Consider the following 72,089-nt stretch of genomic DNA (forward strand, 5'->3'; position numbering starts at 1 on the left):
TCCCAGGAAAATCCATTTTGGTTTCATTTTTGTATGTTTTATTGTGAGTCCGTAAAAGTGGCGTAATACTCTGACAATGTTGTTCTCAGCAGTGACCTGTGAGTCAGAAATGCTTCCAGGGGTCTTCCCCATGCTGTTCCCATGTCATTTGAGCACTGTTCTCATCGATTTGGGCAATTTTTAGGCCCTCTGCAGACCGCCGGGGGGAGCCGCATGAAAAATGCTCGAGTTTCCCATAGACTTACATTGGGCTCGTTGCTCTGGTCGAGCACCCGAGTATTCCAATTTGCTCGACCCGAGCATCGAGCATCCGAGCATTTTAGTGCTCGCTCATCACTACCCATTATACTACTTTAGGGAAATGTGAACACTCCTAATTGAGTCTCCACCTACTGGGTTGGCTGTAGTGGAAGAGGTGTCGTTCCTAATTCTACAGTTTCTACTGTATTGAAATTGATGCCACTTTGCTGGTGTCTGCCACTAATTTTTGGAAATGTGGAGAATCCTGATTGGGTCTCTATCTATTGGGTTGGCTGTAGTGGAAGAGGTTTTGGTCTCCATTAAACTACTTCAACTCTGGTGAAATTGATGCCACTTTGATGATGTTAGGCCTTAATTTAGGGAAATGTGAACACTCCTGATTGAGTTTCCATCTACTGGGTTGACTGCAGTGCAAGAGGTGTCATTCCTAATTCTACAATTTCTACTGTACTGAAATTGATGCCACTTCGCTGGTATCTGCCACTAATTTTTGAAAATGTAGAGAATCCTGATTGGGTCTCCATCTGCTGGGTTGGCTGCAGTGGAAGAGATTTTGGTCTCCATTATACGACTTTTACTTTAGTGAAATTGATGCCACTTTGCTGGTGTCTGCCACTAATTTTTGGAAATGTGGAGAATCCTGATTGAGTCTCTATCTATTGGGTTGGCTGTAGTGGAAGAGGTTTTGGTCTCCACTAAACTACTTCTACTCTGGTGAAATTGATGCCACTTTGGTGGTGTTAGACCCTAATTTAGGGAAATGAGAAGACTCCAGATTGAATCTCCATCTACTGGGTTGGCTGTAGTGCAAGAGGTGTTGGTCCTCATTATAATAGTTATACTCTATTGAAATTAATTCTTTGGTGTAGATATTGTTCTCACAGGGGTACACATGATAAAATATAAATTGGTTTTCTTTCTACCATGGAATTTAAAACAGGCTATATTTCATCTTTTAATTCTTTGGTGCAGATATTGTTCTCCACACAGGGGTACACAGACACGATAAACTCAAAATTGGTATAGAAAGCAGACTACATCTCAGCTTAAAATTCTTTGGGGCAAATATTGTTCTCCATACAGGGGAAAAATAAAAGTTGAGTCTGAGCAGCTTCCTGACCACTGTCACCAGACCTCCTTTGTTACCGTGCAAAGTATTGTCATGCAGGTGTCTGACCGCAGAACCTCTGGTTCTTTACTAGCTCCAGTCAGGCTGATTGAGAGCCCGTCAGCTGTAATTGAAGTGGACATGCTTGCTGTCTTTGCTGCATGAGCACACCACATGTTTCTCAATCCACCATAACATCTCCGCCTGCACCTCATTCACGGTCCAGCAGTTTGTCTGGTTCACCGTACTCTGCCCTCTCTCAGCAATGCAGCCAGCCCTCCGTAGTTGTGGTCACATAAAAGATTGTTTCCTCCTCGATTGTGTCGAAGCACCACCAAGAAGTGTGAGTTAATGTTGGATGGGCTGTCATTGCTTATGGATCAAGCTGCATTAGAGGACTTTCCTAGGAGAAATGACAGCCAAAGTAAATACGGTTTCCCTCTATGCCAGTCCTTTCACCGAGCTAAAGAATATGTCTGAGTTGAAATACAACTGTCACCGAGAAGCAATGTAAGACTGAAGAACATTGGGCCCACCAGAGGATTTGATTCTGAGGAACCACCTTTCTCATAGCAGCAAGGTTTGCGCTATGAACTCTCCTTAAGGAGAAGCCAGGGCCCACCGGAGGAGTCTCCAGTTCTCTGGTGGGTCCGTCCAACCCTGCCAAGAAGCAGCCTTGGCTAAGAAAAGTCTGTGTGAAGGTTCCTGGACACTCTATGGCTGTTTTTTTTTACTGTGGACTGGCTCCAGCAATCTATAAGATTGCAATCTATAAGATCCCTTCACTGGCTCCAAATTGCCCAGCGTATCCAGTTCAAACTACTTACAAAGTCATCCATAACCTTTCTTCTCCGTACATCTCTGAACTAATCTCCCGATATATTCCCTTACCTAATCTCTGGTTTAACATGCTGAAGAAACTTGCACCTACTGCCACTCAGTATCTTCAGCTCCTTTGTGAGAAACTAATGTTTGGGCAGCCACTCAGTCTACCAAATAAAATTCCTGAGAAGGAAATTGTGGATGGCTTCGTTTCTGGCATTGCTAATACCAATGGCATGCCATAATTCACTGGAAATATTCCAGGCTGGTTGGAGACAAGTTCATTCCCACAGAAAAGTACCCGAAAGCTAAGGAGATGGATAGCCTCTATCATCATCACGACCTGCAAGGCTTGCATTATGAACTCTCCTGAAAGAGAAGCCACGGCCCACCGGAGGAGTCTCCGATTCTCTGGTGGACCCGCCCAACCCTGCCGAGATAAGAGATAATTAGCGTGCACTCTGTGCTGATGAAACGGGCATATAGTGCCCAATCTATGCTCTAAATTAGTTCATCGCACACTCAAGGTGGGGTGATGCAAAATACATTTATTAACAAGCAGGATATGAACAGTCAAACCATATGATGATACCGGCGACAATAAGACTTTTCGGCCCTATCCTGGGCCTTACTCATTTAGGTTGATACTGTGGGAGAAAGAGAGAATATCAGGTTCAATGTCATAATATATGTTCAATATTGTTAGACGTGTAGAAAAAAATAGAGAATTCCAAAATAGTATGTGTTAGTTTGATAGGGTGAGGTAGGGAAAAAGAAGAGGGAGGGGGGAGGAAGAAGGAGAGAGAGGAGGAGCAGGGCGAGGTGGAGGGAAGAGGGTTAAAATAGCATAGAATCATGCAATCCTCCCAGTGCTTTAAACATATATACATCTATATACAAACATATACAAAGATATACCATAGACTGCATTGGCGGCCAGGTAAGGCCCATCACTTGTATAACATAATAGAAAAAAGTGGATTCCTTACTTGTTATCAGGTTTGAATGTGCATTAGTATTAAAGTGGAGGCATAAAGGAGGAATTCCAAAGAAAGCTGCAACATCAAAGGGATATGGTCAGACTAGCTATAGAGTACCCATATAAGGAGTGGTTCTGTAGCCAAGATACCTTATGAGGGTTACATTTATATGAAAGCTTGTCCCATTCTAGAAGAAAGGTTGAGGATGGATAGGGAGGCAATTAGTAAGGGTACATGGTGCGCCAGGTCCAGTTTACAATGGGGTGGCATTACCTTGTCAATGATAAGAGAGGCACTCCCGCGCCTTGTTGCACCTGCTTGTGGTGAGTGTATGGAGTGTTTCTGATTCTTATGTAGGCTCTGACCGCCGGACCGGAAGGGGGGCATGGTGCCGGAAGTGATGTTCCGCTCGGTGTATCGCAAAGCGGTGGAGAATTGGCCTGGAGGATGCCGTGAGAACGGGGGTAAACAAAGTGCAAGAAGCATTGCGCATGCCTCAAACAATTAATCATAAAGATTTCCCACAGTGATGGCAGCTCCCTGTAATGTTCCCAGCGGGCAGAACTATTGGGTCAGGTGTGAACGGCTAGTGGTACAGAAACTTGAGACAGGCATGGAAAAAGCATTGGGCATGTTGCTCATGGTTCTGAGGGACAGGACTGTGTGGGTGGCTCATATATCATGTAATTGGAAGGGGACAGACACATCAACTATGGGAGTACACAGCCCAGAGTGCCTGGATTAAATGCAGGACAGCTATATGTTATATGTGTGGACAAATGGGACCCTTTCGACATTGGTGGTAGGAGGATGTGGTAGTCTGGATTCCAGAGCTTTATTTTCTTCCTTTTTGAGCAATTGGATGGGATCATTTCTTTCATGAAATTTGTGTGACATTTCTTGTATACGTTTGGGATGGAGATTTTGGTTAGAGACGATGTGGGTTACCCTATGGAATTGAGAGTGAGGGAGGCTGTTACTAGTGGCCCTAGAGTGGCAGCTGGAGTAGTGTAACAGCTGTTACAGTAAGTTGATTTAGAGAACAAGTCTGTTGTGAGGTTGCCTGTATGTTTTTTAATGACTACTGTAAGTAGGAATGAAATCTGGTTCAGGTCATAGTTAAGTGTGAAATGAAGTTCAGGTCTTATTGAGTTGAGATCAGTGAGGAAGGAAATGAGCGATTCTACTGTCCAATGCCAAATGCAGAAGATGTCGTCTATATAACAATGGTAGGTGGTACAGTGTTGTTCAAAGAGCTCATTGGTATAGGCAAATTGTTCCTCGAATCTATGCACATAGGCATTTGCATAGGCTGGCTCTACGTTAGAGCCCATCGCAGTTCCCCACTCCGGTACATAGTATTCATCCCTTTAAACACTTACTGCCCGCCGCCGTCACTGCAACACATGTGACACGCTGCTGCTCTGCTCCGGACTGAAGATGAGTGCGCAGCGTGCCACATGACCAGGACCATGATGTACCCCGCCATGGATTAAAGGTACGGCGCTCATTTCTGTCCGCTGGGTGCATCAGGAGCCGAGCTGCTGTCCCTAAGGGCCCGGTAATCAGAAGCGAAGAGAGGGGGGGCCCTGGCCATGGGCTTGGAACATGGGCTGGCGGGGCCCCCTCTTTTTGCTTCTGACCACCAGGCCCTGACTGTGGTCCAGCTCTATGTGTCTTTAAATTGTTATTGGGGTTTTTCCAAAATTTTGCCAGCCGTTGGATTCACTTCATACCCTATAACTGTATAGCAGACCCGCTCCTGTCTAATAGGAACATGCCATTACTGAGGCCCACCTCTATGTGTCTTTAAACTGGTATTAGGGTTTTTCCCAAATTTAGGCAGCCCTTACAGTCACTGCTTGGGCATTACCACTAAAGGAGACCCACTCCTTTATAATGGGAAAAAATTTTTTACTGAAGCACTCCTCTATGTCTCTTCAAAGGGGTATTGGGGTGTGTCCAAATTTTTGGCAGTCCTTGCAGTCACTGCATGCGCAAAAAAAGTATAGGAGACCCACTCGTTAATAATGGGAAAAACAAAGCATAGCCGCTTGATGGCCCTCTAACAATAGTGAGGGCTGACTGCTGACCCTTTAAGAATAGTTATGGCCGCCTGATGGCCCTATAAAAATAGTCTTTGTGACTTTCAGAGTCCCTCCTTCATAAATTAAACAGGATGTGTCTGATTATGTCTCACACAGCACATGGCCAGATAAGGAAGTAAAATGTTTAAATGACATTTACAGGTGAATGTATTTTTCACCGTTGAAAGCAATGTAAAAGTGCAAAAACGCATCAAAAACGCTATGTGTGAACATAGCCCAAGGTGTGGAGGAGCATTTTTTTTTTTTTTATTTTGCCTTATATACAAGTCATTACCCTGGAAAGGATGTTCCTTAACATTTTTCACAGGAAAATCCATTTTAGTTTTGTTTTTGTATGTTTTATTGTGAGTCCGTAAAAATGGAGTAATACTCTGACAACATTGTTGATAGCAGTGACCTGGGAGTCAGAGATGCTTCCAGGGGTCTTCCCCATGCTGTTCCCATGTCATGTGAGCACTATTCCCATCGATTTGGGCAATTTTTAGGCAGAACCGGAAAAATGCTCAAGTTTCCCATAGACTTACATTGGGCTCGTTGCACGACTCGAGCAACGAGTACCTGAGCATTTTACTGCTCGTTCATCACTACTTTCTATCTATTATTTATCTATTACCTATCTATCCATATACAGTATCTATCTATCCACATATCTATCTATTTATCTATCTATCTGTACAACTATCTATCCATCTGTATATATCTATATATCTGTTATCTATTTATTAGTGATGAGCGAGCATGCTCGCCACTGCTCGGTACTCGCCCGAGCATCTCAGTACTCAAGATGCTCGGAGCTCGCCGAGTACTTTCGAGATGCTCGGGCGGGAGCTCGGGTCCCCGACTTGCATGTTTGGCGCTATTTAGAGCACCAATCATGCAGGGATTGTCTACCACTCACTGTAATGTCACAGCCATGGTGGTTGTGGCATTACAGTGATTGCCCAAATCGATGGGAACAGTGCTCACAGTGAAACATGAAAAGCCGGCAATTCATCAGCGGCATACACCGGTACCCGACAATTTAGAACAGAAAGAATAGAGCATCACACTTAGATTAGATAGATAGAAACATGTCAGTCACATATATAATAAGTAGAGTGACAGTGTTGGTTACTGTACTTGTCATTTAGTGTTAAAATAAAGGATTTATTAAAAAAAAAATTGGCGTGGGGTTCCCCGTAATTTTAGTCTCTAGCGGAGGTTAAGCAGACGGCTGGGGCAGATGTTTGAAGCCTGGGAAGGGGGTAATACCCACAGAGCTTCCCAGGCTACTAATATCAGCCCCCAGCTGAATACCTAGTCTTTACTAGCTATTAAAATGGGGGACCCAAAAAAAAATGACGTGGGGTCCCCCCTATTTTAATAGCTAGCAAAGCCTAGGCAGACAGCTGGGGGCTGATATTAATAGCCCAGGAAGGGTGCCATGAATATTGGCCCCCTCCCAGGCTAGAAACACCAGCCGTCAGCCGCTCCAGAAATGGCGCATCCATAGGATGCGCCAATTCTGGCACTTAGCCTCGCTCTTCCCACTGCCCTGTAGCGGTGGCAGTGAGGTAATAGGGCTGGGGTTGATGTCAGCTTATAATATTAGCTGACATCAAGCCCAGGTTAGTAATGGAGAGGCATCTATAAGACACCCCCATTACTAACCCCATAGTCAAAGTTAAAAAAAAACACAAACACCCAGAATAAAGTCCTTTAATTGAAATAAAAACACAATTCTTTAATGTTCTAAATTAAACCATACTTACCGTCACGCCCATTCCAGCTGAAGCCAACGATCTCCTGCAATAAAAATAAAATAATAAAGCAACCTCATCCTTACCTTTCCATGGTTCCCAGGACAGCTTCAGCTCTGCTACATTCACATGACAGGCTGGATCGCAGCCGAAAGCTTCCATCCAGCTTGCCATGCCGCAGACACTGAGAAGCGCAGGCATGCTTGCGCTCCTCAGTGTCTGGCTGTGACGGCATCCACATGAGCCGAGTTCATGTCCAATGAACTCAGCTCACCTCATGCACGCCACTGACAGCGTGGGAAAATTCTCCCGCGCTTGCGGTGAGCGTGAGAGAATTCTCCTGCGCTCGCGGCAAGCGCAGGAGAATTTTCCCTCGCTGTCAGTGACGTGCATGAGGTGAGCTGAGTTCAATGGACATGAACTCGGCTCATCTGGATGCCGTCACAGCCAGACACTGAGGAGCGCAAGCATGTCTGCGCTTCTCAGTGTCTGCGGCATGGCAAGCTGGATGGCAGCTTTCTGCTGTGATCCAGCCAGTCATGTGAATGTAGCAGAGCTGGAGCCGTCCTGGGAACCATGGAAAGGTAAGGATGAGGTTGCTTTATTATTTTACTTTTATTGCAGAAGACATTGGTTTCAGCTGGAATGGGCGTGATGGTAAGTATGGTTTAATTTAGAACATTAAAGAATTGTGTGTTTATTTCAATTAAAGGACTTTATTCTGGGTGTTTGTGGTTTTTTTTAACTTTGACTATGGGGTTAGTAATGGGGGTGTCTTATAGACGCCTCTCCATTACTAACCTGGGCTTGATGTCAGCTGGCATTATAAGCTGACATCAACCCCAGCCCTATTACCCCACTGCCACCTCTACAGGGCAGTGGGAAGAGCAAGGCTAAGTGCCAGAATCCTATGGATGCGCCATTTCTGGGGCAGCTGACGGCTGGTGTTTCTAGCCTGGGAGGGGGCCAATATTCATGGCACCCTTACTGGGCTATTAATATCAGCCCCCAGCTGTCTGCCTAGCCTTTGCTAGCTATTAAAATAGGGGGGACCCCACGTCATTTTTTTGGGGGTCCCCCATTTTAATAGCTAGTAAAGGCTAGGTATTCAGCTGGGGGCTGATATTAGTAGCCTGGGAAGCTCCGTGGGTATTACCCCCTTCCCAGGCTTCAAACATCTGCCCCAGCCGTCTGCTTAACCTCCGCTAGAGACTAAAATTATGGGGAGCCCCACGCCAATTTTTTTTTTAATAAATCCTTTATTTTAACACTAAATGACAAGTACAGTAATCAACGCTATCACTGTACTTATTATATATGTGACTGACATGTTTCTATCTATCTAATCTATGTGTGATGCTCTATTCTTTCTGTTCTAAATTGTCTGGTACCGATGTATGCCGCTGATGAATTGCCGGCCGGCTTTTTTAAAGAGACAAAAACGCTATTATTTTTTTTTTATAAATCCTTTATTTTAACACTAAATAACAAGTACAGTAACCAACACTGTCACTGTACTTATTATATATGTGACTGACATGTTTCTATCTATCTAATCTATGTGTGATGCTCTATTCTTTCTGTTCTAAATTGTCGGGTACCGGTGTATGCCGCTGATGAATTGCCGGCCGGCTTTTTTAAAGAGATGGGTGCATGAAAATCGTAGGGCACCAGTGTGTTCCAAGTGCCCTGCTATGTTTTTCATGCACCCTCCTATATACCCTGCCTGTCTGCCTATATATTCTGCCTGCCTGACGTTTAATTGAGCACCGTTCCCATCGATTTAGGCAATTTTTGACCTTCTGCAGACCGCCAGGGGGGACCACCAGAAAAATGCTCGAGTTTCCCATAGACTTACATTGGGCTCGTTGCTCGGGTCAAGCACCCGAGTATTCCAATGTGCTCGACCCGAGCTTCGAGCACCCGAGCATTTTAGTGCTCGCTCATCACTACTATTTATCTATCTATTTTCTATCCATATATCAAATCAAATGTTCTTTATTGGCAGGACTAAGTACATGTTAGCATTGCCAAAGCAAGTGGTAAAATAATGGGGGGATAGGAATAGGGACACATCCAGGGTGGGGTATCTGGGTCCATGACATATCAGACTCCTCTTAGTCTGTGGCAGACACTGACATATTGCGCTGCTATGGCTACTGCACTTTCCTCTTCCCCCAGTAGTAAAGGCAGTTTGTCTTCCTCCTCCATGGAGGTGAAGTCTGGGAGGAGATCAGACAGTCTCATAAAGTGAGTATCCCTCACTGTGGAGTATTTGGGGCACCTTAGCAAGAAGTGGGGCTCATCCTCCACGGCCTCCTGGGGACACTGCTGGCAGAGTCTGCACTCTCGGGGCATGTAGTTCTGTCGGTGCCGCCCGGATTCGATGAGTAGGCTGTAGGCGCTCAGTCTGTACCGGCTCAGGATCTGTCACTCTTTGGGGTTTGCTAGTTTCTCTAGATATGGGACCAGTTTGTATTCCCTCTGTAAGTTCTAGGATATCATCAGTTTCTGTGATTTGGTAATGTCATTCCTCCAGACGCTGAGATATTCCTCTTTGTCTCTGTGTACCATCTTCCGGATATCCCCTTTTGTCAGGCCATGCAGGTTTGTGGCTTGGTCAGGCTGGTTTGAGGTGATTTGTGTTGGAGGGATTCATTCTTCTAAGGCTTACTGGTGTAGCAAGGCTTTGTGATGGTAGGAGCTGGGACTACTACTTGGTAGATGAGTCTTGAATGATAGCGCATTCTTCTGGATAGCAAAGTGTAGCGGGAATCTGGCCAGCTCTGCTCGGCAAGTGCTGTTTGATGTGCTCCGATGGACTTGGAGGAGATGCTTTCAGAACTCTAGGTGGATTATTTCTGTTGGTCCAGCATCCCGTTTTTAGCCAGACGGTTACAGGTGCCTTGAGATGGTACAGACATCTTCTGATGGCATAGAAGTCTTTGCACGCCTTGTCATTCAGCAACTGTATGGCTTGCTTAAAGCTCCCTAATGTACTGAGTTCTAGGCCCAAGTAGGTGTACTTGTTGGTTTCCGTAAGTGGACAGCTGTCTATTATGAAGGGGGGATGGCCTGCAGGTTTCTTCTTTCTTTTTTGGAATACCATGATATTAGTTTTCTTCCGGTTGATTGGCAGTGCCCATGTGGTGCTGAAGGTCTCTAGGATTTTCAGATTATCTTTTAGGCCTTTCTCAGTTGGTGATAACAGCACAAGTTCATCAGTATATAGCAGAAATTTCACCTCTGTGTCATGGAGGGTGATGTCCTGGTGCTGAGGAGGACTCCAGAGCCACCACCAGTTCATTGATGTAATTGTTGAAGAGCATTGGACTGAGGCTGCAGCCCTGTCGCACTCCTCGGCTCTGTTGGAAACAGGCCATCCTCCTTCCATTTACCCTCACACTGCAGCTATTCTCAGTGTAGGAGCTCCGGATTACATCATATGTTTTGCCTCCTATTCCGCTCACCAGCAGTTTTAGGAATAGTCCTGGGTGCCACACTGAGTCGAGCCTTCTTGAAGTCCACAAAGCAGGCATAGATCCTCCCATGCTTTGTATTGTGGACGTGATTCTTGATGAGGCTGTGGAGGGTGTAGATGTGGTCAGTGGTGCAGTGGTTTGGCATGAAGCCTGCTTGGCTTTTGCTGAGGATATTGTGTGAGGAAGGTGATGATCTTGTTTGTCAGGACGCAGTTGAAGAGTTTCCCCAGGTGCTGCTGATGTGGCGCCCCTGAGGGTTCGACCGCCACAGGGATGCTGCACCTCTCTAATGGGGTGAAGTATCCCTCCTTCGAGGTAAGTACGGTGCAATGATCAGGACCCCACCTCCACATCCAACACCACACTTCTCCCACCAGAGGGGGCTAGTAAGCACTAGTGTGCTGCCCCTATTGGGAATTGGGAGACTGGGGAACCAAAAGTTAGGGGGAACCATGATGTAGTGGGTGAGGGTGGAGTACTCACATTTAGTTTACACTTAATATTTCATATTTAATACACAGCCATCTTGGGCTCATGTTTCTTTGATTGTGATTTCCATCCCTGAACGTGGCTTCTGGGTGAACCTGCAGCGGATGGAGGCACGGCCTTCGTACCCTGGACTTGGGTCGAGGGGCAGGTTCGAGTTAACATATGTCTCAACCCGGTCAAGGACCATGACCAAGAAGGCCTGGAGCTTAGGAGTGTAGCTCCACCGCAAATGGATCCCAGGGGGATGCAGATGGAGCGGTATACGCCACCTGTCCTCGCTATTCTGGCCTAGTCAGAGGGATTCCGGCTGCAAGAGGGGTACCGGCCCCCGACACCTGACTTTGCTACTCCACGTCCTAATCAGGGAAGCCCGGCAGGCCCTGAGGATCCCACCGGGTAACGGACGGAGCGGAACTGCCACCCGTACCCTGTTTCTGAGCTTAGTCCAGAGGGAGACCCGGCCTATCTACACACAGACAGGAGAGGACTCAGTCTGAAGTCTTGGAACACTCTGGTGCGGGGTCCTGATTAAGCACGTGAATTACTCGGAGGTTGTCGGACCCCCGTCCCTGGTGACCGCAGAACTCCTTGAGGAGCAGGGAGAAGCCTTGCAGCTGTACCCTCCATCGTAAGTAAAAACCCTGGAAGTCAACCCCTATGGCCTCCGGACTCTTTATTTCTGCACTGCACCGCACCACGAAGCACCAGACCTCCTACACTACGACTCCCGCCATCCCTGTCTCTGCCCTGAGGCCCTGCTCCGCCTGTGGGGAGTAGTATCAACGTCGGCTGCCACAACATCCCGCCTCAGAGGACTGCAGCAGTGCTGGTGGCCTTCACCAGGTACCACAGGTGGCGTAGTCGATAGCAACCACTCAATCCTGATAGCCCTTACATCCTTTTTAATGTGACGGCCCTGGGCAAGGAACGGGTCCAGGCCACGGCTGCACCCCACCAAACATCTGACCCGGCTCCGAGTAACCCCCCACCTTCCCAGGGCAGGGCTGCGAGCGTCACACTGACACATATTCCTCGGTAGTTTGCTGGGTCGTACTTGTCCCCGTTTTTGTGTATCGGGGTTATGAGTAGGGGTTTGTACTCACTGAGCCACGTTGGAGGTAGGCACAGGTTCACACAGTGATGCAGTCCGCAGGTTCAAACAAACTGGTGGTTTATTTAGTGTCCATACACCAGTGAGGAAACAAAAGTAACAGCCTTTTCCTGGCACAAAAAAGGAATAACAGAACAAAGCTCAAAATAACAAGTCCATCAAGTCCATACAGCACGGCCTCAGCCGTTTAAACAAAGTGCTTTTCTCTGCCTCCTGCAGTGTCTAAAAAGCACATGCAAGGTCTGCTCACCTTGCCCAACACACACAGACAGACTGAGACAGGCGCAAATGTCTTAAATTAGCCTTCCAAGACCTGGACTGGAGGTAAGTGAGCAGCTGTTTCCCCTCCCCCAGCTCTTTCAGCTGCTCGTAAAACCCGGCCCTGTAATCCAGGTCCATTAAATTCCTCTCAGCACTATGTGTGCTGGAGCCTGCTTCTCCGGGTCTTACATCACCGAAGCTTGGCACTTCGGAGATACATATCTCCCGTCCACGACCTGTTCGGCAGCCACCTTACACAATGTAATTGGTGTGTCGACAGGGTTTTGGAAGTCTTTGAATTTTTCCACCATATCCTTCAGTTTGTTCACAACTCTATTTGTGCCGGGTTCAAGTCTTCAGTTGGGATTTCTTTGTAAAGGTCCTTGATTTACTGGAGCTAGATGTTGCCGCTCTGGATGTGGGGGTTGTTGTTTTTTTGGTTGGATCCTAGGTGGTTCCATACCTCCAAAAAGCTGTTGTCTTCAAGGGCATCTTGGAGTTGGAGGAGTTTGGTGGAAATGTGGTTTTGCTTTTTCTTTTTGAGGATGGATTTGTAATTTTGTTGTATGGTGAGGTAGGCTTCTCTCAGAGTGGGGTTGTTTGGTTTTCTGTGTTTTTTATTTGAGGCCGTTCTTAGGGCCTTTCTTATAGCTTTACATTTCTTGTCAAACCAGTTGTTGGGATTTTGCTTTCAGGTCGGACATTTCTGCCAAGGCATAGAATATGTCGTTAAGGTCCCTTACTGCTAGGTGTACACCTTCTGGGTTAAGTTCATACACGTTATTATGAAAGCATTGGTGTTTATCCTTGATCTCTGGCCTGTTGATGGCATTTGTATATTTTGGGGCCGACATCTTGGACCATTTGAAGGATGGAGGTAAGCTAAAGGCCGGTTTGCTGCGGAGTTTGTGAGGGTCATTTGTTTGTGGATTTGATGTATAGGAGCAGTTGGTTGTGGTCTGACAAATGTTTTTGTGAGGTGACGAAAAAGGCGCCAATGTTTGTAGGGTCCATATCTGTGATGGCATAGCCTATCACGCTGCTGCCCACGTGGGAGTTTAGGGTGTGTCTTCCCAATGAGTCTCCTTTGGTGCGGCCATTAAGGATACAAAGTCCATCTATTTGTCCATCTATTATCTATCAACCTATCTAATTATTTATGTATTATCTATTTATCTTTCTATTATCTACCTATGTATTATCTATATATTATCTATATATCTATTATCTATCTATTATCTATGTATCTGTGTTTATCTATCTATCTCTCTATCTATCCATATATCTATCTATCTATTATCTATCTATCTATCTATCTATTATCTATCTACCTATCTAAATATCTCTCTATCAGTTTATCTGTCCATATATCTATCTATTATCTATCTGTATATCTATATATCTTTCTATTATCTATTTATCTATCCATATATATATCTGACTATTATCTATCTATTATCTCTCTATTCATATATCTATCTATTATCTATCTATCAATATATCTATATATCCATATATCTATCTATTATATATCTATCCATATATCTATTTATCTATTATCTATCTACTTGTGTAATTGTCTATCAGTCTATCTATCTACTTATTTATTTATCCATATATCTATCTATTATCTTTCTATCGGTATATCTATCTATTATCTATGTATTTTTGTTTATCTATCCATATATCTATCTATCAGTCTATTGTTAGATGGATAAATAGTTAGATAGATAGATAGATAGATAAGTAATAGATATATAGATGATAGATAGACAGACAGATAGACTGATAGATAGATAATAGATAGATAACTAATAGATAGATGCATAGTTTACAGGGAGACCCCAGAAAAAAATTGACGTAGGGTCCTCCTATAAAATCTAACCAGCAAAGGCTAAACAGACATCTGTGGGCTGATATTAATAGCCAGGGAGGGGCTATGGATAGTGGCCCCCTCCGAGGATAATAATATCAGCTCTCAGCTGCACCAGAAAAGGCGCATCCATAAGAAGCACCAAATCTGGCGCTTAGCCTCCGCTCTTCCTACTGCCGTGTAGCGGTGGCGAGTGGGGTAATAGGGTTGAGGTTCATGTTAGCCTTATATTGGCGGCTGACATCAAGCCCAAGTTAGTGATGGAGAGATGTCTATAAGATGCCCCCATTACTAATTCTGTAGTAAAATTGGAGCAATAAAGAGACGGCCAGAAAAAAGTCCTTTGTTTGAAATAAAAAGCACACACAGTTTTATTTGATTCTTAATTAAAAAAAAAAATACTTACCTAACGCCCATTCCATTGACGCCCTCGTCTCTTGTAACAAAAATAAAATAAAAAAAAAAACATATCCCTCACCTGTCCTAAGCGAAGACACTCCAGATTGTCCCTCGGTGATCTGGGTCACCTATAGAACAGTCACTTATGTGACTGTGCAACTCCTATAGGCATTGAACCCCTATTCTCAACAGAGCTGTCACATGCAGTAAACCATATGCAGTCTGTCTGAAGGAGATCCTTTAGACCGAAACTGTTTTTGGATCTCTTCACTAATAAATCAAATTTTTTGCAACTCTATAAGTGCCAAATTTTTTCTTCGGCTTTGGGGACTAGGTATAAGGAGAGTATATGGTGTTTTTTTTATATTGTATTTTTTGCAGGGGACGAGGGCACCGGGGACAAAGTGTAAGTGAGTATAATGTGTTTTTTTTTATTTCAATTTTTTTTATTAATTTCAACATTTTTTTTACTTTCAGCTCAGGCGTCCCTGACAAGAGACTACTGCTCCCATCCAGCGGCGCCTATGCTCACTATTTCCTATGACAGCAGGCTCCGGCTGATGGTGGTAGTACTCCCAACAGCCGGCGCCTATGACCCGCGGAAATCTTTTTATCTTTTTATTCTGTCACAGCTGTGGAATCATACTGACATCTATCAGCATGATCTCACGGCGCTCTGACAGCGGTAACGCAGATGACAGTGCAGGAAACCAGGTATGTTCGGACCCCCATTTATATGAATGGGGTCCGGGTTCGGGTACTTTTCTGGTACCCAAAGCCGAACTTTTAATAAACTGTTCGGCGTTTGGCTCAATTAGCCCATCACTACGAAACAGTTCAATTTTCATCTCATCTGACCAGACTATATTCTCCCAGAATTTCACAGGCTTGTCTAAATGTTGTTGAACAAACTTTAAACGCACTTGAACATGCTTTTTTTCATCAATGGAGTCTTGTGTTGTTTTCTTTGACTCAATTGTACCTGCTGATTCCAGGTGTTTCTGTAGCTCTCCACAGGTGGTCCTTGGCTCTTGGACAACTTTTCTGATAATTCTTTTTACTTCTCTGTCTGAATTCTTGCGGGGAGCACATGATCTTGGCCAGTTTATGGTGAAATAATTGCACTTCCGGATTATGGCCCCAATAGTGCTCACTGGAACCTTTAGTTGTTTAGAAATCCTTCTGCAACCATCGTTTCTTGTGTTGCACCTTGGTAATAAGAAACCTTTTTATAGGCCAGCAGTTGAACCAGCTGATATTATTTTTCACTAAGTGGCAGGATTGCTTTCCAATTACTGAGAGATTTCAGCTGGTGTCATGACTTTCTTTGGCTTTTTGCACCTCTCTTTCTTCATGTGTGCAATACTTAATAATTTCCTGTGTCATTTCTCATTATAAGGCTATGTTCACACATCATGTTTTTTTCTGTGGCAAAACCTGATCTCATGCCAGGAGTAGTGTTGAGCCACCCCCGTAGTGTTCGAGTTCGGTTCGGTTCGTCGAACACCCTTGTTTTCGCCGAACTATTCGTCGAACACCGTTAAAAACCGATGGCAGGCAAACAAAAACACATAGAAACACATAGAAAACACCTTCAAAGGTGTCCAAAAGCTGACAAACTGCTCAGAAGACATAACTAACACATGGAAAAGTGACAAGTACATATAGTCATGTGAAAAGAAAAGAGGTGGAGGAGTAAAAGGAGGGGGAGACACAGATATAGGCATGTCATGCCCTTCTAAAATCCAAAAAGTGAGAAGCCGACACGGCCAGTCCGTTCCTGCCCGTGCCACCTCCGTGTCGCCGGGTTTGTGCCAGAGCCACGGTGGACCCTGACGGCCAACCCCCCTCTCCCAATACTGGTGCCTGTCCGCTGGTGGGTCGAGCGAGCCCCCCTGTGGTGGAGGCAGCTCTAAGCTTTTTAATTTAAATTGTCTCTCTAATTTGAATGAATACACTTTAAATCCTTTTACAAGGATCTATTGAAGGGCAAGTCTCATGCCAGCAGCCGCGTAATTCCAGCTCCAGTAGCGTCCACTAAAGCTGCTGCAGTTAAAAAGCTTTTATAAGGATCGAGCTCGGCTGTCCACCGCAAGGCATCCTACCGCCAGTCCCAGCCCCTATGCCTTGGGGTGCCTCCTGATGCTCTTCACTGAGTATCCCGTGGTCCCGAAGCATTTCTTTTGAAAAAATTAAGTGTCCAAACTACAGGTGGTGTAGCTTGCTTAACAGCCGGGATAATCCGCTGACTAGCAGACACTGCTACTAGGCACAAAGTATTTCCTGGGCTAAATGCAGTTAAAAATTTGTAATTAGATACTCTCGTTGGATGCTGAGAAAGCATTCCATAGAGTCTCCTGGCACGCCATATATTATTCTCTTAAAAAGCTTGGGGTAGGGGTCTAGGGGACCCTTTTATAGCCAAAATCACGGCCCTCTATCGCAATACGTCACCTAGGCTGAAGATAAATGGAACTGTAGCACCCCGAGGGCTCGGTTGCTACAGAGGTATTGCACCTCACCCAGAGGTGTGATATCTCACTCTCAGGTAAGGATGGAGTGTGGATCAGGACCCGACACCTGCATGCATTACACCACATTGCCGTGGGGCAGGGCGACCAATATGCCCCGGAGATGGCACGACAGTCCTTTTCCCTGGCTGGAGTGGGGGGAGGGAACACTGAGGAAGGGGAACCCTGTAGTGCAGGAGCAGGGAGGAAGCAGTTCCTGGGTGCATTGAGAAGGGAGTATAAAAGGTGGGCACCATCTTAGTTCAGTGCAGAGAAGTCTGAGCAGAAGTGACAGGGAGCAGGGGCTCTGCATGAGCTCTGCTCCGGAGGCGTGCCTAGTAACAGAGGCCCAGGCCTGGAAGAGGAACAAGGAAGGAAGAGGAGTGGAGAAGGCTCCAGGAACGAGGAACTAAGGGATCCCAGGGGTGTGGACGGGCGAGTAGCCACCGTACTCCCGAGTCCACCTGCGTGGAGGGGTCAGGCCAAAGGGGGAGACCGGTCCCCGAAACTAGTGGAGGCGGGAAACGACCCTCAGCTAGAAACCGGAGGCTGTGACATTTTATGTGGCGCAGCCCCTCGCTACACCCGCTAGGAGGGCAGCACATAGGGTCAGGGAAACTGGCGCCAAGTTTACCAAGAGGAGGCCCGAGGCAGCCGGACAGAAGGGTTGGTAAGAAAGGCCAGACAAAGGACACACAAAGGGGGTCCTGTGAAGCGCTCCAAAGTTATCTAGGAGTTGTCTGAGCCCCTCATCTGGTGAGCACAGTACGACGTGGGCAGCCATTACCTGCAGAAGTGGTCTGGATAATAAGAACTGTGAGTAAAGGCCCTGGACTGCATCACTGACTCCGTGTCGTTACTGCTGCTGCCCTGCACCATCACCCCCATCCTCCGCATACACTGCCCTGAGGCTATGCTCCTCCCATGGGGAGTTATGCTACGCTCTGCTGCACCCACAACACTAGCCTCAGCGGTCTGCGCTGCAGCGGCGGTTCACTCTGACCGCAATCCACGGGTGGCGTAGTCGGACATTTAAACATCAAAACCACATAAATAGTTCCGCCACTGGTTTGACCGCCCTGAGCCACGGAACCGGGTCGCTGCCACGGAGACTACAACCACCAGCATCCACCAAAAAGGGTCCGGCTCCGGATGTCCCAAGGCCCAGGGGGCGCGTCAGAACATTTTCATCACCTTTCATAATCACCAATGGGACAAGGCAGGGATGTCCTCTGTCCCCTCTCTTATACATCCTAGTGACGGAGCACCTGCTCTCATCAATTCGCCATAACCCCAATATTAGGTGGATTGAGGTGGGAGGCACCGAGTACAAGTGCTCTCTATTAGCTGATGATGTCCTAGTATATATCACTCAATCACATATATCCATCCCTGCTGTTATGGCTGAAATAGATCACTTTGTTACATGGTCAAATTTTAAAATCAATGCAGCGAAGTCTGAGGCCCTCGATGTCTCCCTCCCCAAATCCATACAGGATTCCATCCAGTCCAACTTTCCCTTTGCCTGGCCCTCACAGGGTATCAAATTCTTAGGAATTCCTATTCATAGGGACCTCTCCCGTCTATGTTATCTTAATTTTGGGCCCTTTATTGAACAACTCCATACAGACCACGGTTGGCAAGTTAGAACTGTAAGATTCACTACGTGAACCACTGGTGTTTTGTGGAAAAGCACATGTACACTGTGTTCCAAATTATTATGCAAAAAGTGTTTTGGAGTAATAAGGGAAGAATTTGTTTGTCAGTTAAATTCATTGATGGTGATGTGTGTCAGGGCTCTTTATATCACTGTAAGCAATTGCAGACACCTGTGCTAATTAGTTTGGCAGGTGTGTCCAATGAACGGCAAGACTACTTAAGAAGGCTGTCCCACATTATTAAGCAGCCTACATTTTCTGTCAAAATGGGAAAGAAAAAGGATGTGTCGGCTGCTGAGAAGCAACAAATTGTGGAGTGTTTAGGTCAAGGCATGACTACAATCAACATTGTGCGATGATCAGGATGAAGTGTCTTGGCAATCGAGAAGTATGTAGCTGATTCACAGTACACACGTGTGCGTGCTGATAAGGGCAAATTGAGGACTCTTTCCTACAGGCAATTACGTCAGGTTAAAAGAGCAGCGGCAAAAAAGCCTTGTCATAGCAGCAGACAAGTTTTTGAAGCTGCTGGTGCCTCCAACGTCCCCCGAACAACAAGATGCAGGGTCCTTCAGAGGTTTGCAGCTGTGCGTACGCCATCCTGTCGACCTCCTCTATCCACTGCACGCAAGCAGAAACGGCTCCAGTGGGCCAAACATTACATGAAGACTGACTTCAAAACTGTTTTGTTCACGGATGAGTGCCGTGCAACGCTCGATGGTCCAGATGGATGGAGTGGAGGATGGCTGGTTGATGGACACCCCACGCAAACACGGCTACAGCGCCAACAAGGAAGAGGTGGAGTAATGTTTTGGGCTGGAATCATGGGGAGAGAGATTGTCGGCCCCTTTAGGATCCCTGAAGGGGTAAAGATGAACTCCATAATGTATGTGGAGTTTCTCAAACAGCACTTCCTGCCATGGTTCAAGAAGAAGAACCGTGTATTCCACAGCAACATCATTTTCATGCATGATAATGCACCGTCTCATGCTGCACATAAAACATCTGCATCTCTGGCTGATATGGGCATAAAAGGGGACAAACTTATGGTGTGACGCCCATTCTCCCCTGACCTCTACCCCATTCAGAACCTCTGGAGCATCATCAAAAGGAGTGTCTATGATGGCGGAAGGCAGTTCACATCTAAGCAACAGCTCTGGGAGGGTATTCTGTCCTCATGCAAAACAATTGAAGCAGAAACCATCCAAAACCTGACAAATTCAATGGATGAGAGAGTTCAGAAGCTCCTTTCGAACAAGGGGTCCTATGTGCAAATGTAACATAACCTAGAATAAAGTTTTGAGTTGAAAACTGTTTGATTTCAGTTTCTAATAACCTGCTAATGCTTATAATTTCAAAAATGACCATTTTTTTGGTCTTTATTAAAATGAAAAGGTTGATCGAAGAGTGTGGGGGATCTAAGAGTGTGGCAACCCAGTAGTCAGGATTACTTCGAATTCTGACAATGTGAGGGTCATGTTGCAGGTAGTGCAGCAAGAAGGCACTTATGTGTCTTGCGCATCTCGGAGCCCCAAAATTATTTTCCAGGCTAGATGCAGCTAAAAATTATTATTAATTTAAAATCTGGTGGAGCTTAGTATAGATGGCCTAATAGAATCAGTACTGAACACTGCTACAAAGCCCAAATTATTTTCCAGCCAAGATACAGATAAACATGATTAGTAATTTTAAATCTGGTGGAGCTTAGTATAGATGGCCTAATAGAATTTGTACTGCACACTGCTACAAAGCCCAAATTATTTTCCAGCCAAGATACAGATAAACATGACTAGTAATTTTAAATCTGGTGGAGCTTAGTATAGATGGCCTAATAGAATCAGTACTGCACACTGCTACAAAGCCCAAATTATTTTCCAGCCAAGATACAGATAAACATGATTAGTAATTTGAAAGCTTAAAACGGTTGGTGAGGTGATTTTAACCAATCATCAAGCTTTTACTCTCCCCAGGATGACTCAGGGGTAGAAAAGTCATTTCGGATCCATGATTTGTTCATCTTTATGAACGTGAGTCTGTCTACATTATCAGTGGAGAGCCGCGTGCACTTATCTGTCAGCACACCACCAGCAGTGCTGAACACACGTTCAGACAGAACGCTGGCTGCGGGGCATGACAAGATCTCCAAGGCGTAAGTGGCGAGCCCCGGCCATTTATCCAGATTGGAAGCCCAAAAAGAGCAAGGGTCCAGTGACACAGTCATGGCTTCAATGTTTACTTGGAGATACTCCTGTACCATCGTCTCTAGGCGTTGACTATGTGTCAGACTTCTTGTCTCCTGTGGCCTTGCAAAGGATGGGCTAAAAAAGTGGTGAAATGATTCCGCAAAATTGATGTTACCAGCAGATACTGTGTTTCTGTTACGGTTTGAGTGCTGAACACTCGACGGTCCCACGGTTGACAAGTTGGAACTGTGAGATTCACTACGTGCACCACTGGTGTTTTGTGGAAAAGCACATGTAAGATTCTGCAACAGTATCTGCTGATACTCCTGCATGCGTGCATCCCTTTCTATGGCAGGAATAATTTCTGCAAATTTACTTTTGTACCGGGGATCTAACAGTGTGGCAACCCAGTAGTCAGGATTATTTCTAATTCTCACAATTCGAGGGTCATGTTGCAGGTAGTGCAGCAAGAAGACACTCATGTGTCTTGCGCATCCAGGAGCACCAAGTCCCTGTTGTGTTGGTGGCGAGGTAACAATCATGCTTCCTTCCTCTGTCCTCTCCCCCCAACCTCGCACAACAGAAATGTGATCAAGGTCTCCCTCATCTGATGAGTCTTCCATCAGTTCGTCCTCCACTTCTTCCTGGGCTCCTGCACCTTCCTCACTAGTTTGGCTGCTACCATGCGCCCTGGTAAAACCATCTCCCCCACCCTCACATGCCTGCCGCCTTGGTGCTGCCAACCGTCTGGACCTTGCAGATGTTAGCCCTTCCGCATACAACTCCTCCTCCTCTACTTCCTCCACCTCCTCTTGTGCCACCACCTGACTCCGAATTCTGTTTAACATGTGCTCCAGCATGTAAATCACCGGAATAGTCATGCTGATAATGGCATCGTCAGCACTAAACATCTTCGTCGCCATTTCAAAACTGTGCAGAAGGGTGCATAGGTCCCTGATCTGAGACCACTCCTCCAGCGTGATTTGCCCCACCTCTGGATCTCGTTGGCCCAGGCTATACGTCAGAACGTATTGCACCAGGGCTTCTCGGTGCTGCCACAGTCGCTGCAACATGTGCAGAGTTGAATTCCACCGGGTAGGCACATCGCATTTTAGCCGGTGAAGTGGCAGGCCCAACGACTTCTGTAGAGATGTAAGTCGCTGAGCTGCGGGATGCGAACGGCGGAAGTGAGCACACAGCGACCGTGCCCTCTGCAGAAGGCCATCTAGTCCGGGATAGTGGGCTAAAAATTGCTGGACAACCAGGTTCAACACGTGAGCCATACAAGGCACGTGAGTGACATTGCCCTGGCGAAGGGCCACACCCAGGTTTGCAGCATTGTCGCACTTGGCCTTCCCTGGTTTCAGGTCCAGTGGAGACAACCATTCATGAAATTGGTTCTCCAGAGCTCACCACAACTCCTCAGCTGTGTGACTCACATTTCCCAGACATTTCAAAGTAAAAACCGCCTGATGACGTTGAGCCCTACTGCCAGCATAGTAAGGAGGTGTGCAGGATCCCTTCTGCGCAGTTAGAAAGCCTGTGGCATATCCAGACAGGCTTTGGGTGCAGGTGGAGGACCGAGAGGAGGTTGAGGAGGCAGAAGCAGTGGAGGAACTTTGAGATAAAGAGGATTGACGCACAACTCGTGGGGACGGCAAGACTTGGACAGCAGCCCCTTGTCCTGCTGTCACCATAGTTACCCAGTGCCTAGTCAGCGACATGTAACGCCCCTGTCCATGCCTACTCGTCCAAGTGTCTGTGGTGAAATGCACCCTGTCACACACAGAGTTTCTCAAAGAAGCGGTGATGTTGTGTGCGACATGCTGGTGGAGCGCAGGCACACCTTTCTTTGAGAAGTAGTGCCGACTGGGCATCTGGTACTGGGGCACTGCGACGGACATAAGGTCTCAAAAATCCTCTGTGTCCACCAGGCGGAAAGGCAGCATTTCTGTAGCCAAGAGCTTGCAGATGGTGAAATTCAACCTCTTAGCTTTCTCATGGCTAGGAGGAAATGGTCTTTTACTTGTCCACATCTGAGGGACCGAGGGCTGGCTGTTGTGCTTAGACGGGGTTGATAAGGGTGTCCCCGGCAAACTGCCGGTCTGTGAGGAAGATGCAGGCGGACATATTAGGTTGCCTTGATCCAAAGGTGGTGCTATCGATGTCGGACAGCGCTCAACACCAGCTGGTGTTACCACCTCCAAAGAAAATGATGACCTGCCAATCACGCTGGCTGTTGCGGGTAAAGAGGTGGCAGGTCTGCATCCCAAAACAGGTGTGACTGCTGTCCCCCCAGTCACAGAGGATGAAAAGGCCGCAGATGCACAAGATGGGGCAGATGGTGGTTGGCCCGGCCGGCTAGGCCGCATTGTAGCACACTGAGCTTCCCACTGCAACTTATGCTTCATGTCCATGTGCCGGTTCATGCATGAAGTACTCAAACTATGTCTTTTTTGGCCTCTACTTAGCTTTTGTTGACAAATATTACAGATAACACGAGTTGGGTTATCTTTATCGATCTGAAAAAATGCCCAGGCTATGCAAGGCTTAGCACCCATGCGACCTGAAGAGCCACCACGACTTGTGGTCAGAGGCAGAGTTGTGCTTGAGGATGCCGTTGTTGACGTGCTTCCAGTACTATGTCTCTGTCCAGGAAGGCGCAACCTGACCTCGTCGTCACTAGCATCCTCCTCCACCTTCTCTGCTGACCTCATCTCTTGGCTGACTGTGGGTTGACAGTAAGTGGGATCTCCAACCTCATCATCATCACCCTGTGTGTTATCACACCCGTCGTCCTCAGAGCCAACCTGTTCCTGCCCTGACAAAAAACTAAAGTTGTCGCTCCAATCAGGTATTTGAGTCTCATCATCGTCTTCCTCATTGTCTCCACCAACAGGAGTTACAGTTTGGGAATGAGGGTCTACATTATGTTCAGTACCTTCTGCGTCTGGTCCTGGATACGACTCATAAAGATTCTGGGCATCAGTGCAGATCATTTCCTCGTCTGGATTCACAGAAGCGCTGGAGCCGACCTCTGATTCCCAGGCTATAGTATGAGTAAACAGCTCTGCAGACTCAACCATCTGTTCTACCTCATACTCAGACGGGCAGCTGGAGATTTGGGAGCTGTGAGGAAGCAAGTGCGATTGGGGTGACACCTCTGAGGACTGGAGTATTTGTGATGTTGAAGTTGATGTGGAGGAGAGCCCACTTAAAGGAGCACTTGATATCCGTTGAAACACCTGCTGTTTTTGTGCCTCATCTGGAATTTGTAGCGATTGGCGTGGCCGTAAGAAAGGGATCTTATCACATTGTCTGCTAAAAGAAGTAGACATTTTAGTTTGGCTGGAAGATGTTCTTTCTTCTGCAGATGTTACTGTTGCTTTAACACCTACCCCACGGACACAACCTTTTTCCCCTTCCCAACACGCCTATTCCCCTTTCCACCAGCAGCAGGCCTTTTTCCACTCATTTTGGTGGTTAACTAATTCACAACTCTGGAGTTGTTTGCACAAAAAAACAATGGATGGGAACCGAGCAGAGCTGAGTGGCCAAACTGTGGTATTAGGCCAAAACTATCGTCTGGGTTAGATGCAGAAAAAAATTATATTCAATTTGCAACCTGATGGAGGTCAGTATAGATGGACTAATAGAACAAGTCCCACACACTGCTAGAAGGGCAAATATTTTTTTCAGAGCTAGATGCAGACAAAAAATTATTTTTAATTTGCAACCTGATGGAGGTCAGTATAGATGGATTAACAGAACAAGTCCAACACACTGCTAGAAGGCCAAATATTTTTTCAGAGCTAGATGCAGATAAAAATTATTTTTAATTTGCAACCTGATGGAGGTCAGTATAGATGGACTAATAGAACAAGTCCCACACACTGCTAGAAGGGCAAATATTTTTTCAGAGCTAGATGGAGATAAAAATTATTTTTAATTTGCAACCTGATGGAGGTCAGTATAGATGGACTAATAGACCAAGTCCCACACACTGCTAGAAACCCAAATATTTTTTCAGAGCTAGATGCAGAAAAAAATTATATTCAATTTGCAACCTGATGGAGGTCAGTATAGATGGACTAATAGAATGATGCTATGCCCAAAATGTTTTACTTCACTAGGTGCAGTAAAAAAACTGGTATTCTATACACAGGTGGTTTAGCTTGCAACACAGATAGGCTACTCCACTGACTAACACACTCTGCAATAGGCGAAAAAGGATTAGCTTTGCTAGATTCAGCCAAATGCTGTGAAAAAAACTTGCACAGCACTGGCACAGACCTGCCTGGCAAAAACTGATAGGAACTGATGTAACTTAGTCCTGAAAAGGACTGCAATTACAATTAGTCTTTACTCCCAACCTATCTATTTAAGAGCACAGACCTGCCTGATAAAAGTCGTAGGAAATTCTGTAACCTAGTCCTTAAAAGGACTGCAATCACAACTATTCCCTACTCCCAAGCTATCTGTAAATTTGTGCGAAAATTGGCTTGAAATTAACAAGGTATAGCGCACACAGCAACAGCGGTGCCGTCTAACACGCAGCTGCAGCAGTGAGAAAATGGTGGCGACGGGGAAAATGGCTGGGTCTTATAGGGCAAGGACATGTGACATACACTGCCAATGACACATGCCCTTGCTTGTGTGAAAAAAAGCACTTCGCTCCGTGTGTGCTCTGCTGATAGGCTGACAGATTGCACCTCCCCACTGTAAATGCGGGAAAGAGAAAAAAAAATGGAGATCTTCATTATTTCTGCAGAGATCCATCCCCTGCCCCTCCCCCCGCCCCGCTGTACACTCAAACTGCGTATTAACATTAATTTTCAGCATTACTGAGAAAAAATCCAGTTATGATTTTGGTGCACGAACAGTTATCGAACATAACCTCGAACAGCCGAATTTTTTTCAAATCGTTCGTGTTCGCCGAACGGCTCGAACACCGCCCAAAACAGCTCGAATTTGAGATTGGCGAACAGTTCGAGTCGAACAACGCTCATCTCTAGCCAGGAGGTTGTTCAGAATTTTTCTTGCGTTTTTGCTTATTTTTTTGGTGCGTTTTTGGTGCATTTTTTCTACGTTTTTTTCGCTGTCCTTTTGTCTCTTACATGCATGTACATAAATCTCAGGGGCAAAAAAAAATCTCATTCTGGTTTTGGCACAAAAAATGCCAAAAAAACACTGAAAAACCTGACACCTGTGTTTTTGGTGCGTTTTTTCAGCATTTTTTTCACCACCCATTACTTCTAATGGGTGAAAAAATGTTGGAAGAAATTGGAATGCTCTATTTTGCAAAAAAACATGCAAAGCACAAAATCCTGAACAAAATAAAACCATGATGTGTGCATGAGATTTCTGGAATCTCATAGACTTTGCTGGTACTGTAAAACGCAGCTGAAAATTTGCATCAAAAAACGCTGAAAAAAAACACGATGTGTGAACATAGCCTTACACATAACTTAGTTTATGGACATTTATGGTTTGATTTCTTTGCCTGTGTGGATTGGATGGGTTGTTATTGCTACCAATATTTGGTGAGAATTTAATGTCAATAGCAACTTTAGAAATATATTTACTTAGAAAATTGGTAACGCGTTCAATACTTATTTCACCCACTCAGGATGGGGTTCCTCAACCTTCAATCTACTAAAATGCTCGTGCATGCCCTCATCATCTCTCACCTGGACTACTGCAACATCCTCCTCTGTGGCCTACCTGCTAACACTCTCGCACCTCTCCAGTCCATCCTTAACTCTGCTGCGCGACTAGTTCATCTCTCGCCTCGCTACTCCTCTGCTACCCCACTTTGCAAATCCCTTCACTGGCTTCCATTTCCCCAGCGTATCCAGTTTAAACTACTAACACTGACCTACAAAGCCATCCATAACTTCTCTCCTCCGTACATCTTTGAAATAATCTCCCGATATTGTCCCTTACGTAATCTCCGGTCCTCCCAAGACCTCCTTCTCTCCTCCACACTTATTCGTTCCTCACCCAATCGCCTCCAAGACTTCTCCCGAATATCCCCCGTCCTATGGAATTCTGTGCCCTACCACGTCTGACTATCCACCACACTCGGATCCTACAGACAGAACCTGAAAACCCATCTCATCAAGAAAGCTTACAGCCTGCCATGAGCCCTCCGCCTCCTCAACACCACTGGATTTGCAGCCGCCTCACCAACACCGGACTTGCGCCTCACCAACACCGGAGCTGCTGCAACCCCCAGCTACTGTCTCCTTCCCCATCCTGTAGAATGTAAGCCCGCAAGGGCAGGGTCCTCTTCCCTCTGTACCAGTCTATCATTGTTTATTTGTTACTTGATATCTGTAGTTTGTATGTAACCCCTTCTCATGCACAGCACCATGGAATCAATGGTGCTATATAAATAAATAATAATAATAAAGGAAATCCTCTCTATGACAATATTATGCCCTAATTGGACATGTTAACAGAAGTTCTTTGTGTAAAATAATCATTTACAAGATATACCCTATAAACACACTATTTTTAATCCTTTGCGTTCCTTCCAAGAACCTGGTTTCATTTGCTTCTTCTACTAAGCTGTTGGATCCAGCTCATCCGGAAAATAAAAATAAAATTGCAAAACTTCTGAGAAGAGAAAGGTAGTAGCGAACAAGGCGTGGTGATGCATGATGACTCATATCACAACGATCACTATGAGGAGAATGTATTTTTCTTCGTACTGAACATTTATACTCTGGGTAAAACAATGTACAGAGCTATTTCAAGGTATTAACAAAATACGGTAAGTGCATGCTCTTCCTGCAATTACATAGGACAGACCATAAGGGCAAGTGCAGACGACCGTTTTCTCCCCATCTGTAAAAATCGGTCCAGTTATGCTAATCACACTCTGATCAGACTCTGATTAGCGTTTGATCAGAGTGGTATCTGATTTTCTTGGAGATTTTCTCTATAATGCCAGTACATGAAAATCGGATTGCCCGAGTGCTTTCCGATTTTTTCCATGGACCAATATAGTTGAATGGGCGAGTGCAGTCCAATTTTTGGAGGCAAATTGTGCATTCTGCAATTTTTTCCTCAGACCAAAAAAATCGGACATAAGCACGGCCTCATAGAATAATATGGGGGCGAGTGCTATCCATCAAAAGAACAGATAGCACTCGTCCGAGTTATACAGTCATCTGCACAAGCCCCAGTGGTGATCTCAAAATGGAGAGTCCCTTGGTATGATGAGAATGACAATTTGTCTGAATGGCTACATGTCTCTGGCAGTGGCATGCCTAATTTTCGATGGCAAAATTACTTGTCTTCCTAGGGTAGTGGAATCTGTATATCAATTAGATAATCAGACACCTCCTTTAACCCACTCCTGAAATGTGATGTATGGACCTGCTCCATATATGGCAGATGTCGACTGTGTTACACAGCTGACACCTGTCTCTACCAGCAGTGATCTGAGTTAACTGCAGATGTCAATCACGAACAGTAGCATATAAACTGTTAGATTAGGTTGAAGAAGGGGAAAAGGTATAAAATTACTAATTGTCCCATCATGTGACAACATTCCAGATTCTAATGAGTTCTCTCTGGCACGTGGGAGCCTATTGAAGATCTCCACCATCGCCCTTTTTGTACTCCTGAAAAGCTAAACCTGTAGAGATTGTTGGATTATTGCTACTATCAAGTATTCCAGAATATTGTACAGGAAGTTAATTCCTGCACAAAAAAAAAAAAGAAATGTTTACATCACCCACTTTCCCAATCCCCCCCCCCCAAAAATCATATTTGATATCGACAGTGGGGGACACCTAGGAGAGGTGAGTATGTGGATTTTATTATTTTATTCTTATTTTTACAGGCGGGGACACTGCGGGAGCAGACTACCACTAGCCTCATCATTGTCCCTGCTGGTGCTGATCGCAGCACCGGCAGGGAACCATGATGAGGGCAGTGTTCAGCACTCGGCGCTTGGGAACAGCGCTAACTGTACTGCTGATTCCCAGGCGCTGGTCCATGTGCTCTTGATGCGGCACATGGGCAGCACGCGGTTGCCACACGGGACACACGGGACACCGATGTCTCCAGTACCGGAAATATCCGGATGTGTGAAACCAGCCTAATACTGATATAAAATATTGAACATGTGAACGTTGCCTTATGCAGAGCTACAACATGTTAGTGAAAAAAAAATTTTTGGTCAACAAAAAGATAAAGAAAAGAAAATTAGGGCACTTGGAAGTAGGGGAGGAAAATACAAAAAGCTCTGTAGAGAAGATGTTATATTATAAAATTCTGGCTACATGCAAACCATCAATGCAGGCAGTCACTGAATATAGATTTACATGGCTTTTCATTTTACTTCACTTCTGCATATGGAGCATACTGGGACAGAGGGCCCAGTCTCTCTGTGCTCAATACATTCTTTCATTAATAGATAATAAAGCATTTGCTTTTTTTAAAATATGGTCTCTATCTCAGGATTTAAACTCACAACCTCTTGAACGGCAGGCAGGAGCTTTAGCTCCATTGAAAGAGCTATTCTTGTTCTACTTTTTCTTTTAGTTTTTCTTCCACTTGTTCTTCTATTTAATCTTCTTCTGCTTCATCTTCTACATCTACTGCAACTTCTGCTGCTACTTCTACTGTTACTCCTACTTTTCTTCTATTTCATCTTGTTCTACCTCTACTGCTACTTCTACTTCTACTGCTACTTTTGCTTTTTCTTCTACTTCTTCTTCTTTACAGGCATATTGTACTGGTGCATAGAGATACATCTCTATAAACCAATGCATTTCTGTATACCTGTATGTTAGAAATAAATTAAAAGTGAACAGACTTTTTTCCCTACAAATTTATTAAAAAAGAAAAAAAAATTGCAATATTCAATATTCAAATTGTTTAAAAAAAAACATCTCATACCGGTGCACTACAAAAATGTAATTGCATATATATATATATCTTATGTTTGCTTGTGTGTACTATCTATATGTGTGCACCCAAGATTTATTGGCATGTGCATATTGTATTATATTGTTCCTAATATGAATGTGTTTACATGAGAGGGGCAGCCCAGACACCAAACCTGCACAGGGGCCCTTCAATGTCAGTGTACGGCCCAGATTAGTATTTTAGGCAAACATATATATCTTTTCATCTTTTACATTTTAAAAATAACAAAAAGGAAAATGGGCTGATGCAAAAATTTGGGCACCCTGAATGGTTAGTACCTAGTAGCACCCCTTTTTGAAAGTATCACAGCTTGTAAACGCTTTTTTGAGGGATTTTCATCCATTCTTCCACGGAAAATCCTTCCGGTTCTGTGAGACTCCTGGCTCATCTTGCATGTGCTGCTATTTTGAGGTCTAGCCACAGATTTTCAATGATGTTAAGATCAGGGGACTATGAGTACCATTGTAAAACCTTCTGCTTGTACCTTTTAAGGTCATCTATTGTGGATTTTGAAGTATGTTTAGCATCATTATCCATTTCTAGAAGCCATCCTCTTTTCAACTTCAGATTTTTAACAGATGGTGTTATGTTTGCATCAAGAATTTGGTGCAATTTCATTGAATGCATTCTTCCCTCTACCCATGAAATGTTTCCTGTGCCATTGGCTGCAACACAACCCCAAAGCATGATTGATCTACTCCCATGCTTAACGGTTGGAGAGATGTTCTTTTCCTGACATTCTGTGCCCTTTTTTCTCCACACATACCTTTGATCATTGTGGCCAAAGAGTATCCTCATCGGTCCACAGGTCTTGTTTCCAAAATGCATCAGGCTTGTTTAGATGTTCTTTTGCATACTTCTGACGCTGAATTTTATGGTGAGGACACAGGAGAGGTTTTCTTCTGATGATTCTTCTATGAAGGTCATATTTGTGCAGGTGTCTCTGAATAGTAGAACAATGTACCACAACTCCAGAGTCTGCTAAATCTTTCTGAAGGTCTTTTGCAGTCAAGCGGAGGTTCTTATTTTCGACTCTAACTGTTACGCTCAAGCCCGGACTGACTGGCGTGAGTGTGATTAGTGATCCCATTGTACCATGAACCGTGGAGTGCCTGGAGGGGCGTAACTAAGTATCAACCCGATCCGACCAAGGTCGCACGGCGGCTTAGTCGACTTCGTGAACCAAGGAGGAACTGAGCAGAGGGACCAGGTGCTACTCCAGGTCAGACCCCGGTCACAGTTGTTGACCCACACCGGGGAATGCAGGAACAGGCAGGTTACACTGGCATACAGGCAGGTGGGTATTGGCAGGCACGGCTGGTATGCAGGCAGGTGGATACTGGTAAGCACGGCCGGTATGCAGACAGGTGGGTACTGGCAAGTATGGCTGGTATGCAGACAGGTGCGTACTGGCAAGCACGGCTGGTATGCAGACAGGTGGGCACTAGCAAGCACGGCTGGTATGCAGACAGGTGGGCACTGGCAAGCACGGCTGGTATGCGGACAGGTGGGCACTGGCAAGCACGGCTGGAGTGCAGACAGGGAGGTACTAGCAGGTTGGAGCACAGGCTGGATAGGGTCCAGTACAGACTGGGAGACAGGTTCAGAGCCGCAGATGCGGTAGTCAAGCAGAGTAAAGCGAAACCGCCGGAGTGGAGGACAAGGCAGAGCAGAGATGAACTGCTGGTGCGGTGAGCAAGCAGAGCGGAGCGAAAACCATAGGTGCAGTGGGCAAGAAAGAGCAGAGCGGAACCGCCAGAGGGGTGGACAAGGCAGAGCAGAGGGAAACCACAGGTGCGGTGGATGAGGCAGAGCAGAGCGAAACCGCCGGAGCGGTGGGCAAGGCAGAGCAGAGAGAAGCCGCCAGAGTGGTGGGTAAGGCAGAGCAGAGGGAAGCCGCCGGAGCAGTGGGCAAGTCAGAGCAGAGAGAAACTGCTGGCGCGGTGAGCAAGTCAGAGCAGAGAGAAGCCGCCAGAGCAGTGGGTAAGGCAGAGCAGGGGGAAGCCGCCGGAGCGGTGGGCAAGTCAGAGAAGAGAGAAACCGCTGGTGCGGTGAGCAAGCAGAGCCGAACAGGGCTGAAGGTGCAGGCAGAGAGGACAGGGCTCTGTTCACATGGAACAGACTGGAAAATATAGGAGGATGGCTAGAACACAGGAGGAAGATACGGAGGAAGGGAAAAGGGACAAGCAGAACCAGATACACACAAGGTACTTAGTATGAAGTAGTGAGTGGACACAAAACTCACAAACTGAAGTACAGAGACAACGAGTTGGAGTTAGGTGCAGGTTCAGATACTGCAGGAAAAGTGGAAAAGGGAAGGTACAGACATAAAGACAAACAGGTAACAGGCTAGGATACAGTTCAGACAGGAACTGCTACTGCAATGAGATACAAGAACGAGCCTGGGTATACAGCCCCCAGAGTGGCAGAAACAGACTAAAAGTCACAGGTAACAGGCCTGGGTATACAGCCCCCAGAGTGGCGGAAACAGACTAGAAACAGGACAGGACCTGGCAATACAGTTGCAAAGACAAACTGAGTGAAGGTGTTGCTCCGGCCCCTACTTCAGGGTGGAGGGGGTTTAAATATCCAGTGACTCATAGCAATAGGCTGGGGACAGCAGCTATAAGAATCAGGAAGTAACCGGGCCGCCGCCCTAAGCAATCAGACAAGAGACATGCACACAGCATTAACAGGAGCAAGGTTTGCAGGCTGGACTGACAGGTAAGATTGCGGTCTTGCATAGTAGGAGGTGGTGCACTAGTTCTAGCAGCAGACACATCTCTACAACTGTCAAGAGGAGACTTTGTGCAGCAGGCCTTCATGGTAAAATAGCTGCTAGGAAACCACTGCTAAGGACAAGCAACAAGCAGAAGAGACTTGTTTGGGCTAAAGAACACAAGGAATGGACATTAGACCAGTGGAAATCTGTGCTTTGGTCTGATGAGTCCAAATTTGAGATCTTTGGTTCCAACCACCGTGTCCTTGTGCGACGCAGAAAAGGTGAACGGATGGACTCTACATGCCTGGTTCCCACCGTTAAGAATGGAGGAGGAGGTGTAATGGTGTGGGGGTGCTTTGCTGGTGACACTGTTGGGGATTTATTCAAAATTGAAGGCATACTGAACCAGCATGGCTACCACAGCATCTTGCAGCGGCATGCTATTCCATCTGGTTTGCATTTAGTTGGACCATCATTTATTTTTCAACAGGACAATGACCCCAAACACACCTCCAGGCTGTGTAAGGGCTATTTGACCAAGAAGGAGAGTGATGAGGTGCTACGCCAGATGACCTGGCCTCCACAGTCACCAGACCTGAACCAGATCGAGATGGTTTGGGGTGAGCTGGACCCCAGAGTGAAGGCAAAAGGGCCAACAAGTGCTAAGCATCTCTGGGAACTCCTTCAAGATTGTTGGAAGACCATTTCCAGTGACTACCTCTTGAAGCTGATCAAGAGAATGCCAAGAGTGTGCAAAGCAGTCATCAAAGCAAAAGGTGGCTACTTTGAAGAACCTAGAATATAAGACATATTTTCAGTTGTTTCACACTTTTTTGTTAAGTATATAATTCCACATGTGTTAATTCATAGTTTTGATGCCTTCAGTGTGAATGTACAATTTTCATAGTCATGAAAATACAGAAAAATCTTTAAATGAGAAGGCGTGTCCAAACTTTTGATCTGTACTGTATATATTTTTTTTTGCCTAAAATATAAAGGAAATGTGTCATCTTTAACTTTAGCCCTTTTTGAGATCATTTCATCTTCAACTTCCTTAACTGTTCACAATAACAGTAATTTTGCCCAGAGGTGCCCAAACTTTTACATGCCACTGTATCTGGACACAGGAGCTTTTATTACAAATGGTTCCAATTGAAAACTTTTTTATTTTGCAAGTTCTATTAGAGCAATGTAATTTAGGATAATTCTTCGACCGTAACTTTGATTTATTGCCGAATACATAAAAATTGTGCGCCTGTGAAACTTACCAGTAGCAGACTGAACTGCTCCATTGCAGAAGAGTCGTTACTTCTTCAAGAATTTGACTGCCTTAGGGCTATCTCTAACCGCTGCGGCTGCTGCTGTTAATCATTTAAATGCCACTGTCAGTCTCTGACAGTGGCATTTAAATGGAACATGCGCTGATGCCCGCACGCACTGTCTCCCGTCGGCCACCTACTATGCAAAGGCAGGGGACCGATATATTACTATGACAGTCAGGGATCTGCTGAAAAAACTCATTGCTGTCATCTCAGCCCTCCTGTAAAGCTCACCTGTAGGTTGAACTCCATAGGAGACTTAGATTTCTACTATACACCGCAATACTCTGATATTGCTGTGTATAGTACAAGTGATCAAACGATTGCAGGTTCAAGTCCCCTAAGGGGACTGACAAATAAAGAAAAAGAGTTAAAAAAATAAAAAATAAAGGGAAAAAATGAAGATATTTGGTATTGCTATTGGTGTTCATAAAAGTCAGATCTATTAAAATATGAAATTAATTAAACCCGATTGGTAAACGCAATAGAGAGAAAAAACATAAAAACTACAGGTGTTTTTGGTCACGTTACCTCCCTAAAACAATGTATAAGCTATCAAAGCCTCGTATGTGCCCAAAATTTATATCAATAAAAACGTCAGCTCACCGAGAAAAAATCAAGCTCTCACTCAGCCTTATCAACAGAAAAATAAAAATGTTATTGGACTCAGAAATTGGTGAAACAAAGCAAAATATTTTTTTTACAATATTCAGATTTTTTTTTATTTCTTATATATAAAAAAAAAAATCGATGCATGTTTGGTGCTGACTTAATTGGACTGACGTGGCATGGACAATTATATTTTAGGTTATTTTTAACACACATTATTTCATCGCACGTGGAGGGGTTTTTTTTGTAACTTTTCAGTATATTGTATGGGAAAACAAATGGTGCCATTCAAAACTACAACTCGTGTCGCAAAAATAAAACAAGCCCTCATACGCCTATGGAAATAGAAAAGAAAGTTATGGCTCTTGAAAGAAGGCAAGGAAAAAACGAAAACGCAAAAATGCTAAATTTGCTGGTCCTTAAAGGATTACTTATATTGCATTTTAGATACTGTAAGTATCTGCCTTTATTTCTCAGCATTGAAAACACCAAGAAATGAGCCCTTCACAACAGCGCAATTTTTTAATTTTTTCATTTTCATTGTCTCCTCCCCTTCTTCCATGAGCCATAACTTTTTTATTTTTCCATTCATATATCTGTATGAGGGTTTGTTTTTGTGGGACAAGTTGTACTTTTGAATGACACCATTCATTTTATCATGTGATGCACTTTAAAGTGGGAAAAAAATTGCAAGTGCGGTGAAGTTGCAAAAAAAAGTACAATTTCACATTTTTTTTTATTTATTTACCATGTTTGCTATACGGTGAAACTGACCTAGTAATTTCATTCTCCAGGTAAGCATGATTATACAGATACCAAACATGCATAGGTTTTTTTTTAGTTAAATGGTGAAAAAAAAATTGGAAATTTGTAAAAATAAAAACAAAATAAAAAATTTTCTTTTGTCACCATTTTCCGTGAGAAATAACGCTTTCAATTTTCGGGATATGGGGCTGTGTGAAGACCTGTTTTCTGCATCCTGAGCTGATGATTTTACTGGTGTTTTTCTTATTACGTCGTTTACTAATTGGATTAATTTATTTTATATTTTGATAGATCTGACTTTTACAAATGCAGCGATACAAAATATGTGTATTTATTTTTTTTTAATTCCTTTATTTTTAATGGGGCAAAAAGGGGGTGATTTGAACTTTTATGTTTTGTATATTTTTTTCACATTTTTTTTAAACTTTTTTTTTACTTTTTACTGTTTTTAGCAGTCCCCTTAGGGGCCTTAAAGCTGTGATCACCTGATCATTTGTGCTATACATAGCAGTGGATCAGCACTGCTATGTATAGAGAAAATCACAATCTTCGAACGCCAACTAAATGCTGGATTTCTTAACAGAATCGTCATGACAAGTATGGAGGTCTTCAGCAGACTCTCAGCCATCATGGCAACCCATCGGCGCCCTACGATCACATCAAGGGGGCGCATGGAATGACATAATTCAGCCATCATCTGCCGGGAAAGATGCGGGCTCAACGTGTGAGCCCGCATCAATGTCAGGGACATGACATATGACGTAAATGTATGTCATATGTCGTAAAGGGGTTAATCAACCACTACTGTGCGCCTCACCACAAATCTTACTCCAGTCAGGAAAGGTACGACACAACTAATCATGAATTAGAAGAGCGGGTGTTTCCACAACCTGTCTTGGCCCTCTTGACCACCTCTGCCCATGAGTTGGTCGAAACTGATGGAAAACAGCCAAACGTGGCAAATTGTTTGCGCAGCCTTGCACTGCTGTCATGCTCCTGAATTTGATTCCTTGAGTTTGTGTTCTGTGGTTGGCTCCTCTTTCTGCCGAGCCACAGGAGACACACCTTTTCTCTGGGTGTTTGGATTCTGCTATAATGGATGCAGTCTGTCTAGTTTAACACAGGTGTTCTTCATTTACTCTGTTTGTCTGTCCTATCTCCTTTCGGGTGCAGCTTTAAATACCTTTCCCTATTGGTGTTTCCTGCTGGTCATAGACTTTGTTGGATTCATTCACTTTGTGTTAGTTGCAGTTGTTTTATGTGTGATTTCTTTATTCCTTACTGATTGCTGCTCTAGCTATCCTAGGAGCTGCTAAGGACATACAGGGTAAGCCGCAGTCGAGTGGGGAAGCCATTGCATTATCTTGGGGTGCCAACCTCCGCGATCAGGCAGGGACAGACCAGGGTCAGAGAAGGGCTTTTCCTAGTCTGAACAGGGATCTGTCAGATTCAGATATTGATCTCCCTGGTTTGTACATTACCCGTGTGAATGTGCTTTGGCAGTCATAACAATTGCACAAAAATTTTGAAACTTTCCAAAGTGTTTTCTGTCATATTTCTGGCGTAAACACTTTAATGAATCGTGGCCAATTGGTTTCCATGATGCAACAGAGAAATGTAATATGGAAAAACCTTTTCAAGGAATCATGATAATCTTGAGTTGAATACCTAGAAATTGTGTATCTGTATACCTACTTGTGGCAGAATGAACTGGTCCATAGCAGAACAGTTGTTACTTCTTCGAGAATTTGACTGCCTTAGGGACGACTCTTCTGTTATTGTTGCTAAGTGATTCAAGTTACATCTGAAGTGAACGATCTCTCATATAGAAATTCTCAAGTCATTTCATGTATTTGTACTAGTGTCCACAGATGTAGCAGACCTATGGCAAGAAATACAATGAGACAAAAAGAGACATTGGACCCTGAATGTATACAGTTAGGTGAAGAGGGGAATGACGCAATAGGCACAAGGAGCTGAGTTTCTGTGACCAGTCAGTATCTGAGCCAAGGTTTTAAATGGGCATTTTCATCCAATAAAGTGATGGCATATCACTAGTATATGCCATTACTTGGGCTCCTTACAGTAGGAGAAAAGGAATAAAGTCAAAACTGAGTCAATGTAGCACAGAATACCAGATCAGAGATTATCACGACATGTGGACTACGCTTACAAGCATAAAGATGTCTTGAGAGTACAGTCAAGGTTTTTTATCAACTCCAACGCGTTTCGGCTCCAGACCGGCTCTTTTATCATGGTAAAAAAACAGGGTGTCTTGGCTGCAGCTATGGACTACTAGGCTATTACAGGAGTTGTGTCCTTACACAATTCTTACAGGTGAGCGTTATCATCACCCTCAACTCCATCCTGCTCTCTACGGTACTGCCCTATTTGTGCTCTTCTGTCCCATCCAGATTTCCTCAAAGTAGCACAGAAGTCAGAACTAAGAAGAAGCAATAATTAAGAGCTTTGAATATCCTGGATCGTAGAGCTAGTGGCAGGCATAAGGCAAATAAACACACCGGAAGCAAGTATCATAAAAGGCAAGGACTGAGTCCCCTGTCCAAGTGATTTTATGGACATTACATCATGAACATTGCATCATGGAACATCTGGCCAAAATGAGTTGGTATAATAAATTGATTAGAATTTATTGTGCGTTTCGTGACTTGCTCAGGTCAGACTTCTGGCTGTTCTTTACATAAAACTGGAAAAAAATTGAGAAATTGGCAGTTTTCAGACAAAAGGTCAGAGGACAATGTATTATTAAACTTTCCTCAAACAGGTGTCTTATGTGACTTCAGCTAAAGGCCATGCAAGCTTACAAGAAAAGATTTAGCAATTTGTGGTTGGAATGTGAGGTGAAGATAACACTGTAAAGTATATTTTGCTCCTGGTTCCTCCCCTGTTTGGTCATGAGGATCTGTTGCTTTAAGATAAAGGTATGTATGTCCAAATTTGTAAATTTGCTGATCCACCAAACTATTGATATAAATATATTGGCCAGTAACCTTTGCACAGGCCATTTTGTACCCTGACACTTTTGTCTGTGTGCTTCTCTGTCTTCAGTCATTTTGTACCCACACACTTTCGTCTGTGTGCTTCTCTGTCTCCAGCCATTTTGTACCTTGACACTTTTGTCTGTGTGCTTCTCTGTCTTCAGTCATTTTGTACCCACACACTTTCGTCTGTGTGCTTCTCTGTCTCCAGCCATTTCGTACCCTGACACTTTTTTGTGTGTTTTTCTGTCTCCCTCAGCTGTTGTCTGTCCACCCAGAAATAGCTTTAGTGAACCCTGTGCGCATTTGCTGTACAACTTACACCTGCTACTCTGACAGCACAGACCAGTCTTGAAAAGTGGAAGGCAGAATTACCTGGAAGAAATAGCTGAGAGTTTTCTATTTTTTTCCATAGTTCAAAAACAGGTTGGTCAACTAGGTTGTTGAATATAACTGAATTATTTTAATAAATTGTCAAAAAGACCAGCTCAGATAATTTAGTATACCAAATATGTTAATTCTTTCACTCTGGTCCCCAAAATGCATTTTTCCTTTTTTTTGTACATGTAGGTCCTTAACTCTACAGGAAATTAATAAAAGTCTACAAGTCACATGCTTATAAAAAAAGTAGCCAAAATGACATCCCCGTTCCCTGATATCACATCCTACGCCACAGCTAATAGGTTAAAGCTGCACCTTACAGACTTCCCATTCAGCCAGCCCCTTACAAACACTCTACAGATTTTATCAGTAATATTGGAAGCTCTCTTCTTGATTTTTCCACTTTTTCATTTGGACGAGAACATAGAAAAAATTCTTGTAAGGGAGCACAGACCTTCCTTTGAGCTAATTATATCAATACCAAAGAAGCCCGAACAATCAGAGAAAAAGTATAATAGAAACACGTCAACACTTCTGCATTTTTCACCCACTTCTGGTTTTGGCTTACGAATGCTGATGTAAAATCCTGACCAAATACTGAATGTGAGAACGTGGCCTAAGATGACTTTATTTTAGAGAGTTCATCTGGATGAAAAGACCTATTTTGGCAATTTGTTCATGTGTGTTGACACCTTCCCAAGACTGTGAAGGGTGTCGTTTTGTGACCTCCACAAAGATAACTTGCGTTTTTTAAAAAAGCCCAATTGACGTGTTAATGGAGAAGCCAGTATCGGGTGGCGTCAAACAGGTTTTTCCCTTCTAGGAATGACATTCACAGATCAGATTAAGTGCAAAAAATAGAGTTTATTAATACAACTGCAAATAAAGTGGAATAGGAGGTTCGTGTTATAGATTCACATAAGGTGGTACTTTAATTTAAAGTAGTTGGGTAAAAAAAATTTCTACGAAAACTAAATCAATAAATAAAGTAATACCTGCCTCACTGATACTGTGGCACTCACGTCCTGGCACTGCCCAGTTCACCACCAGATTCTACTTAATAGTGCATCAATGACATCCTGACCAGGGCTGTGGAGTCGTAGTCGTGGAGTCGGAGTCAGAACCCATTTTGGTGGAGTCGGTATAAAATGGACCAACTCCGACTCCTAAAATATATAATAAATTGGGTACAGTAGTTCAATGTAGGATGTGCTGGAAATGTTTCCATACAAATTTGGGAAAGTTATGAAATGTCCTATAAATGTCTGTCCTATTCCTGATCTAAGGGTCTAGACTTTTAGCTGAGATGAATCTGTGCTACAGGAAGTTTATCACTTAAACATGAGCCATGTATGAAGGAGTCGAAGTCATCGAGTAGGAGTTGGAGTCGGTGTCATGGAAATTGAGGAGTCGGAGGTTTAGCTTACCAACTCCACAGCCCTGATCCTGACTCAGGGACACATGATCGCTGCAGACAATTATTGGCTGCAGCGGTAACCTGCTGCAGCCAATTTCTGGTTGAGACTTCGATGCTGCGATGGAGCATTGTCCTGTGGGAAAAAACGTGGTTTTCTTGAAATTTTTTTCACGTACCACTGTTTGAAGAAAGTATCTTCTAAAACCTGACAGTAGTTTTGGGAGTTGATTTTTATGTCTGTCTTCAACCCAAAACTACCAGCCGATATCAGTGCCCACCTCCACCTTGCTGGTGTCTGAATGGAAGTGGAGGTCAGTGCCCATCGCTGATCCACCCATGGATCCTTCCATCTGTTCCGTCCAGATTAGCTCTCATCTCATTAGTTCATAAAACCTTTTAACAATCGGTCTTCAGATATTTTTTGGACCGGTCTTGATGTTTCCACTTCTGTATATTGTTCGGTGGAGGTTGGGTTTCTGCTTTCCTTACATTGGTTGTGTCTCTGAGCACTGAACATCTTGTACTTCTGGACACCATGGTGGTTGCAGTTCTGGATTCTTCTCATATTTTTGGCAGCTAATGTGCGTCTTTTTCTCAACACATGTTTTGCGATCCTGTTGACTATTTGCAACAAAACTTTTGATGCTTCTGTGATCTTGAGAACAGGGTCCTAAAATGCTAGGTTGAAATGGTTCAGTGGCACCTGTATTCTTTTTTTATGAGATTGTCTAGACATTTAAGCAATGTACTTGGCCATCTTCATAATGGAGCGTAGGTGAGCATATGCGGCCACATGTCCATTCCCACCAGAGCATTTCACAGTCACGTTCTTTCTACCGATGGAGATCCTAGCAATCAGGACCCCAATGATTGGCAAGTTATCCCCTATCCTGTGTGATTAATAATTTCCAATGTAAGGGATAACCATTTAAAGGTATATATGGCAACTCTCCCTAAGGTTCCCATAAAAATTTGAGACCTCCTGACTCCAAGAAGAGTTGTGAAATCTCTTGAGAGCTGTAGAAGCCTAGAGGAACCTCCCAGTAAGCTGAGCTCCTAGAACGTTTCCTGTACCCAGCGCTTCATCTGATTGAGTCCTGTTGACCAGGGTTTAGAAAATGGGCACGGTTTTACAACAAAGATTTTGGAGTCTCCTACAAGACCAGTTCAAAAGTTAACAAGTATGACAAATTCTGATTTCTTATTTGCTCAAGATATCTGTCTATAGTGTTGTAATCTGGCTCCAATTGCTTTTTCCATGACCCCTATAGCTAAATCACTATGTACAGTGTGGTGCAGGTGAGGGTTCCCTGCATCATGTAATACATACTAAATTCTGGATTTTTCTGGTAGCACTTATTCAAAAAGTAAATGATCAGACCTGTTTATCCAGATTGTTGATGCATCCTATCTGTGCCGAGAAAGCAGCAGAACCAGTTTGGGAGGTGCTCAGGACATTGACTAGAGTCAACTGGTTCCTACATTCCTGGACCAATGTGAAAAATTACAGATCTTGACAACCTGAACAGTTCACACTAGAGGTCCCGTACTTTTTTTTCCCGCACTGGTTGAACGACTGATAAAATATAATCAATTAACGGATTATACTGACTACATTTCAGTCAATTTAGCTTTTTAGAAAAAAAAAGATGCAAAACCCGACTTGAATGATTTATGACACCAGGAACCCAAGCAGAACAAAGCAAATGTGGTTTGTATACAGTGCCCCTGTAAGTCATTTATTCTTAATGAGGAGCTCTTTAAAGCCTTAAAGTGTTATTCCCAGGACTAGAAGTTAAAAGGCTTGTCTGTGCATCACCGATCCATCAATATCAGATCAGTGGGATTCTGACTCTCAGAATGAATGATGGTCCACTGGACACCAGATGGAAACACTTTGAATGGAGTTGCAAAGCATGGCTTCATTCAATGTGTAGCTGCTGCTGCCAGGTGCTGCAGAACAGCTCCTTTTACCAGTAGGTTTCCACACTGTATAATAGACCACAGTAGTCGGGTCCCACAAGTACCATTAAAATTAAAAAAAACATTTTATACTCACCTAAGCTTGGATCCTGGTGAGACTGATGGCACACAGGATGAAAGCATGAGCAGAGCAACGCGGTGATGTCATCAAGTCGGTGCACGCAGTCCCGGCGTGATGACATCACCTCCTCCAGTGCATTCCCCTGCAAATATGTAGGCCGCAGACCTAAAGCGATCTACGGCCTACAGAATAGGGAGCGGTAGTGCAAGGTAGCTATGTTTCTCTGCTCTACCGCAGTGGTTAAGTGTATCAGTATATTGCAATACCAGTATATTGCAATACTAAAGTGTTAGCTGGTATACTGCAATAGTAAAGTGTTGATATACAGTACAGACCAAAAGTTTGGACACACCTTCTCATTTAAAGATTTTTCTGTATTTTCGTGACTTTGAAAATTGTACAGTCACACTGAAGGCATCAAAACTATGAATTAACACATGTGGAATTATATACTTAACAAAAAAGTGTGAAACAGCTGAAAATATGTCATATTCTAGGTTCTTCAAAGTAGCCACCTTTTGCTTTGATGACTGCTTTGCACACTCTTGGCATTCTCTTGATGAGCTTCAAGATGTAGTCACCGGAAATGGTACAATTTTCAAAGTCATGAAAATACAGAAAAATCTTTAAATGAGAAGGTGTGTCCAAACTTTTGGTCTGTACTGTATATAGTACAGGGTGGGCCATTTATATGGATACACCAAAATTAAATGGGAATGGTTCGTGATTAGTGTTGAGCCGCCCCCGTATGGATTTGGGGAGGGAGACATCGAGGGCCTCAGACTTCGCTGCATTGATTTTAAAATTTGACCATGTATATGTGATTGAGTGATATATACTAGGACATCATCAGCAAATAGAGAGCACTTGTACTCGGTGCCTCCCACCTCCCACCTCAATCCACCTAATATTGGGGTTATGGCGAATTGATGAGAGCAGGTGCTCCGTCACTAGGATGTATAAGAGAGGGGACAGAGGACATCCCTGCCTTGTCCCATTGGTGATTGTGAAAGGTGATGAAAATGTTCTGATGCACCCCCTGGGCCTTGGGACACCCGGAGCTGGACCCTTTTTGGTGGATGCTAGTGGTTGTAGTCTTCGTGGCGGCGACCCGGTTCCGTGGCTCAGGGTGGTCAAACCAGTGGCGGAACTATTTATGTGGTTTTGATGTTTAAATGACTACGCCACCCGTGGATTGCGGTCAGAGTCAACTGCCGCTGCAGGGCAGACCGGTGAGGCTGGTGTTGTGGGTGCAGCAGAGCGTAGCATAACTCCCCATGGGAGGAGTATAGCCTCAGGGCAGTGTATGCGGAGGATGGGGGTGATGGTGCAGGGCAGCAGCAGTAACGACACGGAGTCAGTGATGCAGTCCAGGGCCTTTACTCACAGTTCTTATTATCCAGACCACGTCTGCAGGTAACGGCTGCCCATGTCGTACTGTGCTCACCAGGTGAGGGGCTCAGACAACTCCCAGATAACTTTGGAGCGCTTCACAGGACTAGTGTTGAGCCACCCCCGTAGTGTTCGGGTTCGGTTCGTCGAACACCCGTGTGTTCGCCGAACTGTTCGTCGAACTGTTCGTCGAACACCTTCGAACACCGTTAAAACCAATGGCAGGCAAACAAAAACACATAGAAACACATAGAAAACACCTTCAAAGGTGTCCAAAAGCTGAGAAACTGCTCAGAAGACACAACTAACACATGGAAAAGTGACAAGTACATATAGTCATGCGAAAAGAAAAGAGGTGGAGGAGTAAAAGGAGGGGGAGACACAGATATAGGCATGTTATGCCCTTCTAAAATCCAAAAAGTGAGAAGCCGACACGTTCAGTCCGCTCCTGCCCGTGCCACCTCCGCGTCGCCGGGTTTGTGCCAGAGCCGCGGTGAACCCTGACGGCCAGCCCCCCTCTACCAATACTGGTGCCTGTCCGCTGGTGGGTCGAGCGAGCCCCCCTGTGGTGGAGGCAGCTCTAAGCTTTTTAATTTAAATTGTCTCTCTAATTTGAATGAATACACTTTAAATCCATTTACAAGGATCTATTGGAGGGCAAGTCTCATGCCAGCAGCCGCGTAATTCCAGCTCCAGTAGCGTCCACTAAAGCTGCTGCAGTTAAAAAGCTTTTATAAGGATCGAGCTCGGCTGTCCACCGCAAGGCATCCTACTGCCAGTCCCAGCCCCTATGCCTTGGGGTGCCTCCTGATGCTCTTCACTGAGTATCCCGTGGTCCCGAAGCATTTCCTTTGAAAAAATTAAGTGTCCAAACTACAGGTGGTGTAGCTTGCTTAACAGCCGGGATAATCCGCTGACTAGCAGACACTGCTACTAGGCACAAAGTATTTCCTGGGCTAGATGCAGTTAAAAATTTGTAATTAGATACTCTCGTTGGATGCTGAGAAAGCATTCCATAGAGTCTCCTGGCACGCCATATATGATTCTCTTAAAAAGCTTGGGGTAGGGGTCTAGGGGACCCTTTTATAGCCAAAATCACGGCCCTGTATCACAATACGTCACCTAGACTGAAGATAAATGGAACTGTAGCACCCTGAGGGCTCGGTTGCTACAGAGGTATTGCACCTCACCCAGAGGTGTGATATCTCACTCTCAGGTAAGGATGGAGTGTGGATCAGGACCCGACACCTGCATGCATTACACCACATTGCCGTGGGGCAGGGCGACCAATATGCCTCTGAGATGGGCACGACAGTCCCTGTCCCTGGCTGGAGTGGGGGGGAGGGAACACTGAGGAAGGGGAACCCTGTAGTGCAGGAGCAGGGAGGAAGCAGTTCCTGGGTGCATTGAGAAGGGAGTATAAAAGGTGGGCACCATCTTAGTTCAGTGCAGAGAAGTCTGAGCAGAAGTGGCAGGGAGCAGGGGCTCTGCATGAGCTCTGCTCCGGAGGCGGGCCTAGTAACAGAGGCCCAGGCCTGGAAGAGGGAGAAGGAAGGAAGAGGAGTGGAGAAGGCTCCAGGAACGAGGAATGAAGGGATCCCAGGGGTGCGGACGGGCGAGTCGCCACCGCACGCCCGAATCCACCTGCGTGGAGGGGTCAGGCCAAAGGGGGAGACCGGTCCCCGAAACTAGTGGAGGCAGGAAACGACCCTCAGCTAGAAACGGGAGGCTCTGACATTTTATGTGGCGCAGCCCCTCGCTACACCCGCTAGGAAGGCACCACATAGGGTCAGGGAAACTGGCGCCAAGTTTACCAAGAGGAGGCCCGAGGCAGCCGGACAGAAGGGTTGGTAAGAAAGGCCAGACAAAGGACACACAAAGGGGGTCCTGTGTAGAGATGAGCGTTGTTCTACTCGAACTGTTCGCCAATCTCAAATTTGAACTGTTTTGGGCGGTGTTCGAGCCGTTCGGCGAACACGAACAATTTGAGAAAAATTCGGCTGTTCGAGGTTATGTTCGATAACTGTTCGTGCACCAAAATCATAACTGGATTTTTTCTCAGTAATGATGAAAATTAATGTTAATACGCAGTTTGAGTGTACAGCGGGGTGGGGGGAGGGGCAGGGGATGGATCTCTGCAGGAACAATGAAGATCTCCATTTTTTTTTTCTCTTTCCCGCATTTACAGTGGGGAGGTGCAATCTGTCAGCCTATCAGCAGCGCACACACGGAGCGAAGTGCTTTTTTTCACACAAGCAAGGGCATGTGTCATTGGCAGTGTATGTCACATGTCCTTGCCCTATAAGACCAAGCCATTTTCCCCGTCGCCACCATTTTCTCACTGCTGCAGCTGCGTGTTAGACGGCACCGCTGTTGCTGTGTGCGCTATACCTTGTTAATTTCAAGCCAATTTTCGCACAAATCTACAGATAGCTTGGGAGTAGGGAATAGTTGTGATTGCAGTCCTTTTAAGGACTAGGTTACAGCATTTCCTACGACTTTTATCAGACAGGTCTGTGCTCTTAAATAGATAGATTGTGGGAGTAAAGACTAATTGTAATTGGAGTCCTTTTCAGGACTAGGTTACATCAGTTCCTATCAGTTTTTGCCAGGCAGGTCTGTGCCAGTGCTGTGCAAGTTTTTTTCACAGCATTTGGCTGAATCTAGCAAAGCTAATCCTTTTTGGCCTATTGCAGAGTGTGTTAGTCAGTGGAGTAGCCTATCTGTGTTGCAAGATATACCACCTGTGTATAGAATACCAATTTTTTTACTGCACCTAGTGAAGTAAAATCTTTTGGGCATAGCATCATTCTATTAGTCCATCTATACTGACCTCCATCAGGTTGCAAATTGAATATAATTTTTTTCTGCATCTAGCTCTGAAAAAATATTGGGCTTCTAGCTGTGTGTGGGACTTGTTGTATTAGTCCATCTATACTGACCTCCATCAGGTTGCAAACTGAATATATTTTTTTCTGCATCTACCTCTGAAAAAATATTGGGCTTCTAGCTGTGTGTGGGACTTTTTCTAATAATCCATCTATACAGACCTCCATCAGGTTGCAAACTGAATATATTTTTTCTGCATCTACCTCTGAAAAAATATTGGGCTTCTAGCTGTGTGTGGGACTTGTTGTATTAGTCCATCTATACTGACCTCCATCAGGTTGCAAACTGAATATATTTTTTTCTGCATCTACCTCTGAAAAAATATTGGGCTTCTAGCTGTGTGTGGGACTTGTTCTATTAATCCATCTATACAGACCTCCATCAGGTTGCAAACTGAATATATTTTTTTCTGCATCTACCTCTGAAAAAATATTGGGCTTCTAGCTGTGTGTGGGACTTGTTGTATTAGTCAATCTATACTGACCTCCATCAGGTTGCAAACTGAATATATTTTTTTCTGCATCTACCTCTGAAAAAATATTGGGCTTCTAGCTGTGTGTGGGACTTGTTCTATTAATCGATCTATACAGACCTCCATCAGATTGCAAACTGAATATATTTTTTTCTGCATCTACCTCTGAAAAAATATTGGGCTTCTAGCTGTGTGTGGGACTTGTTGTATTAGTCCATCTATACTGACCTCCATCAGGTTGCAAACTGAATATATTTTTTTCTGCATCTACCTCTGAAAAAATATTGGGCTTCTAGCTGTGTGTGGGACTTGTTCTATTAATCCATCTATACAGACCTCCATCAGGTTGCAAATTGAATATATTTTTTTCTGCATCTACCTCTGAAAAAATATGTGGCCTTCTAGCAGTGTGTGGGACTTTCTCTATTAGTCCATCTATACTGACCTCCATCAGGTTGCAAATTAAAAATAATTTTTATCTGCATCTACAGTACCTCTGAAAAAATATTTGGGCTTCTAGCTGTGTGTGGGACTTGTTCTATTAGTCCATCTATACTGACCTCCATCAGGTTGCAAATTGAATATAATTTTTATCTGCATCTAGCTCTGAAAAAATATTTGGCCTTCTAGCAGTGTGTGGGACTTTCTCTATTAGTCCATCTATACTGACCTCGATCAGGTTGCAAATTAAAAATAATTTTTATCTGCATCTACCTCTGAAAAAATATTTGGGCTTCTAGCTGTGTGTGGGACTTGTTCTATTACTCCATCTATACTGACCTCCATCAGGTTGCAAACTGAATATATTTTTTTCTGCATCTACCTCTGAAAAAATATTGGGCTTCTAGCTGTGTGTGGGACTTGTTGTATTAGTCCATCTATACTGACCTCCATCAGGTTGCAAATTAAAAATAATTTTTATCTGCATCTACAGTACCTCTGAAAAAATATTTGGGCTTCTAGCTGTGTGTGGGACTTGTTCTATTAGTCCATCTATACTGACCTCCATCAGGTTGCAAATTGAATATAATTTTTATCTGCATCTAGCTCTGAAAAAATATTTGGCCTTCTAGCAGTGTGTGGGACTTTCTCTATTAGTCCATCTATACTGACCTCCATCAGGTTGCAAATTAAAAATAATTTTTATCTGCATCTAGCTCTGAAAAAATATTTGGCCTTCTAGCAGTGTGTGGGACTTTCTCCATTAGTCCATCTATACTGACCTCCATCAGGTTGCAAATTAAAAATAATTTTTATCTGCATCTACCTCTGAAAAAATATTTGGGCTTCTAGCTGTGTGTGGGACTTGTTCTATTAATCCATCTATACAGACCTCCATCAGGTTGCAAACTGAATAAAAAATTTTTCTGCATCTAGCTCTGAAAAAATATTTGGCCTTCTAGCAGTGTGTGGGACTTGTTCTATTAGTCCACCTATACTGACCTCCATCAGGTTGCAAACTGAATAAAAAAAATTTCTGCATCTACCTCTGAAAAAATATTTGGGCTTCTAGCTGTGTGTGGGACTTGTTCTATTAGTCCATCTATACTGACCTCCATCAGGTTGCAAATTGAATATAATTTTTTTCTGCATCTAACCCAGCCAATAGTTTTGGCCTAATACCACAGTTTGGCCACTCAGCTCTGCTCGGTTCCCATCCATTGTTTTTTTGTGCAAACAACTCCAGAGTTGTGAATTAGTTAACCACCAAAATGAGTGGAAAAAGGCCTGCTGCTGGTGGAAAGGGGAATAGGCGTGTTGGGAAGGGGAAAAAAGGTTGTGTCCGTGGGGTAGGTGTTAAAGCAACAGTAACATCTGCAGAAGAAAGACCATCTTCCAGCCAAACTAAAATGTCTACTTCTTTTAGCGGACAATGTGATAAGATCCCTTTCTTACGGCCACGCCAATCGCTACAAATTCCAGATGAGGCACAAAAACAGCAGGTGCTTCAACGGATATCAAGTGCTCCTTTAAGTGGGCTCTCCTCCACATCAACTTCAACATCACAAATACTCCAGTCCTCAAAGGTGTCACCCCAATCGCACTTGCTTCCTCACAGCTCCCAAATCTCCAGCTGCCCGAGTATGAGGTAGAACAGATGGTTGAGTCTGCAGAGCTGTTTACTCATACTATAGCCTGGGAATCAGAGGTCAACTCCAGCGCTTCTGTGAATCCAGACGAGGAAATGATCTGCACTGATGCCCAGAATCTTTATGAGTCGGATCCAGGACCAGACGCAGAAGGTTCTGACCATAATGTAGACCCTCATTCCCAAACTGTAACTCCTGTTGGTGGAGACAATGAGGAAGACGATGATAAGACTCAAATACCTGATTGGAGCGACAACTTTAGTTTTTTGTCAGGGCAGGAACAGGTTGGCTCTGAGGACGACGGGTGTGATAACGCACAGGGTGATGATGATGAGGTTGGAGATCCCACTTACTGTCAACCCACAGTCAGCCAAGAGATGAGGTCAGCAGAGGAGGTGGAGGAAGATGCTAGTGACGACGAGGTCAAGTTGCGCCTTCCTGGACAGAGACGTAGTACTGGAAGCACGTCAACAACTGCATCCTCAAACAGAACTCTGCCTCTCACCACAAGTCGTGGTGGCTCTTCAGGTCGCATGGGTGCTAAGCCTTGCATAGCCTGGGCATTTTTTCAGATCGATAAAGATGACCCAACTCATGTTATCTGTAACATTTGTCAGCAAAAGCTAAGTAGAGGCCAAAAAATACATAGTTTGAGTACTTCATGCATGAACCGGCACATGGACATGAAGCATAAGTTGCAGTGGGAAGCTCAGTGTGCTACAATGCGGCCTAGCCGGCCGGGCCAACCACCGTCTGCCATATCTTGTGCATCCGCGGCCTCTTCATCCTCTGTGACTGGGGGGACAGCAGTCACACCTGTTTTGGGGCGCAGACCTGCCACCTCTTTACCCGCAACAGCCAGCGTGATTGGCAGGTCATCATTTTCTTTGGAGGTGGTAACAGCAGCTGGTGTTGAGCGCTGTCCGACATCGATAGCACCACCTTTGGATCAAGGCAACCTAACATGTCCGCCTGCATCTTCCTCACAGACCGGCAGTTTGCCGGGGACACCCTTATCAACCCCGTCTAAGCACAATAGCCAGCCCTCGGTCCCTCAGATGTGGACAAGTAAAAGACCATTTCCTCCTAGCCATGAGAAAGCTAAGAGGTTGAATTTCACCATCTGCAAGCTCTTGGCTACAGAAATGCTGCCTTTCCGCCTGGTGGACACAGAGGATTTTCGAGACCTTATGTCCGTCGCAGTGCCCCAGTACTAGATGCCCAGTCGGCACTACTTCTCAAAGAAAGGTGTGCCTGCGCTCCACCAGCATGTCGCACACAACATCACCGCTTCTTTGAGAAACTCTGTGTGTGACAGGGTGCATTTCACCACAGACACTTGGACGAGTAGGCATGGACAGGGGCGCTACATGTCGCTGACTGGGCACTGGGTAACTATGGTGACAGCAGGACAAGGGGCTGCTGTCCAAGTCTTGCCGTCCCCACGAGTTGTGCGTCAATCCTCTTTATGTCAAAGTTCCTCCACTGCTTCTGCCTCCTCAACCTCCTCTCGGTCTTCCACCTGCACCCAAAGCCTGTCTGGTCATGCCACAAGCTTTCTAACTGCGCAGAAGGGATCCTGCACACCTCCTTACTATGCTGGCAGTAGGGCTCAATGTCATCAGGCGGTTTTTACATTGAAATGTCTGGGAAATGTGAGTCACACAGCTGAGGAGTTGTGGTCAGCTCTGGAGAACCAATTTCATGAATGGTTGTCTCCACTGGACCTGAAACCAGGGAAGGCCGTGTGCGACAATGCTGCAAACCTGGTTGCGGCCCTTCGCCGGGGCAATGTCACACACGTGCCTTGTATGGCTCACGTGTTGAACCTGGTTGTCCAGCAATTTTTAGCCCACTATCCCAGACTAGATGGCCTTCTGCAGAGGGCACGGTCGCTGTGTGCTCACTTCCGCTGTTCGCATCCCGCAGCTCAGCGACTTACATCTCTACAGAAGTCGTTGGGCCTGCAACTTCACCGGCTAAAATGCGATGTGCCTACCCGGTGGAATTCAACTCTGCACATGTTGCAGCGACTGTGGCAGCACCGACAAGCCCTGGTGCAATACGTTCTGACGTATAGCCTGGGCCAACGAGATCCAGAGGTGGGGCAAATCACGCTGGAGGAGTGGTCTCAGATCAGGGACCTATGCACCCTTCTGCACAGTTTTGAAATAGCGACGAAGATGTTTAGTGCTGACGATGCCATTATCAGCATGACTATTCCGGTGATTTACATGCTGGAGCACATGTTAAACAGAATTCGGAGTCAGGTGGTGGCACAAGAGGAGGTGGAGGAAGTAGAGGAGGAGGAGTTGTATGCGGAAGGGCTAACATCTGCAAGGTCCAGACGGTCGGCAGCACCAAGGCGGCAGGCATGTGAGGGTGGGGGAGATGGTTTTACCAGGGCGCATGGTAGCAGCCAAACTAGTGAGGAAGGTGCAGGAGCCCAGGAAGAAGTGGAGGACGAACTGATGGAAGACTCATCAGATGAGGGAGACCTTGATCACATTTCTGTTGTGCGAGGTTGGGGGGAGAGGACAGAGGAAGGAAGCATGATTGTTACCTCGCCACCAACACAACAGGGACTTGGTGCTCCTGGATGCGCAACACACATGAGTGCCTTCTTGCTGCACTACCTGCAACATGACCCTCGAATTGTGAGAATTAGAAATAATCCTGACTACTGGGTTGCCACACTGTTAGATCCCCGGTACAAAAGTAAATTTGCAGAAATTATTCCTGCCATAGAAAGGGATGCACGCATGCAGGAGTATCAGCAGAGACTGTTGCAGAATCTTACATGTGCTCTTCCACAAAATACCAGTGGTGCACGTAGTGAATCTCACAGTTCCAACTTGCCAACCGTGGGACCGTCAAGTGTTCAGCACTCAAACCGTAACAGAACCACAGTATCTGCTGGTAACATCAATTTTGCGGAATCATTTCACCACTTTTTTAGCCCATCCTTTGCAAGGCCACAGGAGACAAGAAGTCTGACACATAGTCAACGCCTAGAGACGATGGTACAGGAGTATCTCCAAGTAAACATTGAAGCCATGACTGTGTCACTGGACCCTTGCTCTTTTTGGGCTTCCAATCCGGATAAATGGCCGGAGCTAGCCACTTACGCCTTGGAGATCTTGTCATGCCCCGCAGCCAGCGTTCTGTCTGAACGTGTGTTCAGCGCTGCTGGTGGTGTGCTGACAGATAAGCGCACGCGGCTCTCCACTGATAATGTAGACAGACTCACGTTCATAAAGATGAACAAATCATGGATCCGAAACGACTTTTCTACCCCTGTGTCATCCTGGGGAGAGTAAAAGCTTGATGATTGGTTAAAATCACCCTACCAACCGTTTTAAGCTTTCAAATTACTAATCATGTTTATCTGTATCTTGGCTGGAAAATAATTTGGGCTTTGTAGCAGTGTGCAGCACTGATTCTATTAGGCCATCTATACTAAAGCTTCACCAGATTTAAAATTAATAATAATTTTGGGGCTCCGAGATGCGCAAGACACATAAGTGCCTTCTTGCTGCACTACCTGCAGCATGACCCTCATATTGTCAGAATTCGAAGTAATCATGACTACTGGGTTGCCACACTCTTAGATCCCCCAAACTTTTCGATCAACCTTTTCATTTTAATAAAGACCAAAAAAATGGTCATTTTTGAAATTATAAGCATTAGCAGGTTGTTAGAAACTGAAATCAAACAGTTTTCAACTCAAAACTTTATTCTAGGTGATGTTACATTTTCACATAGGACCCCTTGTTCGAAAGGAGCTTCTGAACTCTCTCGTCCATTGAATTTGTCAGGTTTTGGATGGTTTCTGCTTCAATTGTTTTGCATGAGGACAGAATACCCTCCCAGAGCTGTTGCTTAGATGAGAATTGCCTCCCGCCATCATAGACACTCCTTTTAATGATGCTCCAAAGGTTCTGAATGGGGTACAGGTCAGGGGAGCATGGGGGTCACACCATAAGTTTGTCCCCTTTTATGCCCATATCAGCCAGAGATGCAGATGTTTTATGTGCAGCATGAGATGGTGCATTATCATGCAAAAAAATGATCTTGCTGTGAAATACACGGTTCTTCTTTTTGAACCATGGCAGGAAGTGCTGTTTGAGAAAATCCACATACATTATGGAGTTCATCTTTACAGCCTTCAGGGATACTAAAGGGGTCGACAATCTCTCTCCCCATGATTCCAGCCCAAAACATTACTCCACCTCCTCCTTGTTGGCGCTGTAGCCGTGTTTGCGTGGGGTGTCCATCAACCAGCCATCCTCCACTCCATCCATCTGGACCATCGAGCGCTGCACGGCACTCATCCGTGAACAAAACAGTTTTGAAATCAGTCTTCATGTAATGTTTGGCCCACTGGAGCCGTTTCTGCTTGTGTGAAGTGGATAGAGGAGGTCGACAGGATGGCGTATGCACAGCTGCAAACCTCTGAAGGACCCTGCATCTTGTTGTTCGGGGGACGTTGGAGGCACCAGCAGCTTCAAAAACTTGTCTGCTGCTATGACAAGGCTTTTTTGCCGCTGCTCTTTTAACCTGACGTAATTGCCTGTAGGAAAGAGTCCTCAATTTGCCCTTATCAGCACGCACACGTGTGTACTGTGAATCAGCTACATACTTCTTGACTGCCAAGACACTTCATCCTGATCATCGCACAATGTTGATTGTAGTCATGCCTTGACCTAAACACTCCACAATTTGTTGCTTCTCAGCAGCCGACACATCCTTTTTCTTTCCCATTTTGGCAGAAAATGTAGGTTGCTTAATAATGTGAGACAGCCTTCTTAAGTAGTCTTGCCTTTCATTGGACACACCTGCCAAACTAATTAGCACATGTGTCTGCAATTGCTTACAGTGATATAAAGAGCCCTGACACACATCACCATCAATGAGTTTAACTGACAAACAAACAAATTCTTCCCTTATCCCTCCTAAACACTTTTTGCATAATAATTTGGAACACAGTGTACATGTGCTTTTCCACAAAACACCAGTGGTTCACGTAGTGAATCTTACAGTTCTAACTTGCCAACCGTGGTCTGTATGGAGTTGTTCAATAAAGGGCCCAAAATTAAGATAACATAGATGGGAGAGGTCTCTATGAATAGGAATTCCTAAGTATTTGATACCCTGCGAGGGCCAGGCAAAGGGAAAGTTGGACTGGATGGAATCCTATATGGATTTGGGGAGGGAGACATCGAGGGCCTCAGACTTCGCTGCATTGATTTTAAAATTTGACCATGTAACAAAGTGATCTATTTCAGCCATAACAGCATGGATGGATATATGTGATTGAGTGATATATACTAGGACATCATCAGCAAATAGAGAGCACTTGTACTCGGTGCCTCCCACCTCAATCCACCTAATATTGGGGTTATGGCGAATTGATGAGAGCAGGTGCTCCATCACTAGGATGTATAAGAGAGGGGACAGAGAGCATCCCTGCCTTGTCCCATTGGTGATTGTGAAAGGTGATGAAAATGTTCTGACGCGCCCCCTGGGCCTTGGGACATCCGGAGCCGGACCCTTTTTGGTGGATGCTGGTGGTTGTAGTCTCCGTGGCGGTGACCCGGTTCCGTGGCTCAGGGCGGTCAAACCAGTGGCGGAACTATTTATGTGGTTTTGATGTTTAAATGTCCGACTACGCCACCCGTGGATTGCGGTCAGAGTGAACCGCCGCTCCAGGGCAGACCGCTGAGGCTGGTGTTGTGGGTGCAGCAGAGCGTAGCATAACTCCCCACGGGAGGAGTATAGCCTCAGGGCAGTGTATGCAGAGGATGGGGGTGATGGTGCAGGGCAGCAGCAGTAACGACACGGAGTCAGTGATGCAGTCCAGGGCCTTTACTCACAGTTCTTATTATCCAGACCATGTCTGCAGGTAATGGCTGCCCACGTCGTACTGTGCTCACCAGGTGAGGGGCTCAGACAACTCCCAGATAACTTTGGAGCGCTTCACAGGACCCCCTTTGTGTGTCCTTTGTCTGGCCTTTCTTACCAACCCTTCTGTCCGGCTGCCTCGGGCCTCCTCTTGGTAAACTTGGCGCCAGTTTCCCTGACCCTATGTGGTGCCTTCCTAGCGGGTGTAGCGAGGGGCTGCGCCACATAAAATGTCACAGCCTGCTGTTTCTAGCTGAGGGTCGTTTCCTGCCTCCACTAGTTTCGGGGACCGGTCTCCCCCTTTGGCCTGACCCCTCCACGCAGGTGGATTCGGGCGTGCGGTGGCGACTCGCCCGTCCACACCCCTGGGATCCCTTCGTTCCTCGTTCCTGGAGCCTTCTCCGCTCCTCTTCCTTGCTTCTCCCTCTTCCAGGCCTGGGCCTCTGTTACTAGGCCCGCCTCCGGAGCAGAGCTCATGCAGAGCCCCTGCTCCCTGCCACTTCTGCTCAGACTTCTCTGCACTGAACTAAGATGGTGCCCACCTTTTATACTCCCTTCTCAATGCACCCAGGAACTGCTTCCTCCCTGCTCCTGCACTACAGGGTTCCCCTTCCTCAGTGTTCCCTCCCCCCACTCCAGCCAGGGACAGGGACTGTCGTGCTCATCTCAGGGGCATATTGGTCGCCCTGCCCCACGGCAATGTCGTCTAATGCATGCAGGTGTCGGGTCCTGATCCACATTACATCCTTACCTGAGAGTGAGATATCACACCTCTGGGTGAGGTGCAATACCTCTGTAGCAACCGAGCCCTCAGGGTGCTACAGTTCCATTAATCTTCAGCCTAGGTGACGTATTGCGATACAGGGCCGTGATTTTGGCTATAAAAGGGTCCCCTAGACCCCTACCCCAAGCTTTTTAAGAGAATCATATATGGCGTGCCAGGAGACTCTATGGAATGCTTTCTCAGCATCCAACGAGAGTATCTAATTACAAATTTTTAACTGCATCTAGCCCAGGAAATACTTTGTGCCTAGTAGCAGTGTCTGCTAGTCAGCGGATTATCCCGGCTGTTAAGCAAGCTACACCACCTGTAGTTTGGACACTTAATTTTTTCAAAGGAAATGCTTCGGGACCACGGGATACTCCGTGAAGAGCATCAGGAGGCACCCCAAGGCATAGGGGCTGGAACTGGCAGTAGGATGCCTTGCGGTGGACAGCCGAGCTCGATCCTTATAAAAGCTTTTTAACTGCAGCAGCTTTAGTGGACGCTACTGGAGCTGGAATTACGCGGCTGCTGGCATGAGACTTGCCCTCCAATAGATCCTTGTAAATGGATTTAAAGTGTATTCATTCAAATTAGAGAGACAATTTAAATTAAAAAGCTTAGAGCTGCCTCCACCACAGGGGGGCTTGCTCGACCCACCAGCGGACAGGCACCAGTATTGGGAGAGGGGGGCTGGCCGTCAGGGTTCACCGCGGCTCTAGCACAAACCCGGCGACGCGGAGGTGGCACGGGCAGGAGTGGACTGAACATGTCGGCTTCTCACTTTTTGGATTTTAGAAGGGCATGACATGCCTATATCTGTGTCTCCCCCTCCTTTTACTCCTCCACCTCTTTTCTTTTCGCATGACTATATGTACTTGTCACTTTTCCATGTGTTAGTTGTGTCTTCTGAGCAGTTTGTCAGGTTTTGGACACCTTTGAAGGTGTTTTCTATGTGTTTCTATGTGTTTTTGTTTGCCTGCCATTGGTTTTAACGGTGTTCGAAGGTGTTCAACGAACAGTTCGACGAACAGTTCGGCGAACACACGGGTGTTCGACGAACCGAACCGAACCCGAACACTACGGGGGTGGCTCAACACTAGTCCTGTGAAGCGCTCCAAAGTTATCTGGGAGTTGTCTGAGCCCCTCACCTGGTGAGCACAGTACGACGTGGGCAGCCGTTACCTGCAGACGTGGTCTGGATAATAAGAACTGTGAGTAAAGGCCCTGGACTGCATCACTGACTCCGTGTCGTTACTGCTGCTGCCCTGCACCATCACCCCCATCCTCTGCATACACGGCCCTGAGGCTATACTCCTCCCGTGGGGAGTTATGCTACGCTCTGCTGCACCCACAACACCAGCCTCAGCGGTCTGCCCTGCAGCGGCGGTTCACTCTGACCGCAATCCACGGGTGGCGTAGTCATTTAAACATCAAAACCACATAAATAGTTCCGCCACTGGTTTGACCACCCTGAGCCACGGAACCGGGTCGCCGCCACGAAGACTACAACCACTAGCATCCACCAAAAAGGGTCCAGCTCCGGGTGTCCCAAGGCCCAGGGGGTGCATCAGAACATTTTCATCACCTTTCACAATTACCAATGGGACAAGGCAGGGATGTCCTCTGTCCCCTCTCTTATACATCCTAGTGACGGAGCACCTGCTCTCATCAATTCGCCATAACCCCAATATTAGGTGGATTGAGGTGGGAGGTGGGAGGCACCGAGTACAAGTGCTCTCTATTTGCTGATGATGTCCTAGTATATATCACTCAATCACATATATCCATCCATGCTGTTATGGCTGAAATAGATCACTTTGTTACATGGTCAAATTTTAAAATCAATGCAGCGAAGTCTGAGGCCCTCGATGTCTCCCTCCCCAAATCCATATAGGATTCCATACAGTCCAACTTTCCCTTTGCCTGGCCCTCACAGGGTATCAAATACTTAGGAATTCCTATTCATAGAGACCTCTCCCATCTATGTTATATTAATTTTGGGCCCTTTATTGAACAACTCCATACAGACCACGGTTGGCAAGTTAGAACTGTAAGATTCACTATGTGAACCACTGGTGTTTTGTGGAAAAGCACATGTACACTGTGTTCCAAATTATTATGCAAAAAGTGTTTAGGAGTGATAAGGGAAGAATTTGTTTGTTTGTCAGTTAAACTCATTGATGGTGAGGTGTGTCAGGGCTCTTTATATCACTGTAAGCAATTGCAGACACATGTGCTAATTAGTTTGGCAGGTGTGTCCAATGAAAGGCAAGACTACTTAAGAAGGCTGTCTCACATTATTAAGCAGCCTACATTTTCTGCCAAAATGGGAAAGAAAAAGGATGTGTCGGCTGCTGAGAAGCAACAAATTGTGGAGTGTTTAGGTCAAGGCATGACTACAATCAACATTGTGCGATGATCAGGATGAAGTGTCTTGGCAATCAAGAAGTATGTAGCTGATTCACAGTACACACGTGTGCGTGCTGATAAGGGCAAATTGAGGACTCTTTCCTACAGGCAATTACGTCAGGTTAAAAGAGCAGCGGCAAAAAAGCCTTGTCATAGCAGCAGACAAGTTTTTGAAGCTGCTGGTGCCTCCAACATCCCCCGAACAACAAGATGCAGGGTCCTTCAGAGGTTTGCAGCTGTGCATACGCCATCCTGTCGACCTCCTCTATCCACTTCACACAAGCAGAAACGGCTCCAGTGGGCTAAACATTACATGAAGACTGATTTCAAAACTGTTTTGTTCACGGATGAGTGCCGTGCAGCGCTCGATGGTCCAGATGGATGGAGTGGAGGATGGCTGGTTGATGGACACCCCACGCAAACATGGCTACAGCGCCAACAAGGAGGAGGTGGAGTAATGTTTTGGGCTGGAATCATGGGGAGAGAGATTGTCGGCCCCTTTAGGATCCCTGAAGGCGCTAAAGATGAACTCCATAATGTATGTGGATTTTCTCAAACAGCACTTCCTGCCATGGTTCAAGAAGAAGAACCGTGTATTTCACAGCAAGATCATTTTTTTGCATGATAATGCACCATCTCATGTTGCACATAAAACATCTGCATCTCTGGCTGATATGGGCATAAAAGGGGACAAACTTATGGTATGACCCCCATGCTCCCCTGACCTCTACCCCATTCAGAACCTCTGGAGCATCATCAAAAGGAGTGTCTATGATGGCGGGAGGCAGTTCACATCTAAGCAACACCTCTGGGAGGGTATTCTGTCCTCATGCAAAACAATTGAAGCAGAAACCATCCAAAACCTGACAAATTCAATGGACGAGAGAGTTCAGAAGCTCCTTTCGAACAAGGGGTCCTATGTGAAAATGTAACATCACCTAGAATAAAGTTTTGAGTTGAAAACTGTTTGATTTCAGCTTCTAATAACCTGCTAATGCTTATAATTTCAAAAATGACCATTTTTTTGGTCTTTATTAAAATGAAAAGGTTGATCGAAAAGTTTGGGGGATCTAAGAGTGTGGCAACCCAGTAGTCATGATTACTTCGAATTCTGACAATATGAGGGTCATGTTGCAGGTAGAGCAGCAAGAAGGCACTTATGTGTCTTGCGCATCTCGGAGCCCCAAAATTATTTTCCGGGCTAGATGCAGCTAAAAATTATTATTAATTTTAAATCTGGTGGAGCTTAGTATAGATGGCCTAATAGGATCAGTGCTGCACACTGCTACAAAGCCCAAATTATTTTCCAGCCAAGATACAGATAAACATGATTAGTAATTTTAAATCTGGTGGAGCTTATTATAGATGGCCTAATAGAATCAGTGCTGCACACTGCTACAAAGCCCAAATTATTTTCCAGCCAAGATACAGATAAACATGATTAGTAATTTGAAAGCTTAAAACGGTTGGTAGGGTGATTTTAACCAATCATCAAGCTTTTACTCTCCCCAGGATGACACAGGGGTAGAAAAGTCGTTTCGGATCCATGATTTGTTCATATTTATGAACGTGAGTCTGTCTACATTATCAGTGGAGAGCCGCGTGCGCTTATCTGTCAGCACACCACCAGCAGCGCTGAACACACGTTCAGACAGAACGCTGGCTGAGGGGCATGACAAGATCTCCAAGGCATAAGTGGCTAGCTCCGGCCATTTATCCAGATTGGAAGCCCATAAAGAGCAAGGGTCCAGTGACACAGTCATGGCTTCAATGTTTACTTGGAGATACTCCTGTACTATCGTCTCTAGGCGTTGACTATGTGTCAGACTTCTTGTCTCCTGTGGCCTTGCAAAGGATGGGCTAAAAAAGTGGTGAAATGATTCCGCAAAATTGATGTTACCAGCAGATACTGTGGTTCTGTTACGGTTTGAGTGCTGAACACTTGACGGTCCCACGGTTGGCAAGTTGGAACTGTGGGATTCACTACGTGCACCACTGGTGTTTTGTGGAAAAGCACATGTAAGATTCTGCAACAGTCTCTGCTGATACTCCTGCATGTGTGCATCCCTTTCTATGGCAGGAATAATTTCGGCAAATTTACTTTTGTACCGGGGATCTAACAGTGTGGCAACCCAGTAGTCAGGATTATTTCTAATTCTCACAATTCGAGGGTCATGTTGCAGGTAGTGCAGCAAGAAGGCACTCATGTGTGTTGCGCATCCAGGAGCACCAAGTCCCTGTTGTGTTGGTGGCGAGGTAACAATCATGCTTCCTTCCTCTGTCCTCTCCCCCCAACCTCACACAACAGAAATGTGATCAAGGTCTCCCTCATCTGATGAGTCTTCCATCAGTTCGTCCTCCACTTCTTCCTGGGCTCCTGCACCTTCCTCACTAGTTTGGCTGCTACCATGCGCCCTGGTAAAACCATCTACCCCACCCTCACATGCCTGCCGCCTTGGTGCTGCCGACCGTCTGGACCTTGCAGATGTTAGCCCTTCCGCATACAACTCCTCCTCCTCTACTTCCTCCACCTCCTCTTGTGCCACCACCTGACTCCGAATTCTGTTTAACATGTGCTCCAGCATGTAAATCACCGGAATAGTCATGCTGATAATGGCATCGTCAGCACTAAACATCTTCGTCGCCATTTCAAAACTGTGCAGAAGGGTGCATAGGTCCCTGATCTGAGACCACTCCTCCAGCGTGATTTGCCCCACCTCTGGATCTCGTTGGCCCAGGCTATACGTCAGAACGTATTGCACCAGGGCTTGTGCCCCATGTGCAGAGTTGAATTCCACCGGGTAGGTACATCGCATTTTAGCCGGTGAAGTGGCAGGCCCAACGACTTCTGTAGAGATGTAAGTCACTGAGCTGCGGGATGCGAACGGCGGAAGTGAGCACACAGCGACCGTGCCCTCTGCAGAAGGCCATCTAGTCTGGGATAGTGGGCTAAAAATTGCTGGACAACCAGGTTCAACACGTGAGCCATACAAGGCACGTGTGTGACATTGCCCCGGCGAAGGGCCGCACCCAGGTTTGCAGCATTGTCACACACGGCCTTCCCTGGTTTCAGGTCCAGTGGAGACAACCATTCATGAAATTGGTTCTCCAGAGCTGACCACAACTCCTCAGCTGTGTGACTCACATTTCCCAGACATTTCAAAGTAAAAACCACCTGATGACGTTGAGCCCTACTGCCAGCATAGTAAGGAGGTGTGCAGGATCCCTTCTGCGCAGTTAGAAAACTTGTGGCATGACCAGACAGGCTTTGGGTGCAGGTGGAAGACCGAGAGGAGGTTGAGGAGGCAGAAGCAGTGGAGGAACTTTGACATAAAGAGGATTGACGCACAACTCGTGGGGACGGCAAGACTTGGACAGCAGCCCCTTGTCCTGCTGTCAGCATAGTTACCCAGTGCCCAGTCAGCGACATGTAACGCCCCTGTCCATGCCTACTCGTCCAAGTGTCTGTGGTGAAATGCACCCTGTCACACACAGAGTTTCTCAAAGAAGCGGTGATGTTGTGTGCGACATGCTGGGGGAGCGCAGGCACACCTTTCGTTGAGAAGTAGTGCCGACTGGGCATCTGGTACTGGGGCACTGCGACGGACATAAGGTCTCGAAAATCCTCTGTGTCCACTAGGCGGAAAGGCAGCATTTCTGTAGCCAAGAGCTTGCAGATGGTGAAATTCAACCTCTTAGCTTTCTCATGGCTAGGAGGAAATGGTCTTTTACTTGTCCACATCTGAGGGACCAAGGGCTGGCTATTGTGCTTAGACGGGGTTGATAAGGGTGTCCCCGGCAAACTGCCGGTCTGTGAGGAAGATGCAGGCGGACATGTTAGGTTGCCTTGATCCAAAGGTGGTGCTATCGATGTCGGACAGCGCTCAACACCAGCTGGTGTTACCACCTCCAAAGAAAATGATGACCTGCCAATCACGCTGGCTGTTGCGGGTAAAGAGGTGGCAGGTCTGCGCCCCAAAACAGGTGTGACTGCTGTCCCCCCAGTCACAGAGGATGAAGAGGCCGCGGATGCACAAGATATGGCAGAAGGTGGTTGGCCCGGCCGGCTAGGCCGCATTGTAGCACACTGAGCTTCCCACTGCAACTTATGCTTCATGTCCATGTGCCGGTTCATGCATGAAGTACTCAAACTATGTATTTTTTGGCCTCTACTTAGCTTTTGCTGACAAATGTTACAGATAACACGAGTTGGGTCATCTTTATCGATCTGAAAAAATGCCCAGGCTATGCAAGGCTTAGCACCCATGCGACCTGAAGAGCCACCACGACTTGTGGTGAGAGGCAGAGTTGTGTTTGAGGATGCAGTTGTTGACGTGCTTCCAGTACTACGTCTCTGTCCAGGAAGGCGCAACCTGACCTCGTCGTCACTAGCATCTTCCTCCACCTCCTCTGCTGACCTCATCTCTTGGCTGACTGTGGGTTGACAGTAAGTGGGATCTCCAACCTCATCATCATCACCCTGTGCGTTATCACACCCGTCGTCCTCAGAGCCAACCTGTTCCTGCCCTGACAAAAAACTAAAGTTGTCGCTCCAATCAGTTATTTGAGTCTCATCATCGTCTTCCTCATTGTCTCCACCAACAGGAGTTACAGTTTGGGAATGAGGGTCTACATTATGGTCAGAACCTTCTGCGTCTGGTCCTGGATCCGACTCATAAAGATTCTGGGCATCAGTGCAGATCATTTCCTCGTCTGGATTCACAGAAGCGCTGGAGTCGACCTCTGATTCCCAGGCTATAGTATGAGTAAACAGCTCTGCAGACTCAACCATCTGTTCTACCTCATACTCAGACGGGCAGCTGGAGATTTGGGAGCTGTGAGGAAGCAAGTGCGATTGGGGTGACACCTTTGAGGACTGGAGTATTTGTGATGTTGAAGTTGATGTGGAGGAGAGCCCACTTAAAGGAGCACTTGATATCCGTTGAAGCACCTGCTGTTTTTGTGCCTCATCTGGAATTTGTAGCGATTGGTGTGGCCGTAAGAAAGGGATCTTATCACATTGTCCGCTAAAAGAAGTAGACATTTTAGTTTGGCTGGAAGATGGTCTTTCTTCTGCAGATGTTACTGTTGCTTTAACACCTACCCCACGGACACAACCTTTTTTCCCCTTCCCAACACGCCTATTCCCCTTTCCACCAGCAGCAGGCCTTTTTCCTCTCATTTTGGTGGTTAACTAACTCACAACTCTGGAGTTGTTTGCACAAAAAAACAATGGATGGGAACCGAGCAGAGCTGAGTGGCCAAACTGTGGTATTAGGCCAAAACTATTGGCTGGGTTAGATGGAGAAAAAAATTATATTCGATTTGCAACCTGATGGAGGTCAGTATAGATGGACTAATAGAACAAGTCCCACACACAGCTAGAAGCCCAAATATTTTTTCAGAGGTAGATGCAGAAAAAAAATATATTCAGTTTGCAACCTGATGGAGGTCAGTATAGATGGACTAATAGAGAAAGTCCCACACACTGCTAGAAGGCCAAATATTTTTTCAGAGCTAGATGCAGACAAAAAATTATTTTGAATTTGCAACCTGATGGAGGTCAGTATAGGTGGACTAATAGAACAAGTCCCACACACTGCTAGAAGGCCAAATATTTTTTCAGAGCTAGATGCAGAAAAAAATTATATTCAGTGTGCAACTTGATGGAGGTCAGTATAGATGGACTAATAGAACAAGTCCCACACACAGCTAGAAGCCCAAATATTTTTTCAGAGGTAGATGCAGAAAAAAATTATATTCAGTTTGCAACCTGATGGAGGTCTGTATAGATGGATTAATAGAACAAGTCCCACACACAGCTAGAAGCCCAATATTTTTTCAGAGGTAGATGCAGAAAAAAAAATTATTTTGAATTTGCAACCTGATGGAGGTCAGTATAGATGGACTAATAGAGAAAGTCCCACACACTGCTAGAAGGACAAATATTTTTTCAGAGCTAGATGCAGAAAAAAATTATATTCAGTTTGCAACCTGATGGAGGTCAGTATAGATGGACTAATAGAACAAGTCCCACACACAGCTAGAAGCCCAAATATTTTTTCAGAGGTAGATGCAGATAAAAATTATTTTTAATTTGCAACCTGATGGAGGTCAGTATAGATGGACTAATAGAGAAAGTCCCACACACTGCTAGAAGGCCAAATATTTTTTCAGAGCTAGATGCAGATAAAAATTATTTTTAATTTGCAACCTGATGGAGGTCAGTATAGATGGACTAATAGAGAAAGTCCCACACACTGCTAGAAGGCCAAATATTTTTTCAGAGCTAGATGCAGATAAAAATTATTTTTAATTTGCAACCTGATGGAGGTCAGTATAGATTTACTAATAGAGAAAGTCCCACACACTGCTAGAAGGCCAAATATTTTTTCAGAGCTAGATGCAGAAAAAAATTATATTCAGTTTGCAACCTGATGGAGGTCAGTATAGATGGACTAATAGAACAAGTCCCACACACAGCTAGAAGCCCAAATATTTTTTCAGAGGTAGATGCAGATAAAAATTATTTTTAATTTGCAACCTGATGGAGGTCAGTATAGATGGACTAATAGAGAAAGTCCCACACACTGCTAGAAGGCAAAATATTTTTACGAGCTAGATGCAGATAAAAATTATTTTTAATTTGCAACCTGATGGAGGTCAGTATAGATGGACTAATAGAGAAAGTCCCACACACTGCTAGAAGGCCAAATATTTTTTCAGAGCTAGATGCAGAAAAAAATTATATTCAGTTTGCAACCTGATGGAGGTCAGTATAGATGGACTAATAGAACAAGTCCCACACACAGCTAGAAGCCCAAATATTTTTTCAGAGGTAGATGCTGATAAAAATTATTTTTAATTTGCAACATGATGGAGGTCAGTATAGATGGACTAATAGAGAAAGTCCCACACACTGCTAGAAGGCCAAATATTTTTTCAGATCTAGATGCAGATAAAAATTATTTTTAATTTGCAACCTGATGGAGGTCAGTATAGATGGACTAATAGAGAAAGTCCCACACACTGCTAGAAGGCCAAATATTTTTTCAGAGCTAGATGCAGAAAAAAATTATATTCAGTTTGCAACCTGATGGAGGTCAGTATAGATGGATTAACAGAACAAGTCCCACACACTGCTAGAAGCCCAAATATTTTTTCAGAGCTAGATGCAGAAAAAAATTATATTCAATTTGCAACCTGATGGAGGTCAGTATAGATGGACTAATAGAATGATGCTATGCCCAAAAGATTTTACTTCACTAGGTGCAGTAAAAAAATTGGTATTCTATACACAGGTGGTATATCTTGCAACACAGATAGGCTACTCCACTGACTAACACACTCTGCAATAGGCCAAAAAGGATTAGCTTTGCTAGATTCAGCCAAATGCTGTGAAAAAAACTTGCACAGCACTGGCACAGACCTGCCTGGCAAAAACTGATAGGAACTGATGTAACCTAGTCCTGAAAAGGACTCCAATTACAATTAGTCTTTACTCCCACAATCTATCTATTTAAGAGCACAGACCTGTCTGATAAAAGTCGTAGGAAATGCTGTAACCTAGTCCTTAAAAGGACTGCAATCACAACTATTCCCTACTCCCAAGCTATCTGTAGATTTGTGCGAAAATTGGCTTGAAATTAACAAGGTATAGCGCACACAGCAACAGCGGTGCCGTCTAACACGCAGCTGCAGCAGTGAGAAAATGGTGGCGACGGGGAAAATGGCTTGGTCTTATAGGGCAAGGACATGTGACATACACTGCCAATGACACATGCCCTTGCTTGTGTGAAAAAAAGCACTTCGCTCCGTGTGTGCGCTGCTGATAGGCTGACAGATTGCACCTCCCCACTGTAAATGCGGGAAAGAGAAAAAAAAATGGAGATCTTCATTATTCCTGCAGAGATCCATCCCCTGCCCCTCCCTCCACCCCGCTGTACACTCAAACTGCGTATTAACATTAATTTTCATCATTACTGAGAAAAAATCCAGTTATGATTTTGGTGCACGAACAGTTATCGAACATAACCTCGAACAGCCGAATTTTTCTCAAATCGTTCGTGTTCGCCGAACGGCTCGAACACCGCCCAAAACAGCTCGAATTTGAGATTGGCGAACAGTTCGAGTAGAACAACGCTCATCTCTATTCGTGATATCAACTTCCTGTTTGTGGCACATTAGTATATGGGAGGGGGAATACTTTTCCAGATGGGTGGTGACCATGGCGGCCATATTGAAGTCGGCCATTTTGGATCCAATTTTATTTTTTTCAATGGGAAGAGGGTCATGTGACACATCAAGCTTATTGAGAATTTCATAAGAAAAACAATGGTGTGCTTGGTTTTAACGTAACTTTATTCTTTCATGAGTTTTTTACAAGTTTATGACTACTTATAAAATGTGTTCAAAGTGCTGCCCATTGTGTTGGATTGTCAATGCAACCCTCTTCTCCCACTCTTGACACACTGATAGCAACACTGCAGAAGAATGCTAGCACAGGCTTCCAGTATCCAGTGAACCACAGTAAGAGCCATTATTCACAAATGGTGAAAACATGGAACAGTGGGGAACCTTCCCAGGAGTGGCTGACAAACCTAAAGTACCCCAAGAGCACAGCAATGACTCATCCAAGAGGTCAAAAAAGACCCCACAACAACATCCAAAGAACTGCTGGCTTCATTTGCCTCAGTTAAGGTCAGTGTTCATGACTCCACCATAAAGAGACTGGGCAAAAATGGCATTCATGGCAGAGTTCCAAGACAAAAACCAACGCTGAGCAAAAAGAACATAAAGGCTGGTCTCAGTTTTAACCAGAAAACATCTTGATGATCGCCGAGACTTTTGGGAGAATACTCTGTGGACTGACGAGACAAAAGTCTAACTTTTTGGAAGGTGTATGACCCATTATATCTGGCGTAGAAGTAACACAGCATTTCAGAAAAGGAACATCATACCAACAATAAACTATGGTGGTGGTAGTGTGATGGTCTGGGGCTGTTTTGCTGCTTCAAGACCTGGAAGACTTGCTGTGGTAAATGGAACCATGAATTCTGCTGTCTACCAAAAATTCCTGAAGTAGAATGTCGTGCCATCTGTTCGTGATCTGAAGCTGAAGCGCACTTAGGTTATGCAGCAGGACAATGATCCAAAACACACCAGCAAGTTCACCTCTGAATGGGTTAAGAAAAACAAAATTAAGACTTTGGAGTGGCCTAGTCAAAGTCCTGACCTTAATCCGATGCTGTGGCATGACCTTAAAAATGCGGTTCATGCTCGGAAACCCTCTAATGCGGCTGAATTACAACAATTTTGCAAAGATGAGTGGCCAAAATTCCTCCAGAGCGTTGCAAAAGACTCATTGCCAATTATCGCAAATGCTTGACTGCAGTTGTTGCTGCTAAGGGCGGCCCAACCAGTTATTAGGTTTAAGGGGCAATAACGTTTTCACACAGGGCCCTGTAGGTTTGGATTTCTTTTTCTCTTAATAATAAAGACCTTCATTTAAAAACTGCATTTTGTGTTTACTTGTGTTATCTTTGTCTAATATTTACATTTTTTTTGTGATCTGAAACTTTTAAGTGTGACAAACATGCAAAGGAATAAGAAATCAGGAAGGGGAAAAACACTTTTTCAGACCACTTTAAAATGAAGTGCCATAAAAAAAGAAAACAAATCTAAATAAATTTCCATTTTTCTGTCTGCGCAAAAAGGTATTAAAAAGTGACTAAAAAGTTGTATATACCCCAAAGTGGTGCCAATAAAAACAACAGCTCAACAGACACAAAAAAGCCCTCATCTACCTCTACCAATTTAAAAATATATGTCTCGAAAAATGGTGACACAAACCAATTTTATTTTATAAATTTCTTCATTTGTTTCACCCTTAACACTGTGAACACTTCCTTAAGCTCTGTGCACACAACATCTTTTAAATTCAGGCAATCTCACCGAGTTTTTCAAGCAGAAGGCACTTTACGAAACTCTAGCAGTTTTTTTTCCTGCAGTGTCATTTGTGTGGGTTTTTTTCTGTTGTTTCTTGAGCATTTTCCAATGGTTTTGATCGCCAGTGATTTTCTAGAGCGTTTCTTATGGTTTTTGTGAAGTTTTTCTTACTATCATTTTCCAGCTGTTTTTTTTTTTCCACTTAATATTGAAGAAATCGCTAGCATCTTTTAAGCAAAAACGATGGCAAATCGCTCCAAAAAACGTTGGGAAACCCCAGTGGGTGCATATAACCATAGTCTGTTTGCTCAGTTTTTGGATCAGAAACTGAGCAGAAAGGTAAAGTTTTTGTGGAGTTTTGAGATTTGGAGGCGGATATGGAGAGTTTTCCACTCATTTTCTGCTTCAAAAACTTCTTGAAAAACTGTGTGCTCTTAGCCGTTCAAACACATTTTCTTTTAGCTTTTTTTTTTTTGCTACAGATCCACTTTAAAATCCTCCTTAAAACTGACTCAAAAATTATCAGAAAACTCTTCCTACTGCATTGTATGGAAAATCCACATTGCTGGTTATAGGGGGAGGTTTTTTGTGGGGCATTTTTGTTTATTACATCTGAAAAGGTTTTGAAAAAAAACCTGATCGAAAAAAAAAGTGGGAATGGATTCTGAAGGAAACTTTTCCAAACTTGATATTGTCCAATCAAAAGATTGTAAAAAATCCTTCAGGAAAAAAAAAAAACTTTCCAAAAGTTTGCAAAGCAGCTACAGGAAATGAGAAACTCCTCCAAAAACTCATACGCCCACCCAAAAAAAAAGATGCATTTTCTAACAAAGTTTCCACTTGAAAAACATATGGTTTTGGAATGCTTCAAAAAAACTCAGTGTCAACATAGTTTTAGGGAGTCTTTTTGCAGAGTTTTTGGAGCAGGATTTCCAATTTTTTGAGTATTTTTTTAGATTTTGAAGAGAATTTGTAGAGTTTCCGCTCAGTTTCAGCTTCAAAAACTAAGCAAAAAAAAAACGTACATTAAGATGTCTCCAGACCTGCCTTGTATAAAAGCCTATTAGGCCGTTCCTGCTTCTAAGTTACATCCTATATAAATAATGCAGTAGAGTTTATAAACCACATGGTCGACTCCCATACTGGGGCGTAAAAGTGAGCTTTTTTTAAAAAATAAATTAATTAATAAAAATAAATTAAATAAAAATAAATAAATAAATAAATTTAAAAAATAAAAATAAATAAAAACGACCTATACAATTATTTATAAATATTTCCCACGGATAGCCAATTAACAGATGATTGCAGCGCCATCTCCTGGCAAATTTTTAATTAAACAGCTCTTACCATATTAAAAAGCGGAATTGCATATGCATCTAAATATATTTTTGCGTTGCCATTTTCCTAGACCTATAATGTTTTCATTTTTTACAGCGATAGAGCTGCGTAAGGGCTTATTTTGACAGTTTTATTGATAAAATTTTGGGGTAAAAACAATGTTTGATCACTTTTTATTGCACTCTTTAGCAATGTTGTGGCGACTGAAAAAAATCAATTATAGAATTCTAGTGGGGTTTTTTTTTGTTTTTTTGGTCGAGAGTTATAATTAGTGTTGAGCCACCCCCGTAGTGTTCGAGTTCGGTTCGGTTCGTCGAACACCCGTGTGTTCGCCGAACTGTACGTCGAACTGTTCGTCGAACACCTTCGAACACCGTTAAAACCAATGGCAGGCAAACAAAAACACATAGAAACACATAGAAAACACCTTCAAAGGTGTCCAAAAGCTGACAAACTGCTCAGAAGACATAACTAACACATGGAAAAGTGACAAGTACATATAGTCATGCGAAAATAAAAGTGGTGGAGGATTAAAAGGAGGGGGAGACACAGATATAGGCATGTCATGCCCTTCTAAAATCCAAAAAGTGAGAAGCCGACACGGCCAGTCCGCTCCTGCCCGTGCCACCTCCGTGTCGCCGGGTTTGTGCCAGAGCCGCGGTGAACCCTGATGGCCAGCCCCCCTCTCCCAATACTGGTGCCTGTCCGCTGGTGGGTCAAGCGAGCCCCCCTGTGGTGGAGGCAGCTCTAAGCTTTTTAATTTAAATTGTCTCTCTAATTTGAATGAATACACTTTAAATCCATTTACAAGGATCTATTGGAGGGCAAGTCTCATGCCAGCAGCCGCGTAATTCCAGCTCCAGTAGCGTCCACTAAAGCTGCTGCAGTTAAAAAGCTTTTATAAGGATCGAGCTCGGCTGTCCACCGCAAGGCATCCTACTGCCAGTCCCAGCCCCTATGCCTTGGGGTGCCTCCTGATGCTCTTCACTGAGTATCCCATGGTCCCGAAGCATTTCCTTTGAAAAAATTAAGTGTCTAAACTACAGGTGGTGTAGCTTGCTTAACAGCCGGGATAATCCGCTGACTAGCAGACACTGCTACTAGGCACAAAGTATTTCCTGGGCTAGATGCAGTTAAAAATTTGTAATTAGATACTCTCGTTGGATGCTGAGAAAGCATTCCATAGAGTCTCCTGGCACGCCATATATGATTCTCTTAAAAAGCTTGGGGTAGGGGTCTAGGGGACCATTTTATAGCCAAAATCACGGCCCTGTATCACAATACGTCACCTAGGCTGAAGATAAATGGAACTGTAGCACAATGAGGGCTCGGTTGCTACAGAGGTATTGCACCTCACCCAGAGGTGTGATATCTCACTCTCAGGTAAGGATGGAGTGTGGATCAGGACCCGACACCTGCATGCATTACACCACATTGCCGTGGGGCAGGGCGACCAATATGCCTCTGAGATGGGCACGACAGTCCCTGTCCCTGGCTGGAGTGGGGGGAGGGAACACCGAGGAAGGGGAACCCTGTAGTGCAGGAGCAGGGAGGAAGCAGTTCCTGGGTGCATTGAGAAGGGAGTATAAAAGGTGGGCACCATCTTAGTTCAGTGCAGAGAAGTCTGAGCAGAAGTGGCAGGGAGCAGGGGCTCTGCATGAGCTCTGCTCCGGAGGCGGGCCTAGTAACAGAGGCCCAGGCCTGGAAGAGGGAGAAGGAAGGAAGAGGAGCGGAGAAGGCTCCAGGAACGAGGAATGAAGGGATCCCAGGGGTGCGGACGGGCGAGTCGCCACCGCACGCCCGAATCCACCTGCGTGGAGGGGTCAGGCCAAAGGGGGAGACCGGTCCCCGAAACTAGTGGAGGCAGGAAACGACCCTCAGCTAGAAACCGGAGGCTGTGACATTTTATGTGGCGCAGCCCCTCGCTACACCCGCTAGGAAGGCACCACATAGGGTCAGGGAAACTGGCGCCAAGTTTACCAAGAGGAGGCCCGAGGCAGCCGAACAGAAGGGTTGGTAAGAAAGGCCAGACAAAGGACACACAAAGGGGGTCCTGTGAAGCGCTCCAAAGTTATCTGGGAGTTGTCTGAGCCCCTCACCTGGTGAGCACAGTACGACGTGGGCAGCCGTTACCTGCAGACGTGGTCTGGATAATAAGAACTGTGAGTAAAGGCCCTGGACTGCATCACTGACTCCATGTCGTTACTGCTGCTGCCCTGCACCATCACCCCCATCCTCCGCATACACTGCCCTGAGGCTATACTCCTCCCGTGGGGAGTTATGCTACGCTCTGCTGCACCCACAACACCAGCCTCAGCGGTCTGCCCTGCAGCGGCGGTTCACTCTGACCGCAATCCACGGGTGGCGTAGTCGGACATTTAAACATCAAAACCACATAAATAGTTACGCCACTGGTTTGACCACCCTGAGCCACGGAACCGGGTCGCCGCCACGAAGACTATAACCACCAGCATCCACCAAAAAGGGTCCGGCTCCGGGTGTCCCAAGGCCCAGGGGGTGCATCAGAACATTTTCATCACCTTTCACAATCACCAATGGGACAAGGAAGGAATGTCCTCTGTCCCCTCTCTTATACATCCTAGTGACGGAGCACCTGCTCTCATCAATTCGCCATAACCCCAATATTAGGTGGATTGAGGTGGGAGGCACCAAGTACAAGTGCTCTCTATTTGCT

This window comes from Phyllobates terribilis, unplaced genomic scaffold (assembly GCF_046119375.1).
Source record: "Phyllobates terribilis strain yellow unplaced genomic scaffold, ASM4611937v1 Scaffold_12__6_contigs__length_324123572, whole genome shotgun sequence".
In the NCBI taxonomy this organism is placed as follows: domain Eukaryota; kingdom Metazoa; phylum Chordata; class Amphibia; order Anura; family Dendrobatidae; genus Phyllobates; species Phyllobates terribilis.